General features: G+C 40.1%; 2 protein-coding genes across 7 annotated transcripts; one reads left to right on the top strand and one right to left on the bottom strand.

Annotated features, from left to right (window-relative positions):
- The first annotated feature begins 3,284 nt into the window (after nucleotides 1-3,284).
- On the top strand, nucleotides 3,285-45,704 carry EPS15L1 (epidermal growth factor receptor pathway substrate 15 like 1). Of its 6 annotated transcripts, none has more exons than XM_033082212.1 (25): nucleotides 3,285-3,353; nucleotides 7,731-7,772; nucleotides 7,997-8,086; nucleotides 8,310-8,357; nucleotides 9,008-9,103; nucleotides 9,725-9,787; nucleotides 10,592-10,717; nucleotides 12,161-12,220; nucleotides 12,571-12,804; nucleotides 13,355-13,512; nucleotides 13,961-14,117; nucleotides 14,849-14,911; nucleotides 16,443-16,528; nucleotides 16,894-16,966; nucleotides 17,481-17,642; nucleotides 18,464-18,661; nucleotides 18,919-19,083; nucleotides 21,004-21,130; nucleotides 21,253-21,303; nucleotides 21,703-21,839; nucleotides 22,850-22,910; nucleotides 23,282-23,364; nucleotides 24,804-24,936; nucleotides 39,135-39,340; nucleotides 43,903-45,704. In XM_033082212.1, the coding sequence occupies exons 1-25, from the start codon at nucleotides 3,324-3,326 to the stop codon at nucleotides 44,047-44,049; spliced, it is 2,796 nt and encodes a 931-aa protein (XP_032938103.1). In that variant the 5' UTR covers nucleotides 3,285-3,323; the 3' UTR covers nucleotides 44,050-45,704. The 6 variants fall into 6 exon arrangements, with proteins under 6 accessions (XP_032938103.1, XP_032938104.1, XP_032938105.1 ...); XM_033082213.1 differs by having other exon boundaries at nucleotides 21,703-21,779; XM_033082214.1 differs by lacking the exon at nucleotides 14,849-14,911.
- A 10,162-nt stretch (nucleotides 45,705-55,866) lies between these two features.
- Nucleotides 55,867-58,285, bottom strand: KLF2 (Kruppel like factor 2). Its single transcript, XM_033082192.1, has 3 exons — nucleotides 58,177-58,285; nucleotides 57,154-58,045; nucleotides 55,867-56,780 (listed from the first exon to the last, which is right to left on the bottom strand). Exons 1-3 carry the CDS (start codon nucleotides 58,249-58,251, stop codon nucleotides 56,605-56,607), a joined length of 1,143 nt encoding a protein of 380 aa, XP_032938083.1. The 5' UTR covers nucleotides 58,252-58,285; the 3' UTR covers nucleotides 55,867-56,604.
- Between the last annotated feature and the right edge of the window lie 12,979 nt (nucleotides 58,286-71,264).

The following is a 71,264-nucleotide window of genomic DNA, read 5'->3' on the forward strand; positions in this document are numbered from 1 at the left end:
CTTGTGTGTCATTTCCAGGGACTCGGGTGAAACTTGTAGTTCGTGTGCCACAGTGAAATCTGGCATTAGGTATTCAACATAATTATATAGTTGTAATACAATTATATAGTTATTGAGCTTATGCCATGGATAATTTTCATTTTCCCTAGTTTTTTGTTTTTCTGAGTTAGTTTTCTAGTATTTTCTAGTGTTATCATTCTGCTGTAAGACAGTTCCTAAGACCTGAGTTTAAGCTTCATAAAAACTTTGCCTTGATGTCTCTAAAACCCTGGCTGAGGGGTACACACAGCTATATACTCCGATTATATATTTTGATTATATTGCCAGATCAGACTTATGAAATAAAAATTGATAACAAAACGCATCTGGCAGCCCACAAGATGATTTAGATTGTTTACCACTGAGGAAAATTAATGATCGGAGAAGACCACAGATTGGGACGATTGCATCTGAAGTTATGCTCTAAATTACATCAAACCTGAGGTAATTTGCTCTCCTTATTCTGTACTAGTGGATTATTTAATTTCTTTTTAATACAGTGGAACTGCGCACTGTTCACTTTTGCTTTCTTATTTTTCCTATGTCTTTTAAAGGATTGGGATGAACCTGAACCAGTGGTGGAACTAGTGCTGAGGACCTGAATTTTGGGATGAAGAATAATAATAGTTCAGAATGGTATTATACTGTGGTCAAAACTCCTCTATACAGTTTATAAGTAATTTCCTACTCCTAGCTAAGGGAACACCTTGAGCCATTGTCTTTGCCTGACTGACCATATAGTTCATCCGAGGGGAAATGGAAACCAAATGAGATGGGTAGTCTGAGGACTCTTAAGAAAATAGACTTCCTGGGTTTTTTTCCCTGTTTTCCTTCCAAAATGAAAGCTGGCACAATTTTTTAAATTTCTCAGTAACAGATGCTGAGGTTTATGCAAAAGACTTTGGAGATGGAACATGGGGAGAAATGCAGTGAACAGGAAATTCTCATTGGTGGTTTCATTCTTTATTTCCACATTTTAAAAATTCCTTGTCTAATCTGATTGTGAAACTATTGATGCATAGAAATGAAACTAGAATCCCATGGTCCTGAAAAGGAAATGCATATAAAGCAGGCTGAGGAATAGCAGGAGAGTGAAAGGACTATGGAGGAAAAATACTTGGAGCAATAGTTTAAAAAAAAATAGAGAGCAAAGAAGACTCTGGAAGGGACAGAGTAGTGGGGAATGATATTGAGATGGAAGAGTTTTAACCGTCATTTGAAAGAAGTTCACATTTTTTCCACTTATGTCACGTAAGGATAGTGGTGTTTTGTTAACAACTTGTGGAAATCTGCTTCAATTAAGTAGTTTTAATACAGGCTTTTTGGATGCAACATTAGATTTTGTGACTAGTTGCTGTTATTTTTATAAAAAATAATGTGTCACAGTTAAATTCTCTATAGAAAAAGTTAGAGGTTATTTATTAACTGTATCTTAACACTGCTATAGTTGATAATATAATATATTATCAATTATATATATTTCAATACAATATTGAAATCACCTGTAATAGAGCATGAGGTTTTGTAACTGTTTTACACTTTAATGCTTTAATATTAAATTTAAAATTAATGCTAATTTTTATTAAGGGAATATTGTACTTTCATGTTCCAATAAAGTGTTCAGCATGTCACATGGGCAAGGAATGCTTCGCAACATATTTGGAACCAAGGAGGAGATAAGCTTTGCTTAACTCCTGTAGCCATTGTGGATCTGTCAGAATTCATGAGGTTACTAAGTCAATGCACCTTATCTCCTGCTGGACCATTCCAGCTCTGTTATGGTGTGGGACTAACTGCAGTCTATCCATCCACAAATCTGATAAGTTTAAATGAAGTTTAAAATTTTTAATTCAGAGAGATTTTTTCGCTTTCACAGTTCTGAAATAGACATAGAGAGTGCCTGCATGCTTTTTTTTTTTTTTTAATGCAATGAGGGAAATTAATGTGAAGCAATGAACGATGTGCCTGATTTTTTGTCTGACCTGCCTTGTACCTCCATCTTGTAACTTTTTCAGTCATCCAATTCTTTCTCAAGTCCTTCCACTTTTCTGCACTTCCTTTCTCCCCCAAGAACTCATGCTACAAATTTAGAAAAAAATTAAGGCAGACTTCAGAGCCAAGGGCTCTGCATTTACTTCTGGACACTGGCTGAGAGGATTTTGTGTGGTGAGGAGAAAGGAAGTGGGGGCAGATCACTGGAAGCCCCGACACCAGCTGTGCCACTTTGTAGTCTGTTGACTGACTGAGGTAAAATTTTTCTGCTTCTGCTTGTCCAAGAGCTGTAAAACAATTAAGTGACAGTCTGGAGTGAAGAACTTTCAAAGCTCTGCAATATGAGCTTTGCCCTGCACCTTGTTTTCCTAAATGGGTTCCTGTTGATTTAACTTTTATGTGATCACAGTGATCCAACCTCGGTCAGGCTGCTGCTCGGGATTTACACTCTGCACTCAGGGGCTTGCTAACTTTGGTGTATTTGATGCCGAAAAATTGATCCAAGACCAGAAGAAGCTTCATTGATGGTGAAGGACCTTCACTGGATGAAGGCTGCTTTAACAGGATTTAGAGTTACTAAGTTGATCAAGGACTGGAGCGTCTCTCTGCCGAGGAAAAGCTGAGGGAGCTGGATGTGTTCAGCCTTGAGATGCTGAGAGAGGGCCTCACCCCTGCCTGTCAGAGTCTGCACGGAGGGGTCGGAGCATGGACCAGGCTCTGCTCCGTGAGGTCCAAGAAGTTCCACCTGAATATGAGGAGGAACTTCTTTACTGTGCAGTGACCGAGCACTGGAACAGATTGCCTGTCCCTCACCGGAGATATTCCAGAACGGTGTGGACACAATCCTGTGCCATGTGATCTGGGATGGCCCTGCTGGATCAGGGACCTGGGGCCTGGTGGCCCGCTCTGGTCCATTCAAACCTCGGGATTATGTGACTGCCCACGGAGGTGGTGGTGAAGTCCCCATTCCTGGAGGGGTTTAAGGAGCGACGGGACGGGGCAGTCAGTGCTCTGATGTGGTTGACAAGGTGGTGATCGGTCAAAGGTTGGACTCAATGATCTAAGAGGTCTCTTCCCTTCTAAACAATTCAGTGACTGGGGAGAGCTGCGGGCAGCGGGAACTGCCGTCGAGGAGCGCCTGCCGGGCCCCGATAAAGCCGAGGCCACTCGCCCGCGGGTCTCGGGCACCCCCAACCGCCGCCACCGCCTCCTCGGGCCCGCCCGGCCCGGCCGTGCCACCGCCTCCCGCCCCTCGCTCCGCCCCGGCCGCGGCCCGACCCAGCGGGAGGAAGATGGCGGCGCTCATCCCCCTCAGTCAGCAGGTACCAGGCTGCGTGGGGACGCGCGGCCCTCCGCACCGGCGGCCGGGCAGGCGCGGGGAGCTGCAGCGGGGCTGCACCGTAGCAGGGTGCAGCCGGGCCGGGATTGTCGCCGAGTACAGGCCCCGTGCTGGGAGGGGCTGGGCCCGCGAGGAATGAGGGTCAGGGTGCGGCGGGGAGCGGGACCCTGGCGGGGCAAGGGCAGCGAGCGGCCCCCGCCGTACCCCGGGGCCGGTGCGGGCGCTGCTGGAGAGCCACTAGCTGCGCCGGCACCCTCCCCTCATGGAGGCCCTGGAGCAGCGTCCCTGGGGAGGGGCTGAGGGTCTCCTGGCGCTTCCCCACCCCGAGCCGCCGGGATTGCCCTCGGGATTACCGTGGGCCAGGGGTTCGAAGCAAGGGCTGGTGCTCCGCACGTCACCTCGTTTTCCTGTTCGTACCGGCGGGTTGATGTCGCCTGGAGCTGCTGAGCTGTTGTGACAGGGTGTCGTGACTGTGTAGGGCGTTGAGGCGACGCGTGAGGAGCGCGGCTGTGGCGCGGGGACACTGGAAGGGGCTGAGGGATGAGCAGGAGGTGTTCGCCTGTCAGGAGGAGGATGAGCTTTTTGAGGGCAGGGGACAGAGCATAGGGCACATATCCCTTACCCTTGGGAGAGGCTGTTTCCAGCTCTGATTGGCTGCTTGGGAACCCTGGGTTGATTTCTGTTCTTCCAAGTTTTTTGATTGATTTCTCACCCAAATAATTCAAGCCTAAAGCAGTGTGATCGCTGTTCATTATTTTCCACAACCCTGTGAAGATAGACAGTTTACTTCTTTGCTTTAAAGCAAAACAAAAGCAGCGCCATCCCACTACACTTAATGTCTTGAAATTGAAACTGTTTTCTACGCTGTGCCTAGGCCAGTCAGGCATTCCAAATGATTCCTGTTAGTAGTTCAGGTTATTTAAATATATTGATTTCCTTTTAATAATGATCTTTGAGTTGCAATGCTCTAAACATTTATCTCTCAATGGAATTGGATAACATAATTTGCTGTGTGTCTAAGAACACGTACTGCTGTTTAACCTCTGTAACAGGAATCCTCATTAACATAGGTTTGATTAAGTGAACATATTCAGAAACATCTGAAAACATCTGTGTGCTCACAAACTTATCAAAAACTTTCAAGTGGTTAATGTGGTGCGAAATACGTAAGTCAAACTCTGGATGTGAAGGAGTTTGTAGCTGTGAAACTTCTGTACTACATTGGTAAAAATCGAAAATATTTATTTTAGAAATCGAGTTTCTCTGTTGTTTCTCTTATTGCTCTTTAAGAGACTGACCTCAATGGTATTCCTTTTGATAGAAAATGTTATGTTTAGGGGAATAAAAGATCATATTCTTTAAACATATTTTTATAGTATTTTCCGATTTCAGTGAAAGCATTTTAGTTCTAAAACTTGTTTTCCTATATCGAACTGTCAAGAGTAATCCAGCTGTAATTGGGGCAGCAAACAGAATTTCCTTTAAAGTAATAAACTTCCTCTTTTAATAGCCTCAGTTTGGTGATTACTAAGGAGATGTGTGTTAATTAGAGTAAAAGCCAGAAATGGAATCAGACAGAATAGGAGACGGTGCATATGCTATAATGTTGTGGCATGTCCACTCAGAAAGATGTAAAATAAGACTGTTGTTACCAACATATTAAGAGCTGCAAACAGCATGGGTAATTCAAGCATCTTAAAGTATTTGATGATGTTTTATCATTAATCATTTGCTATAATAATAATTCTATTTGAAATAGCTGATGTGATCCAGAGCTCTTTGTGACCCTCAGATGACCTCAGGAAGAACTGGCTGTATGAATTGTTCTGGTGGCATGCGCTTACTCCTACCTTTTTCCCAGACCTGCACTTAGGGACTTGGAGCAGTATGCGTGTGCGTGCACTGCGTACCACAAACACAGTGTAAGGATCTGCTGTGGGTGCAGAAGGCTTGAACTTCTGAACAGGAAATCATCTGGGAGGTTAAACAACGAGGCACTAGGGCTCCAAAGGATCTGTTTGGAAGATGGTCTAAAGCATTGGTCAGAGGTGATGTTTTGGGGAGTATAGAGCAGGCATAGAAACCACGGGATGGATAAACTGTTAGTCAAACGGAACCTCTCTAACAGGTTATGCTTTGACATCATCAACTGTACACTGTTCAAAATTTTTGTCTCCACTGGCGTTGACAATTTTGGGTTGATCCTTCATCAGCAGATGTCACCAAATTACAGAATCCTCTTGAACGACGATGATGTCACCACATGTGGTGATGGGTAGATAGAGAACTGTGCTATTTTTATCGGTTGAACCCATTTTGTCTGGTCTGCTTCATCACAGAGGTGTAGTTCATTTAGGTAGATCAGTCAGAGAGACTGAATCTTTGTAAAATTCTGAAAGTAGAGAATTGATCCTGAAGTACTTTCCAGCAGCACTTGGGTGAATAATGTGCTGTATAAGAAATTTCATAGCATTAAAGCACATTAACCTGGATTCTTGCCACCTCTGCCAGGTAAGGCAGCTGCATGTATTGGCTGGTGATATCAAATGAGGGTGACAGGAATGTCTGGTGATGGGATGAGATCATTCAGTCCTGCTGCTGGAGTGGTTTGCTCTGTATCTTGGTACAAAACCAGTCTCTGCATGCTCTGGGTCACTCACTGCATCAGTTAGAGGAGCTTGTAGTTGGTGGTTGACTCTCTTGTCTGAGCTTTCTGATAAACAAGAGGTGCATAGTTTGGTGATAGTTGGCTGAAAACATGCTGGGTTTTATTCAGAGCGGAACAGGCTGTTTCCTACTTCCACCTTTTCTCTGAATGATGTGTTTCCTGCTTGGACAGGAACACAATGCTTGTATGTGCTGATCGTGTACATGCCAGCACAAAGAACAGTCAGATTTATAAGTTACGTTTGAAGCATCCTTCTGAAATCCTGTCCGCCGTCAGGAAGCGTGAGAGCTTACAGAGGGTGCTGATGTTGGAAAATGCGGTAACTTATTTTGTTGATGGGTATAAGTGAAGTACATTTAAGACTTAGGAAACTGTTCTGAAAATGCAGGATTTTTCTGTTCAAATAGACCTGCAATCTTTAGAGAGTCAGTATTTGCTTGTGCTCAGTTCAGAGAACTTAGTTATTATGGATAACTCCTTAAATGAAGATTTAGCGTGCTTATTGTAAACTCACAAGAAGATTCTCTTGACGTAAAATAAAATTTTCATGTTCTTGCTTGGTCTTTTCTTTCATCATGTTCCTGCCTTCCTTCCTCTCAGAGTAGGCAGAACATCTGGAAATCCATGAGGATGACAAGGAAGAAGGTGACATTTGGGAGGGACTATAGTAGGGATGGGACTTAGTGTGAAATACTCCTTTTCAGGTGTCTGACTGCTGTCCCGGAGGTGGAGAGTGGTTGTCCCAAGCAGGTTTTGTGACATCTCTTCGTCTGGCTCATTCAGCTCTTGGGTTGTTTTGTTGTTTTCTTTTTAAGGCCTCTGAGTGGTGTAAGGACTGACCTGTTTTTGACTGGATTGGTTTTGCTGTTGGCATCGAGGCTGAGGAGAACAGTGTGGAGTGATAACCTACACAGGGCTAGAACTCATGTGGCAACTGTAGGAGGCGAGTGAGAAGATAGGTTTTGGAGCTTCAGCATCTTTTGGCATTCCAGTTCCCATCTACTTGGAATGTCAGCAAGAGGGATCGGGATCTGCTTGTTTAGTACACTGAAAAGGCAGAGCTTGCGTTGGGTCCGCAGCTTTCATGTAGTGTGGTGATTACACCAAGTTACAATCTTCCAGAAGCGTTGTCAGGGAATTATGAGAGTTAATTTGCCATTCATTATATATATATGTTTTGGTTTGGGATTTTTGTTTGTTTTGTTTTGTTTACTCTGTTTCAATTTAAGGTCCTAGTCCTGCGAATATGTTAACACAGGCACAGGACTCTGTGTGTGTGTGTGTCTGCTGAAAATATTCTATAAGGATGTATATGGTGCAGGAGTTAGTCAGGTCAACATTATGTTGAAAACTGAGCCTTTGTTATCAGTACGTCTCATACTGAGGCCTGAAATACTTTGGCAAATAATTCAAACCTGTTCTTCAAAACCTTATCCCTAATGTAGTGTCATTAAGTAAAAGTATTAGGAGAGGTAGGAATCCTGATGAATAAGAAGTTCTAAGAGATGACAATAGTCTGTGGTCTTGGTGGATCACTGTTATCCACACTTAAATTCCAAGTGTCCAGTTTGTAACACAGCAAATCAGCACAATATTTTAGGTTCTCAATAGAAGTAATACACAAAGTGCTAAACATTTCTTTTCCTGTCCGTTCTGATTGTTGTTTATTCTGTTTTCTTACTTGTGTTTCAGTTTCCTACTGGGAATCCAATATATGAAACATATTACAAACAGGTACGTTCTTAAAAAAAAAAAAAAAGTAAAAATGAAGTGCAGCTGCTTCTTCCCCAAGATTTCCTTCTCTTTCTTTTCCCCGTTGCAGCGCTAAAACTGTGTGAATTCCAGTGGTGATACAGTTTGTGTAACTCCTTTTGACCTAGAGGCGAGAGACATTGCATTTCTTAAATCTGCTTTGACAACAGTCATGTTTTAATTAAGTGTTAATTTTTCTCCTTCAGGTAGATCCAACATACACAGGGAGAGTTGGGGCAAATGAAGCTGCTCTGTTTCTTAAAAAATCTGGTCTCTCTGATATCATCCTTGGAAAAGTAAGTTGAAGGAATTGAATGATGCAGTAATTGTCTGTATATTTCATTTAAGTGAAAGGAAAAGTGTACGAAGAAAATTTTTTTTTTGTGTAATGATTTGTTGTTAACAAGTCAATAACATTCTATGTCATTACTTGACAGCTGAAGGCACACTTTAAGAAGACATACAGTAGGAACTGTTTTCTTTGAAAATCACAGCGGCTTTTATTTTGTATCTCCACAGATATGGGATTTGGCTGACCCAGAGGGTAAAGGATACTTAGATAAACAGGTAAAGGAAATGTTCATGTAGACTTCCTCTATTACCTTTCCCAGATTCGCCTTGTTTTGATCAAGCCCTGGTACCACTAGTAGTTATCTTTATCTTTTTCGGGGTTGAGTTTTTGTTTACAAGATGAGGTTTTTTCCCCAGCACTTCTCATATCCAAGTGCATTACTCAGAGAGGCTGCAGAAAAGTTTGGTTCTAATCTTCTGTATCTCTTTTGTTTTGTAAATAATCAGTGTGTGTAATATATAGATATACAGTCATTGAGTCACAAATGAAAGGTATAATTTGATTTTAAAAGACTTTTGTGCATGAAAAAATTAGTGTTTTTACTAAATATGGCTTGGAATATCAAATAGCAAGTTACTTGTAGATACAAATAGAACATCATAAGTTTTTAAGAAAAATTGTTGTATTTTAATTAGAAGAGAGTTCTTCATAAAAGCTAACCTCCAGTTTTCTCCTCTTTGTTTCCTGTTACTGTAAAATTTTTCCTGACTCGTCCTTAAAAGCAAAGGGGTAGTTGTCATTATGGGTCTGTACATCTGGGGTTTCTTTATACTGAGTTTGGCATGTACAGTGTTAGTAAAAATTTTAAGCAGGTTATTTTTTGTCATTTAAACTGGTCTTTAATAGACAACACAATTGTTTATAGGGTTTCTATATTGCATTGCGCCTTGTAGCCTGTGCACAGAATGGCCACGATGTAAACCTGAGCAGTCTGAATTTGACTGTGCCACCTCCTAAATTTGTAAGTAATATCCACTTAAATGCAGGTATGTGTTATACGAGAACTAAGGCTTCAGTTGGAACATTGGAATAATCTTCTATTTCATAAATATCACGGTTCTAGGGCTTTGGGCTGCTGTCAAACAGTTCCTTAGGACACAGAAGCAAGGGCTGCCACAGTTTTGTCATGCTGAATGACAAGAAACTGGCCCCTTCCTGGACTATAATACCATAGTGAGTTTAAGTCTGGTCAGTTTGGTCAGGAAACTGATGTGGCTAAACTCTGAATTTATGAAATAAAAAAGGATAGAAAAAAGGCTATTTTGGGGCTGGGTCAACAGGAATGAGTAGTAAAAAGCACTGCTGCAGCTTCGCCCTGCAGTAGCTGCTATAGAACCTCTTTTTGTTGGTTCTGTGTTTGGGTGCCAAATGCATCTACTGAATGTCCTTGCCCAAGTACTGTAATGCTATAAAATGAGTGTGACTTTTATTTAGGTACATGTGCAGCCTATTTTCCTCATGAAGTTAAGCTTCATGTCTATAACCATCTAGAACTTAATGCAGTTAGTAAGGATTAGAGACAGAAGTGTGTGTGTATGTATAAGTGTGTATATATAAAAATAAAAAATTTTCTAATTTTTAGCATGACACTAGCAGTCCTTTGCTGATCACACCACCCTCAACAGAGACTCACTGGGCTGTTAGGGTAAGTGTAAAAAAGAAAACATTCCATCAATTTTTTAGAAGTAAATATTTTCCTTGTGTGTAGCTTTCCCAGTGAGAGAATTTTGTGTCAAATGTATTTCTTATTTCAGAAATCCTCCTTTTCTGTGCAAACCTGTGCACGATAGAGAACACCAAGCTGTAGTTTTATAAACAACCCTTTGGCAACCACTGGTGTGATGTTTTTAAGACAATTAATTTTAATCTTCTCCCTGGATTTCTTCCAGAATCCTACAATTAGGCACTTCATTTGTGTAAAGGAACCCCACTGGGAACAGCAAAATATTTCACCGCGTCCAATCTGAACTATTAATTTAAAGCTTAAGTTCCTATTTTCTAATTAGTATTCAGTAATACAGGCAATATATATAATTTGGAAAAAATAACTGTTAATGCATATGTGGAGTACTTATATTTAGGTAATTTTTAACAACAAACGTTTCCAAAAGGTAGAAATTTAATAAAAAAACTTGTAGTTATATGTACTTTAAAGTGGGAAGAGTAAGTTTTAGTTCTGTAGAGTTTATCAAAGTTTCTTAAAAACAGAAGCGCTTGTCTGCTGCATGGTAAAATCTCTTGGCTATCATAACCTTAGATTTAGGAGCCTAATTTCAAAGCTTTCTCTATGGTTTACATTTAAATACAGTACAGAGGCGCTTGCAAGAAAGCTTGGAAATTTAGGATGAATGCATTACTGACCAGTCTTAGTTTCTTGCAAGATAATCTCATTTTCATTACTCACACAGACACACTTTTTTACTTATTCAGACTATTTCTTACCAACTAGGTGGAAGAAAAAGCAAAGTTTGATGGTATTTTTGAAAGCCTTTTGCCAGTAAATGGTTTACTTTCAGGAGACAAAGTAAAACCAGTACTGATGAATTCAAAGCTACCTCTTGATATCCTTGGAAGGGTAAGTAAGTTGTTTAGATTCATCTAGTCTCTATTTAACTTCTCGTAGTTGCAACGTTAAAAATGTAATTTATCAACAGAGATTAGGTTTTGGCTGTGATTTTGCATCGTGTGCATGCTATAAAGCAGGAGTGTTAAGACTCTGAAGTCTTCCCCTTAGAAATAAGAGTAAGAGTAGTAATTTTGGCCCTAGAGTAGATTGACTTCATTATGTTTCCATTCATTTAAGAACTGGAAATTTGATATTGATTGTTTAAAAACAAGAAAAAACTTGCCTGAACCATAATAGCTGTTACAACATCAGACTCCACTGTCTTCTCATTTTTACAAATATGAGTTATTAGACATACCATTAAATCCATTTCTTTCATGTGTATTTAGGAATACTTTCGAGGTCTGAGTTTAGTGTATCCATTGTGTATTTGCAAGAGAAGCAGACCATAAAGTATTTTTCTGCCTCCATTAAAAACACATTCTTTAATGCTTTGCATATTGGTATTTCTGAGAATGAGTGCTTTCTGTGTAAGAGCTCTATTTGCTCTTGAAGTTACATACTTTTACCTCTTCAGGAAGAAGTACCTCTTGCTCTGTATTATCTACAAAAATCTAAGTTTGATTTGATTCTTGAGTATCGTGATGTCTTGAAAGGCTTTGGATTTTATGTCATTATTGTCACAAGAGAAATTCAGGAAGCTTTTACCTCTTCCAGAAAAATTTGTGGACAAGATAAGGCACTGAGGAAGTGGACAAAGGGCTAATTAAGGAGCTTAAATTTGTCAAGGGTCCAGTGATAAAGCAGAGTTCTCACAATTGAGCCTCAAGTTTTGGCTTTTTGTGCACTCTACTGTCTCCAGGTCATAGTGATGAATAAACAGTACTGTGTTGGAGTTCACAAAATTTTGTATCTCTCTAAATTTTCTGCGAGTTTCATTGACTGTGCCTAACCTAATAATGAACTATAGTTGATAAATGCTTAAATTCTCTCCAACAGGAAATTCACGGGGCCAGAGGGAGCTGTGCATAGTTTTAGCTTTTAGTAGAAAACCCTAATCATCTAGGAATGAAATAGGAATTTAGAGATGCATTGACTTTTCTATTGAACTTTCTTGTGCGGAATTTGAATAATCTGCTAACCCACACCCTCTGGGCAGTTCTGAAAGCCACCCCTGAATGGTTTTACTCAGCTTGATGACTCTGTAATTGCATCATAGAAAGATGAAAAACCTGCCTGTGTTGCAGCCGGAATTTGTTAGAGCTGGTGTTGATTCATGTGGCCAGAAAACTCTAATCCAGTCTGTGTCATCAGAGAGTGCTTAGATAAGTGATATAACTAACATGAATCATAACCAAAATCTACGAGGAGCCTTTAGAGGCCATGTTAATATGATGAATACATAAAATGTAACTTAGTCTGTAAATATTTTTTTAATCTTAATTGCTGTAGGTCTGGGATCTAAGTGATATTGATAAAGATGGTCACCTGGACAAGGATGAATTTGCTGTGGTAGGTTGCTTTAAATTCTCAATTTGCTGCCTAGTCTGTCTGTCAAAGCAAATAGCTCATTTCTTTCTCAAGAGCTTTGCAGCTTTCTCTGCTATAATTGACTATTCGAATCTAAATTGTTCACATGGAGCTATTAAATGACCTTCCTCAAACCCATCTACTGACTCTTGTCTGTGTCAAGATTGTTTGTTGAAATTACATTCAAAATTAATTGCTCTGGTTGCTCTGGTTGCTCTGATCTCTAGTCCTACTGTCTTTGTTTTACTAATATGTAAATGACTGACACAGGAAGATCTTGTTGCTTTTTCTAATAATTGTAAATTGTGTATCTGACCTTTTTACCTTTGCAGGCAATGCATTTGGTTTATAGAGCTCTTGAGAAAGAGTCAGTTCCTTCACGATTGCCCCCTTCTCTCATACCACCTTCTAAAAGAAAGAAGACACCGGTCTTTCCTGGTGCAGTTCCTGTTCTCCCTGCAAGTCCTCCACTAAAAGACAGCCTGCGTTCCACACCATCCCATGACAGTGACAACAGTCTGAACAGTCCAGGGAGCTTGTCTCCCAAGCACATCAAACAAACACAGGTACACATCTTTCTTTAGGTTTTTTTTTTTTTTTTTTGGTTTTGTATATTTGTAAGCTGTAGGGAAAATAAATCTACTTTTTGATTTCTGCTTCATGTGAGCACTTGTGTTGGGGTGATTTGGGTGGGGAAGGTGAAATGAGAATGGTAAGACTTGGAAGAACATCAGGTAACCACGAGGTAGCAAATCTTAGGGGAAATTTCCACTTTATGAAGAAAGTGAAACCATAGAAAGGTTTCATGTATCTGCTTTAATACCAAAGAAATCATTAGTCTGATTCTAAGTCTCCTGCTGTTAGCATGAGGACTTTATATGCCTAGTTTGGTCTGTATTTCCAAAGAATTAATGCTTTTCAACTGATGAATAGCTGTTTATTAGTATTTTTATTCAGATAAAAAGTTTGAAGTTAAAACATGCACTGTGTGTTTTACCAGTCAGACTGGGATATGCAAGATGTTCAGCGCATCCAGTTCTGGGTAATGTCATATATACTCAGTGTGTTCATAAAGACTATTTCTGTTCTTTTGAAATACCAAATTTTGTTTTACAGTCAGCTGTGAATTGGGTGGTACCAATGTCCGAAAAAGTGCGATATGATGAAATTTTCTTAAAAACAGACACAGACATGGATGGGTTTGTGAGTGGCCAAGAAGTAAAGGACATTTTTATGCATTCAGGTCTGTCTCAGAATCTTCTAGCACATATATGGTAAGAATTCCATACTGTCTGTGTTTTTGTAACTGACTGATATGGGAACTCAGATTCAGAATGTGATCCTAACATTAAAAAATGCCAGAAACAAAAATCCCCAACTTCTTTTACTTGTCCACATACTGCAATATGTGGGCTATGTGGAAAATTAAGGGAGAAATAAATGCTCCCTTTGCTTTTCTGGGAGGGGAGGCAATAGATAAACCTGTGTATTGTGATTGTCTTTTGAAACCCTAGTGGTCAAAATATTTTCTCAGACTAATGCTACTGCGTTCAGTTAAATATGTGTAATAAAATACTGCACTATTCATGGAAATCTAACTAGTATAAGTAAACTCTGATGAGGATGAACCAAAAAGAAGTTACATGTGTATATGTATTTCAGTCTTTTTGGTAGAGCCTGGTAAGATTTTCTTGTTTGTAAGTATGATCTATTTTTTATCAGGGCTTTGGCAGACACAAGACAGATGGGAAAACTCAGCAAAGACCAGTTTGCCCTCGCCATGTATCTCATTCAACAGAAGGTCAGCAAAGGGATTGATCCTCCACAAGTGTTACCTCCTGATATGATCCCTCCCACAGACAGGAACACACCTATCCATGTAAGTCAGCAATTTGTTGTCGATAATACTGAACTTATGTGCTTTTAAAGTTACGGGCTTTGAGGATGAATTTTGTATGGTTTTTTTTAGTATTATGCGAAGGAATTGCCAGTATTTTTTCTTATCTCCTCTTACAAAATTTGTTTTAACATTTGAAAATATAGCTAATTTTTTAACAACCAAGAAGTAAGTAAAGAAAAATGCAGTAAAATACTCCATAAACTGAGGAGTAATAATGCTGGAAAAAATCTAGCATAAAACATAATCCTTTGTCATACAGAAGGTTGAGTCAGGGAACTTGTAACAGCAAATATTAAAAGCTGGTTAAGCAACCTGTCTCTGGCAGTGATCAGTACCAAAATCCTCCCTTGGAAACATAACCTTTTTTAATGACTAAATGAGAGGTGATGGCTTCCTAGTTTCTGGGATTCAGCCTTTGTAATGGCAGTCCCTGTATCCATGACAGTCCTGTATCCATCACTGCTAATACCACTTTACTGAAGCATGTGACCCTGCTTTGTTCCTTTCCTCAATAGCATGTCAGTGCATTTTTGAAACTGAAAAAATACTTCTGTCATGTCACTACATTCACCTTTTCTATAGATTATGTTGTGTTTTTCTTGACTTTTATTTGCTTTCCCTAACCAAAAACCTTTGGAACTCTAAATATATTTGAATTATTGCTGTTGCTATGGTCCTCCTAAGGTTTTTCCTATATCCTTTTCCTATAGACTCTGTCAGGTTACTTGACCCCTGTAGGAACTGAGATCTCAGCACTAACAGAAATGCGACGTGTGAGTAATTGCAGTGTCCAAAGGAATGCACATTTCTAATGTATGCTTCTTGTAACTTCAAAAGAGTTTTTATTTCTACACCTTTGCCTGTCTCTGCTCTTGAGTTCTGTGCTGACTGCTCTTGGCGAGGTGATAATGTCACAGCAATGTGAAGTGCCCTGCACTGGCTGCCAGCCTGGTGATGTTCCTTCCTTCAGCAACTGGAGATGTATTGATCTGGCAGGAGGTTCCTGGGACAGGCAGTGCAGTGCTGTTGAAATTATTTGTGGACTAGTTCTCTGCAGCTGTGAGCAGTAAATACATCTTGGTGTGAGCGCTTTAACCTTCCTGCTACTTTCAGTTAATTGCAATTTTTTTTCCCATGTAGTATGTGTTTAGCTGAGCATAAGATAAACTGTACGCTACTGTGAGCTCAGTTAAGCGACTCATATCCTAACCAGTGCAGCAGCTCATTTTAACTTATTTTCTTAGTCATGTTGGGTGACACCTGGCTGTGATCCTATCCAGCATTTAGAACAGGTCTCCCAGCAAATCTGTATCTGACCTGACCATATAAAAGTGATTTTTGATTTTCTGCCTTGAAGAATTAGTCTATATTGTTGCTGTTACTTATGATTACTTAATGGCATGTTACCAAAAAAATGATCCCCCAAAAGTGAGGACTTAATTAAATTATTTAAACTGTATATTCACCTATTGTTTCTACAAAAATATAGCATCTTACTCTGCCGGTCTTGGCCTGTTGGTTGAGTTCTTATTTGTTTTCTTAATATTTAATAAAGCCAAGCTTTCTGTGGTTATCACAGCAGTCTCAAAGTGAGTGAAGCAAGCAGACTCTACATTCTTCTGTTTAAAATGCTTTATATATCAAAATTGTAGGTCTCCTGGTTTGTCATACTAGCACTGAGTTCAGTGCTGCAGTTTTTGCTCAGTTGCAGTGTTGTTTGGTTTTTTTTTTTTTAAGTGCAATCCTTTTTATAGTAATAACCAATTTTGTACCTAATGCTGACATCCTTTCTTAAGTCCTGATAGTGATTGTCTTATCTAGAAGGCAGGGGATGCCCTCTGTATCTTTGCTGATCTATGCTTGAATGAGTGTAGAAACAACCTGCAGGAAGTGGAGTATTATTGCAGAAATTACCATTAATTTGTGGTAGGGCATTGGAGGACTGGAATTACAATCTGATTTCATTAAGTCCCCTGTAAACTTTACTATTGACTATAGTGGAACTGAATTTTTGGTTTTGATTTTTAATTCTACCATAGTCCGCAATTTCCTTGTTGGCACTGTGCCTATCCTTTCATTGTTGTGTGTTCAACTGTTAAACAGGCATATTAAAAATTCTCCTGTCTCACTGGTGGGACTGTGTGGCATGTTCCTTGCTCGTTACAGAGTAATTTGATGTCTCTCGTAGAATTTTGCAAATGCAAATAAAGAGGATTTTGTATCCCATCTCTTTCTTCAACCTTTGTTAAAGAAAGAGCTTCTGTTACAACTTGACATTTTAATAGACTGTTTCATTCTTAACAGGATAGTGCAAGTTCTGTTGGATCAGGAGAATTTACAGGGGTGAAGGAACTGGATGATATTAGTCAAGAAATTGCACAGCTGCAGAGGTAATAGTTGTGGACTGTTAACAAGATCTTGTTGTAGAATAACAAAATAAATCTATAGTACTGGTGTGACAGTTACTTTTATTTTCTTTTAGTCATTTTGTCATTATTTGTTGCTGTAATTGGTGATGAATTTCCTAGTGATACCTTACAGGTCTGTCAGGTGACAGAAGATTGATGATGGGCACAGATGGTATTTTTCAGAGAATCATTGATACACATGCACCTTTTCTCCTTTAAAGAATACATGAGAATACAGGCTGGCATTTTTATCTGCATGCTGTTTCCAGAATAATATTTAATTGATTTTTGCATGTGTGTTGTATTATTTAACTGATCGCAAATACATGTCCTTGTTTATCTGACAGGGAAAAATATTCTCTGGAGCAGGACATTAGGGAAAAGGAAGAATCGATCAGACAGAAAACCAGTGAAGTTCAGGTAAAAACTCTGATTATCATCAGTAGTTTTCATGTTAATCTAAGCAATATAAAGCAATTTAGCATTTTTTCTGTCCTTCTATCATTCTTTCTTTCTTGGGGTTTTCCTCTAACTGCAGAAAAAAATTTATTGTACTGCTCTCCATGAGAAGTGTTTTCATCTGATGCTGGCTAATATGAGCGTAGTATATGTGAACAGTTTGAAATGTCTTTTTTGTTAGTGTTTAGCTAACACTAATATAGGAAATCGTTGTTTGGAGAGTATGGGTTTCGATGATTAGGATAACTCAATACCGTGTGCTCTGTGTCACAGTCCCTCTTCCTTCTTGTGAGCAGTGATTTATTTATTTCCTGATGTCTTACACAAGTTCCTGCAGAAACAGAAGAGGCCAATGCAGGGTGTAGCCTATATGATGTAGAAAATATGCTGAATTTTGCTAAGTTCTTTGTCTGTGACTGATCCTTCCTTAAGACAACAGCTAAATGTGAGTTACAAGTTGTGGAATTTTCTTCAGGAACTGCAAAATGATTTAGATAGGGAAACAAGTAACTTGCAGGAGCTGGAGGCTCAAAAACAAAATGCCCAAGACCGCCTGGATGAGATGGACCAGCAGAAAGCCAAACTGAAAGATATGCTGAATGATGTAAGACAGAAATGCCAGGAGGAAACACAGGTGGTAAGTGTATGTTAATTCTGGACCTGCTCACAAGTAATATGTGTTCTGTTGAGGGAAGTTCTGTTTATTTAATGAATAAACTTGCTTGCTTTCTTTTTACCATAAATAGCAATTTTCACAAATACAGAGGTCCAAGAAAGGATTTTGCTGTCCTTAGTACCTTCCATAATGGTCATAAATGAAAGGTTGAACCTGGTGATCTCCAGGGGTCCCTTTCTACAGGAATTGTTGTTCTGACAATATACAAAACACTTATTCCACTTAATAGGGCAATTGAAAATCGGTAGTCCTAACCCATGAGACAGTCCATGGCAGTGGTGCTGATTTTGATCACTCTCAATGTCATCAGGATTGAGTTTTCAAGTGGATGCAATTGCCAGTGGAAATAGGATGTTCCCTTAAGGTAGAAACTTACTGCATAAAGAAATCACATAAGAAAGCATTTAAGGAAGGTTATAAGCAACTCTGTAATTTTAACTCTTAACAGAGTTAAAAATCAACCTTAAGCTACTTGATAAATGTTTCAATGGAACCAAGTTCTGAAGGTGAGCATCAAGGAAGCAGCTTTTGGTTGCCTTAATATGTAGTGGGATATTTCTCTGATTTAAAACAGTATTTCTTGGTATTATTGAATGTGCTTTTATCAAGGATTTTGTGTAACAGCAGAAAGCAGCACGCATTTCTTCATATTAAGTTGTAAATATTTTCCTTAGTATTTGATAGGTTGCTTTACCCCTTTCTATTACTTATTATAAATTCACAATTTAATAAGTCCCATTTATTCCAAATTTCACTCTAATTTTTCTACTGCGATGTTTCAGATTTCATCGCTGAAAATGCAGATTCAGTCTCAGGAATCAGATTTAAAATTACAGGAAGAAGACCTTAACAGAGCAAAAGCAGAGCTGAATCGTCTCCAGCAAGAAGAGACTCAGCTAGAGCAGAGTATCCAGGCTGGAAAAGTGCAGCTTGAAACAATAATCAAATCTTTAAAATCAACCCAGGAGGAAATAAACCAGGTATTCACTGTACTTTATACAATTTTTTGCTTCTTGAAATGCTGAGTTGAAAAACTATTTTTCAGAGGAGGAAAAAGTCCAGGTTCATGAAATCAGCCTTTTTGACTGGTGTTTAGTAGGTTAATTCCTTGTTTGAGTCAGAAGCATTCAATTCTGGTGGGGGTAAAATGCAACTGTCAGGCACCAGTGTTTAAGGAGACTGTAAGAATGACAGTGTTGTTGAGTGTATAACACACTCAAGCATTTTTCCTTCTCAGGCAAGAAGTAAACTCTCTCAGTTGCAAGAGAGCCATCAGGAAGTGAATAAGAGCATTGAAGAATACAATGAAGCTCTCAATGGGATTCATGGTGGGAGTCTGACAAATTTAGCAGACATGAGTGATGGCCTTGGGCAGACAGAAAGAAGCAATTATGGCACTATGGTAAAAAAATACTGTTGTTTAGTATATTTTGCACTAATTAAGCTTCTGATTTGCACCTAATCTGAAGTATTTTTCAGTTGATATTTGGCACCATGGTCTTGTGGATTTATAATCTGTCACATGTTCAGTCTCGAGACAGAGGTGGAGCTTTATTTCCAGTTCAGGTGTTTGGTTTTTTCTTGCATGTTGTCCAGTTTACCAAGGTGAAACCTTCTCTTGCTGTAAATTTCCCTTTATCATGTATTTCCTTCTTATTTCCAAAAGAAGCTCTACAAATTTCTGCTTTACAGTGAGCTACCTTTATTATATATTCCATGTTCCCTTTCCGAAAGGGTGTTTCTCTTTTGCATAAATAATTGCAGCATCATCTTTCTTGTTTGTTACGTTTTTATTTAATCAGCATATTTTCCCAAATCATAAAATCTTTCAAGTTCTTAAGCATTTTTTGAGTCAGTTTCTTTTGGATATCTAATGTTGATTTGGGTGTTAAATAATCCTCTAAATTACAAGAACTTTCTTTTGTTTTTTAAGCCTATTTTGTGTCTTAAATAAGATAAAAGTTGCGTGCTTGCTTGGTTCTGCTTGCACATCTATATGTATCCTTCCTCATTATGGAAACATATTAACCCTTGTAAACACAGTATTTGCTATGATTTTAGTATGAAGTTAAACGTGTAATGTGTTAGCAAATATTTACCAGGGATTGCTGTTTTTATGCTGTACTTTACACCTTCTCTGTAAAAATAAACTGCTCAGAAGAAAAACAGTGTAGATGAAAAAGAACAGTACATTGAGAAACATGTACTTAAAGGTCTTAAAACACTTCAGTGCTTAGTTTCTGTGCTGGCATGGCTTGCATAAATATATTTAATTTCCAGTGAAAACTTCCAGATGTTTCACTTACTTGCAAAACCTAGGAGCCACTTACTGGCAGAAAATACCAGTCTTGTTCATAGCAATTTTTTTTAAGCCATTGTGCCACTTTCCTGTTTCTCAATTCTTCCTTCCTCTTCCTCGTCTCCTCCCTCCCCCTGTTCTGAGAAGTATTAATTAGGATGATTTCCTTTGCATCTTGTAAAGGGATGAAAGAATTCCCGTCTCTTTGTGGAGTTTGGGGCAGCTTAAGTGGGTAGTTATTTCTGGATATTCCTTACGTTGGGATGAAATGGCTCTCATTGTCCCTGGAATTCTGCTGTGCAGGTGCTTGTCGGCCCTTGGGGCTTCATCAGAGACTTCCCAACCAGCCCCAAGCCTGGGCTAGCATGCAAATGAATGTCATGAGGAGGTTTCATAACTTCAGTTTGCTGCTTGTTCCTGCAGAGTATTTTCTGCAACTTGACAAGCGTAGATTTGGCCTCTGCTAAGAGACATCTTGTCATCAAAATGTTGGGGTGACTCTTCCTGCATGAAGTACTTTATCATGGGAAATCAGTATTTGGAGCTTTAAGCTCAAAGATGAGTTAACAAGAAGAAATCTATTATTTGACTACTCAGTAGTAATGTGTTGTATTTGTAGTCCACAGATTATTTATGTATCCTTTCCTTTTAAATAAGTGTCTTACCTGAAGCTAAGCTGTAATGGGGAGGGGGAAAGAAATTTTTTATAGTTTGGTGTTTGGGGTTGGTTTGCTTTTTTCATTTGAGTATTTGAGAGTTGAATAGATTAATATGGGCAACAGTTTAACATTTAATTGATGTATGTACTGTTATCTTTTGGTGTTCTGTGTAACCTTGGGGTACATGTTTCCTTCTGCTGTGTAACTGCTTCTACCTAGATGTCACATATTCAGAAAGCTCTTTAGGAAGTAATTTTAAAGACTGTTAAACAGGAACCAAGATAGCGTACAATTTCTGCTAAATGGGTAACTGGGCATTTTTATCATGACAAACTGCTGTTATGCTTCTCCTCTTAATTTTTAGGATGATCCATTTAAGAATAAAGCCTTGATGTTTACCAATAATACACAAGAATTGCATACAGACCCATTCCAGACAGAAGATCCTTTCAAATCTGATCCGTTTAAGGGAGCAGACCCCTTCAAAGGCAGTAAGTGACAAGTGCTTATTTAAGACCTTGAAGACCAGTTGTTGAGTAAATTATATTTTCACAAACTTTTATCATCTTGCTAAATAGTAGATAAAACAAATAGTTTTTTCTTTTCTGCATAGGTGACCCATTCCAGCATGATCCTTTTGCAGAGCAACCACCTGCTCCAGCAGGTAATAGCCCTTTTTAATGACAGGACAGATGTGGTATAAACAATTCGTTGCCAAAAACAAAGATTTACAAACACAAAAGAAGCATAAAGGTTTCCCTGGCTTCAGATTTTTGGTTTACATGTGGGAACATAGAAACCCAACAGGGTGTGCATTCAGAATCAATATGTTTAATGAGAAGTGTGTAACTCTTTATTAAAGTCTGAAAGCTTCATATAGACACGTACTTGTTCAAACTTAGTAAATACCCTCTGTAGAGAAGTCTCTGTAAGTCTATCAGATTTACCAAAACACTGTGTTTGTGAAAGAAAAATCGTATCAGTGAGTGTGAGGTCAAATATAGAATGTTCTTTATAGACACACTAGTGCTACATTCTATTCACCTTTTTGTACTCCTTCTAGATCCCTTTGGAGGAGATCCGTTTAAGGAAAGTGACCCATTTCGTAGTTCTGCCCCTGAGGATTTCTTCAAGAAACAGGTGAAGAGTGACCCATTTACCTCAGATCCATTCACAAAACCCCCCAGTTTACCCTCAAAGGTCAGTAATTTTTGAATCCACACTTAATAGATTTTTTTACTATTGACAGGCTTATTGTCTAAAAGCTATAAGGGGTGAAATAACGCAAAATACTTTTTGTCTAACTGGTGAAATATCATTAATTATATTCTTAAAATGTAAGTATGGATTGTTATGGCAATCAGCAGTGTTCTCTCTGGTTCCATGATAATGAGGTACATTCACCATGAAGGTACTGGTAGGATATTTTTTCTCTGTTGGGAATTTCAAACCAGCAGCACCCACTCATTCCGCCATTCCCTCCATCCCATAGATTTGTGCAATCACATAGTGAATGAGATGGAGGAACTGCTCTGGCTAAAGGATTCCTGAGACCTCAGCAGACGCTGGAGCCAGCACAATGGAGGGACTGCACAGAACACGCTTGTTAGAGCCATAGTCGCAGTTCTAAGCTGTCCTGATGTACATGTGTGTGCTTGTTTTGGGGGGGGTATGAATTTTTTGGTTTTGTTTTTATTAGTATTTTCCTCACTTTATGCAATTCATTGAGTGTTGCTATGCAACCCCGGTTTCAGTCAGTGGAAAATTTGTCTTGCAGTATAGGATTGTACTTAAATAAAAGCCAAACTGAAGAGCAACTGTAAAAACCATCTGTTTAAAAAGAAGCAGTATACAGACTCCCTGAATGAATAATAACATAAATGGATGGCGCAAATATTCTGTCTCTGTTGCTTAAAGACTGAACAATTCTGTGTTTTCATATTTTGCCCTGGTAACTAACGTTGCATATATTTCAGTGGGATGCTCCTCTCACTGGTAGGTACCTGATGTTTTGTTCTAGGCTATTAATAGCCAAATGCAGTAATAATGTAAATTTCATATAATCAGTTGATTTTATCTTACTCTGTCCACTGAATAGAGTGGTCTGAAATTGGAAACTTATTTGTCTTAAAGAAGAGATTTTGATAGGCATGAAAAGGTAAGTGCACAGTCCAGCAGAAAAATAATTATGTGTATCTGTTCTTATTTAGCCTGACCCTTTTGAAAGCACTGATCCTTTTACGTCTTCCAGTATCTCTTCAAAAGGTCCAGGTAAGAAGTAAACATTTTCACATGAAGATGTATAAGGAGGTATCTTTTTACAAAAGAAGAATCAAATATAGGAGTTGAGAATAAAGAGTCTTGTGAACTGTTGGCAAAAAGCGTTGTGGTCTTGTTCCGGTTCATTAAGACTGTCTTTGTGGCACTGTATATGTCACTTTTTTGTTCTTGAATTTTCCCTCCAAACAACTGGTAGAAAACCTATTGTTTTGTGGAATTCTTTTAACTTCTCACGGCAGGTCAAAATACAGGTGTGTTCTAATCACCTACCTAGTTTGGTGCCTTCATTGGCACCACCAAGCATTTCTTGTAATTCTTAAGTATGATGCAAAATAACTTTTTTCCCCGCATATCTGTTCCAGATCCATTTGGAACACTGGATCCATTTGGAAGTGGTGCTTTCAGTGGTGGTGAGGGATTTGCAGACTTCAGTCAGATGTCCAAGGTAAAAGTTAAAAGGAAAGAAACTGCTTTTTAAAATGTATGTACAGACACTTTTTTAAAAAGTGTGATATGATTGTAAATTTTCAGCTGTCAATCTGATTTTATTAATTTTTTTCCAATCAGCCTCACCAGTTGTGTAGCAAAGAATTTTCCAACCATGCCAGATACAGCAAAGTCCTTCTAAGACTGGTAGATTCAGTAGAGATAAATAAACTTTTCACAAATATTTTCAAATACCAGATCTGAAAAAGAAATTAACTTGTAGTTTTAACTTGTAAGAAGAGGTAGTTGTTGCAGATATTAATATATTTTAGTGTCCAGCCTTTGTCTAAGTCGTGGAAGTATCCTGACCATAAAATGATTAAGGTTGGATAAGGCCTCTGAGATTGAGTCCAACTCTTAACAAAACACTACACTATTAAATATATGTAAACAAACCTTACACCACTCTTAAGAGTCAGTCGGTCTCTCCCATGTTTTAAATGTGCAATTTCTGTTCATTTTAAATAGCAGATGAAGAAAGAGGTTCAGGACACACAGGAAAAAAAATGGATAATTGGGAAGGCCTTGGTCTTCACTTTCCTGAGGTGGAGTTTGGAATTTACAGTTAACATCAGTGTGCCCAACTCCTGACATTATTTCTACAGTGTTCTATTGAACACTGTAGAGTAAATGTTAAAAATAAAATAGGTTATCATTTCACTTTGACTAATTACATTTCTTGGTGATTTTTTTTTTTCTTCCCCTAACTTTTACTAGTTTGGGGAGGGTTTTAGCTCTCCACTAGATGGCAACAGCCTTTACCAATAGACATGGCTGGTTGAGGTAGAAATTTTAGCTAAGGTTTGACTGTGATTTTTACTTTTGTTCACAAAATTCCGCCTTCTTCATTTCACAGTGATAAATTTCCCTGCATGGCAAAATACTCGTGCACTTCTTAATCAATAGCAGTGTGTTTTAGAAAAGCCCTCTGAATACAGGAAGATTTAAGCGCATGCTTTTGGATATTCCCTAAGGTTTTGCTAAAAAGTCAAATACCTGTGTGTAACTTCAGAAAACCTTGGACTAAAAGTATCTCTTTCTGCAGTGTGCTGTACTTTTCCAGGTTCTGTCATGGTTCTGTTTATCAGAGTGAAGGTCAGGCTGTGGTATGACTGTTCATTGCCAAATAGTAAAAAGTAGTTTTACTTCCTTTTATTTTCTTCTCAGCTTTTTTTACTAGGACTAAAAAGTTCTAGAAGTACTTTAAATGATTGAGAGCATAAGGTCTTTTAAATGTTAATGGAATCTTAGCACCTCTGTCATTGGGCATTAGCGTCCTACACCACTGAGAATTCTGTACATGTTAATGCTTTTACTTGTCTTAACTTGTAGCTTCATGAAACCATAGGTATTCTACAGTGTTCTAACATCCTTTTTGTTTTCTTTTTTCTCATGTAGCCAATAGCTTCAGACCCCTTTGCCTCCTCTTTTGGGGGAGCGGGATTCACAGACGACCCTTTCAAAAACAAATCAGGCACACCAGCATTACCACCGAAGAAAAATGTCCCTCCACGACCCAAGCCACCCAGTGGTAAGGAGGTTTCCTTCTCTTGAAAGCTACTTCTTTCAATTTACAGTGTATTGCTGGATATAAGAACAAGCTGACAGTCTGCTGTCTATCTTGTATTTCAACCATGGAGGAAGATATGAAGTTACCAGTAAATTGACAAAATTATCAGTAAACCAGACTGAAACTTTTCAAACTGGAAAACAGATGATGAGAGAGTGCTATGACAGATCTGTAAAATCACATGTGGCAGGGAAAAAACCCTGTATTTTCTAAGTAGGCAACACGTAAGATTAGTAAATGACATCTTTAAAATAAAGAGGTTAGTTTTTATATGGTAATCTAAATTTAGGGTTTATTTCTATGTTTACCAGAGAATATGGTGAATGCAAAAAAGTTTAAATGGCCTTAAAAAAACCCTCTAGATAACTCTCAGAAGAAACAGAAGCAACAGGGTGTCCCAAAAGCCAAAATACGGGCTCTAACTCTTTTGTAGCTGAGTTGCAAGGCAGTCTGATTGTGGCTGCATCTTTATCTTGTTTTGATGTTCTACCTGAGGCATCTGCCAGTCAGCTACTAGATACTAACAAGAACAGGGCACACGGTCAGACAGACCTGTCCTGATCTGTCTATCCAGGTAGGATCATTCTTGCATTTGCACATTACTGCATGAATTAAACATTCCTGCTTCAAGTCCATTATTTACGAAAATCTGGGAGATACATAAATCTTATGAATTTAAAATAGTATCTCTTGTAGTGGAGCTACAATTTCTGTTCTTGCTGGAGTTGTTTTCAAGATACTCAGCTACCAGTGAAACTGTTTAAAGAACTGAAGCCATGTAGTTTCAAGTCTCCTTTTAACAACAGTGGTAGAGTTCAGTTGATATTAAGAGGGAACTTTCAGTTGGCTCAAAAAAACAACAAAAGCTGGATGATTCAAATAAATACTAAATATACCGATGTAATCTCTTATATGTGGTTTCTTTCTATTCCTTGTTAGAAACACGATTACTCTTAGCAAATGCAGTGTAATAGTAGCAGCAAAGGTGAGTACTGACTCACCTACATGAGAGATTTTGGATTTCCATGTCTCTATTCCCTCTTTTGTACATATTGAGGAATTTGGTGAATATTCAGCTGTATTATTATGTTTTTAATTTAAACATGTGCACTCAGCCTTTAATCAGCTGATTAAAAATGGTTTAAGTGTGTCTCTTCCCCCCTTCTAAGGAGATACAATATTTGTGAGGTTCCGCTGCTCTGCCAAAAGCAAATGTTGTTATGATAAAATAGACCAAGGAGGAAACAACAGGGGTTTTTTTAAAGCAAATGAGCCTCATGTGCTTATGCAGTTCTACTCCTCCCTTCCTTCCACAACTAAGGCAATCTTCAGTGGTTACTTAAAGCATGAGAAATTATATAGTAATATAGTGCGATTGTAGCAAGAGATACAGGCATAAAAGTGTGTTAGAATGGGCTTAGCAAACAAACAAGAAACTTCCGTTGTTTCTTACCTTTCTTATTGGTCTGTTTAATTAAAAAACAAGCAAGTGATAAAGATCTTGCTGAAGGATGAATAAATGCTAGTTATTACCAGACAAACCTGTAATTTGCCTTTCTGTTCCATGTGTGTACTCTTTTTAGTAAAACTGTTCTTTCTGTTTGGTGGGGCTTTAATATTGAAAAACACTTTTGTGGTTTGGTTGCATTTTGGTAGGCAGGTGCAAAATGCTCTAAAAGAAAACTTTACTTGTCCTGACACCTCTGCAGTCCAGTAGACAATAGAAATACTTTTGCAGAGCATTCCAAGGCCGTTGAGAGTGGAAACTAAACAGGATCCACCAGGGATTGTTCCTGATTATCCCTGATTTGGTGCTTTTCTGCATGTAAAGCTTTTGCATGTGACATGCAAACATTGTCTGATAATCCACTGAGGGATTGCATGATGTCCTGGACCAAAGTGTGCCACAGTTCTCAGCTTGCCCATGGCTCTCTGGTTTTGTCCAGATGAATGAGGAGTTTGGCTTTAAGTCTCATTTCTTCATGAAAACAAAGGCAGAGCAAACCCTTGGAGCTGAACACAGGATCAGGGAAACACTTAAAATTATGGCATGTAGTGAGTTGGAAGGATCGTGGAGTCAAACTGCTGGCCCTGCACAGGACACCCCAACAGTCTCACCCTCTGGCTGAAAGCATTATCCAAACACTTCTTGAGGTCTGACAGCCTCTAGGCTGTGACCCCTGCTCTGGGGAGCCTGGGCAGTGCCCAGCACCCTCAGGGGGAAGAACTTTTCCCTGAGCTCCATCCCAACCCCTGACACAGCTCCAGCCCTTCCTGGGCTCCTGTCCCAGAGCAGAGCTCGGCCCCTGCCCCTCTGCCTCACCTCAGGAGGAGCTGCAGCCCCTGAGGAGTCTCCCCTCAATCTCCTGTGCTCCAGTTGAACAGGCCAAATGCTCTCATCTGCTCCTCAGACCTTTCCCCACCTTCACATCCCTCCTTTGGACACTCTCCAACAGCTTTGGATCCTTCTGATTTTGTGGTGCCCTCAGCACTCAAGGTGTGGCCACTGCAGAGCAGAGTGGGAGAATTCCCTCCCTTGCCTGGCTGGTGGTGCCCTCCAGTAGATGGTGACACTTTGAGCTGCCAGGGCACACTGGTGACTCAGATCCAACTTGCCACCAACCAAGGACCCCCAAGTCCCTTTCCACATGGCTGGTCCACAGCCTCTTGTTCTCCAGTCTGTTGATGCATCCAGGGCTACCCTGTCACAGGGGCAGGATCTGGCACTTTACATGTTAAGTTGGGGATTGCCCAGTCCTCTCCTTTGTCAAGATCTCTCTGCAGCACATGTCTGCCTTCAAGGGAGTCAACAGCTCCTCCTAACTGTGTGTCATCACCAAACTTACTTAGTCTGCCTTCCAGTCCCAAATCCAAGTCCTTCATGAGGAAGTTGTAGAGCACTGGTCCTGAAAGTGAGCCTTTTGGACACGACCTCTGTTTACTGCATAGTGATGGTCAGAGAAAAAGGCCTTCAGATGTACCTGGAAAGACCTCTAAAAGAAGTTTGTGGTTCAGGGGAACTGCTCTCATATCCAGCCTCTGGACACAGTCTTTGTGCAGCGTGTAGGGAAATTTCTCTGCTGCTGCCAGGGTTGTCAGTAGCAGGATTGCAGTGGGTCGTCAGGTCTGGTCCTACACATCCTGACCTGTTTGCTGGCTGCTTGTAAAGTGAAAAAGGGTTGGTTGTTTTAGTTGGTTTGTTTGTTTATAGTTGATATTTGGGTTTTTTCACAGCTGGCCCATTGAGGGGCAGCTGTGATCTAAGTGTATTAGCAGATAGTTCAGTTCACAGCTCTCTGTGGTTGGTACTATCAGGCAGGGATAGGCAAACCCTTATTGTGTGGCATGGATTAGGCACCCTTCAGATCCGTATCTTTCCCGTCTTGAATACTAAGATTAAGAGAGGGTATGAAAATTGTGAGATTATTTAATTAGAGTTGCATCTTGGGTAGAATCTCAGCCTTATGCTTGTTTTGTTCATCATAAGTAATTTTCCTTCTTTCTTACTCGATTGTTGACCAGTCTGTCAAGACCTTTTAGATGTTTCAAAGTCCTAATCTGATCCTTGCCTCATGTTTGTTTTTATGGTAAAATACTGTATTAGTGTATTTTTTTTCAGTATAACTGTTTAGAGGTTAAGTGGAGAATCTTTAAAGAGAATTGGAGGAAGATTAATAACTCAGTGAATCCCAGTAAAGAATAGCAAGGAGAAGGTGTTCCTGAAGCAGCAAACCTAGATACCAGTGGACCTCAAAGCTCTGACTTAATGTTCCATGAAAAGATATGGAAAATCACCATCTCTGTCCCATACATGGTTTAATATTCTCTTTAGGTTGAGGCAGATCAACCAAGAAAAATTTCTTTAGCTCTTCTGACAAGATTGTTCTAATGAAAATCCCCAAGGGAGTGCGTGCATGTTCTTTTTCTTGAGGAAGGTATTAATCTCCATGAATTTCCTAATGGACATTAGGTTTCATAGGGCTCCCCTAGGACTTGGCTGGAGTAATTTGGTGTTCACCAGGTGCTACTGGAGAACTTTCAGGATTCTTTGGAGAGGAGTGGGACGTTTTGTAAATTTATTGATGTTATATATTGAATAATGCTCAAAAAGCACTGAAGAAATGGCAGTGTTTTGTGTAACGAGCTGTGATAAACAAAAAGCAAATAATAGTAAAGTATCTCAACATTCTTAAACAAATGTGCCCTGTGTCAAGGATCTACATTCCACTGTACATTATTTTCTCAAACTCCTCTAAAGTATTGCTGAGTTTTGTAGATTTATAAGTACATTTTATCTTCTGGCAAAGTACTGCCTGTGGTGTTCAGCACTACCAAACTTCTACTTGCTTTATACTTCTTATGCAGGTTTTCAGGGTTTATTGAACTTCTGCGCAGTTAAGGATAGAAAAATCTGAAAGAACTGGTAGACTGAAACCTGTCAGTTAAAATGGCTCTTGTAGGTTCTCACAGATTAAAAATTATGTTTTCTGCTGTGAGCTGCAGATTGAAATCAGTCAGAGCTTGCCGCTAACTAGTTTCTAGGTAAAAGTTGTTGATTACAGAACGAGAGAAACAGATTTTTTTTTCTTTTTCTTTTTTTTTAAAGTACAGGAAGTTGCTGTGTGGGTGTCAGTGATTGGGTTATAAGTAAAATGCTCTAGTGCTTTGATCGTGGGACCTAGTGCATATGCCCCACCCTTACCACTTCCTTTCAGTGCAGCCCCATGCATTCCACATTGCGGTTATAGCAGCGCTGTTAACCAGTGAGATTAACCACTACTGACAAGCATCTGACACATTACTCTCTATGCTCTGGACTCCTTGTCAGGCCCTCGAGTCCCTGAAGGAAGCCACTCTATATCCAGGGAGGACAAGAAACATTTGACCCCTCCTATTACAGCAGGTTGTGCCCTGCCTTACTGATGCTGTACTTTTAAGGATGTGAGGATAAAATGCAGGCACTGAAATGTGTGGTGCTGTATCTGCCTTTTGTGCACCCTTTCAGACATGAGGGTTCCTGCCCCATTAAGTTAGCACTGCAACAGGAGTGTATGACCTGGCTTCCAAGGGGACAAGGCACACCAAGTTGTAGGTTACAATCAGCTCCCAATGATGCCTTGCATTGTCTGGGGTTTTACCACTAGTATTCCTGTAGGCCTCCGTAGGGATGGGAGAGGTAACTCACACCCAAGTGTCAGAGAGATAGTTTAGTGCCTTTAAGGCTGCTGGTGCATTCAGTGACCCATGCTCCATATCCACCACTCAGTATTCCTGCATGGTACTAAAATGACAGGATATAGTTGATGTCACAAGGTACTAGTTGGCATCCTCCAAACAAATGTTACTAGCCCTGCTCAACTAATAATGGTCCAGGTGCACGTGGTTGCCAGAGAAGCTGAGAGACAACATTTTTTGCCATCAACAAGTTCTTGGATGAATGCAATTGTGCCTTAATCCTGATTCCACGAGTGATGGATGAAGTACCCAAATTTCAGGATGCCTGGAGAACCGTAGAACTGCAGTAGGTTCAAAATGACTTCTCATGCGAAAGTCACCCTGAAGCCTCCAAACTGACACCCTCAGTGTTTCCATGACTTGCGTTGGTAGCACTCTCACCTTGCTGCAGAAACATGATCAATTATGAGGGATTACAGACAAGGGAAGCCTATCCCTGGTGGAATTCCCAGATTCCAAGAGAGGTATTTAGAAAGAAACTTGAGCTTAATGTGCAGGCAGTGTTTACTGATGAGCAGTGGAGGACACTTGTATCATTCAGAATCACCTGAGACATTGCGGTTGAGACTCTGAGGAAGAAGAGATTTTGCAGTGAGTCCTCAAGCTCAAGGACCAAAATATATCTATCTCTTGGGTGCCCAGCCCAGGGTGAACATGAACCTGTTGGAGCAAGTCCAGACAAAGCACCAAGATGATCAGAGGGATGGAACGGCTCTGCTATGAGGAAGAGCTGAAAGAATTGGGGTTTTTCAACCTGGGAAAGAAAATCTTTGGGGTGACCTAACTGTGGCACTCCAATACCTGAAGGGAGCCCAGGAGAAAGATGGAAATCCTGAGACTATTTACAAGAGCCTGAAGTGACAGGACAATGGGCAATGGCATCACACTGACAGAGAATAGGGCTAGATGGATGTTGGGAAGAAATTCTTCTGTGTGAGGGTGATGAGACACTGACACAGATTGCCCAGAGAAGATGTGGGTGCCCCATTCCTGTGTCAAAGGCCAGGTTGGATGGCTCCTGAAGCACTCTGGGATAGTGGAAGGTGTCCCTGCTCATGGTAGGAGTGGCACTGGATGAACTTTAAGATCCTTCCCACTCAAATCTGGGGTTCTGTGATATTAGTGGAAGAACCTTCACCACAGAGCAGTGTGAAACCTTCAACCTTGTCTAAATTTTATTGCTTGCTTATAGTGGTTTTCACCTTTTTAACTGTGAAAGAAGTCCTAAAAACACAGGAAGAAAATACACTTTTCAATTTCAGTATGCTGCTTTCTTGCAATGCTTATTTAATAAACGCAATTATTTTAATATTGTACTTTTTTTTAGCTTGTGTAAATGTTATAATTTATATTATGTTATTGTGAATTAGTAGTTAAGAGAGGTAGTGAGTATTATATTACTAGTGAACTCCTTAAATGCTAATGCACTGAAAAAATTCAATTTTCCTTTGGGGTGCCAATATGTAAATAGCAGAAAAATACAGTTTAACTTGGAATGTGTAGAATCATAGAATCTCAGACTGATACATGTAGGAAGGGACATTAAAGATCATCCAGTTCTAAGCATCCTGCCTTGGGCAGGAACATCTTCCAGTAAATAGGTTGTTTCAAGCCCTGTCCAAACAGGCCTTGAAGAGTTCCAGGGATGAGGAGTCCACAACCACTCTGAGTAAATTTAAAGGAATAACGTACTGAATTAATCCTGTATAAGAAATAAATTAGTGGAGTTACTTAGCTACTATTTGAAATACAGGTATTAAAATAAATTCCATAGGTGAATTGCTATTAGAGACTGCACATGGGGAATTTGTCAAAAACCTTCAACTTTGTTTTGTGATCTATTTATTTGTTGTAACTCTGATCTATGATGGCAACTGCATATTGTAATTTCAGAGGTTAGTGGTTAACACCTCCATGTTAACCTTTTGGGTTAAGGGCTTCAGTTTTGTTCTCTCAGTGTTTTTATTACTTGCTATGGTTTTGAAATGTTAAAATACTGGAAAAATATGGGGGACAGTAGCCTGCCTTGGGTTAGGAAACATGACCCTGATCCCTCAGAGAGGCCTGGTTCTGTGAAGCTCCAGACCTCAGTGCAAACACAAAGGTTTGCACAGTGTTTGAGTGACTAGAAGTTATTACAAAATAATAGTAATGATGTTGCTGATAATAAATTTAACCAATCAAGGTGTTAGGGTTCAGTATTTCACAAAATCACTGCTAGATGTATTTTGCTGTCCTACCAAAAAAGACAGAAAAGGCTGATTCAAGCAAAATCTGACTGTTCAACTCCTGTTTTTTCATCTTGCCAGTTGGCTGATAAAGGATATCTGAATCTGTTGGTAGCTTAAAAAAAATGAAAAGGGGTCAGGGGTCTAAGATCTTAACAGGTCTTCAGAATCTTAATATTGTGTTTCTTGAACCAATCTGAAAACTTACATCTGCGCTGGATGTTGTAATCCATCATCTACAGAAACACTAATTCCCTAATTTGGGGTGGCCATCCTTTGCCTATCCTTAGCAGTGTGGCTGCAGAAAGTTGTCGTCAGCACCAGAGAAGCTAGAAGTGCAAGAAAAATTACCAGCAGAGCATCTCTTTTTTCTGTTCCTGTGATGCAGGGAGCTTGCAAGGAAAATTGCAGAAAGATTTGCCCACTCAAGTGCTCACAGTTATGGAGGGATCCTGAAAGAGCATGTTCTGATGGCACTTTGACCTCAAAGCTTTAGTGAGTAGATACCCAGATAATCACACATATGCAGACGCATTCCAGTTTTCCCTGCACCAGGATTGTCCAACTGAAAGTTTTAGATTCACTCTTTGGGGGTGTCTTTTGTACCTCTGGGACCATTTCAGAAGCCTCTTGCTCCTTCTGTGTGTAACCAACTGCTGGCCCAGATCAGGGCAGTGCAGGCAATGTTTGTGCAGTTTCTGCTGCTCCCTTCCTTTGTGTTTGATGCTTCCTCCTCCTTCATGTCAATGATATATATAGTTCTTTTTTGTATGTGTCACTTCTCTAAATTTAAGGCATTTTATGGTTTGACTGTTTTTGCAGTTTTAGACTTATTTTTCATCTTTAAGGCAGCCCAAAAGCACTGGCAGTGCACATTGACCTCATGTTGACACTGTCCAGTGAGGTAAAGAGAGCTTAGATCTTTGCTGCTTTTTGAGTTGGATATATAAGTGGGGTTTAGTAGTTTGTTTGCCTGAGATGTGTCTTCAGTGTCTCAACTAGATCAAAATTAAGACTTTACAATTTGTTCAATGTCTTCCATATAAATGCAGGCCAAAATCTGAATGCTTTGTCTTGTGCATTTACTGATTTCAGTTCTTGAAAGAAAATCATGTCTTGTGAATACTTACTGTGTAAACACATCACGTTTTTGTGGATTTTTTTTTTTCATTTGCACCATGTAGAGTGTCCCCATGTAGAAATTTCCTCTATGTATTTAGTCAGATAAATTTTTAAATAAAGAACCCATGTTAGGTATAATGGATGTAATCAGGAGTTAGGAACAAAATAAAGGATTGTGTTAATCGGGGGGGGGGGGGAAGTAATATAATTCCCTTAATTTAATTTAGATTTAACTCTGAATTGTGTAGATTTATTGAAGCTGTGGGGATCAATCATTTGGTCTAGAGCAGGGTGCATAGAGTTCTGTTCGTTACTCATCGTGAGATCACAGGAGTGTTGGGATGTTTATTTCTGCGTGATACTACACACCTGTTTCCTTAAAACTTTTTCAGCACCCAGGGTTATTCACAAGTACCATTCTGCCTGTTTACCTTTATTTGTTCCCCTCATCTGCAGCCAAGAGTGAGAAAATCAGCCTCAAAGTTGTGACTGACAGGAAAAGGTTTTTATTTTTCATGCCTTCTAGAAGACCTGACAGTTGCATTGTTGTGTAGGATAAATGACTCATGGGTGGAGCACCTGCCTGGCCACAAGCTAAAAATTCCATTCACGCTTTGATTCTCTTGTTTATGCTGGCCTTTCAGAGTAAAGATATTTCAGTACTGATGGTTGAAAGAGGTTGTCCAGAAGCTGTTTCAGAGCAGATTGTCAGGCTGAACGTGTAACGATTTCTCACCTTTCAAGAAGTTTGTAGATTGTCAGAATAATTCTCTTAAGCAAAAGTTTTCAGTGAACGCAAGGTGCAAACTTTGCAAGGCACTTTTGAGTGGATTTTGCATGGGAAAACTTCCCCCTTCTCTTATGAAAAACATGTTGTGATTTTTTGCAAAGAACGTTATCATCAAATATTTGAGTTTGAAATACAGGGCAGAAATAGCCCCTGTTGAAGACAAAGACCTCCAAGTATTCTGTAGAAAATTTAGTTCAATGTAATTAACCTTCAGGCAAAATTTGAAACTAGTAATCATTTTTCTGTGAGTTTCTTCAGTTTATGAAGGTTATGAAGCACTGAGGAAGCTGGATAATCTTAACAGGATGGTGGAAAACATGCCAAGTAAGTTGGGAATGAAATGTAAATTTGGTAAGCTGCCAAGAGAAAGATGTGCTGGGAGGCACCTGAGGCTTCTTCTGCCATGTGAAAAACCAGAGAGGTGGAAATCCTGGGATTATATGCTCAGGTATAATCACAGGTATGGACTTAACTCACTCCTTATCCTCTGCAGCACAACTCTGACTTCTTAAAGGATGTTTTTCAGTTTAGAAAGTTTCCTGGAAAGGAGCCCTTGTTTGGTAAAAGTTTAAAGTTGTGTCATTTCCACTCTGTCCCATTTGCCCATGAGCATGATCCAGGCTTCTAAGGCAGGAAAAATGCTGCTTCTCATCATTTAGCAAGAGCCTCTTCTAAGCAGAAAGTAGGCCCAGCATTCAAACAGAATATTGAGACAGCTCTAAATACTTCACTTTGTTGTCAATATCTTGTAATTCGGTAAGACAAATTTTGTGTTTGCATCCTACCAGTGAGGTTATATTTGCTTTGAAATATAGATCTCAGCCCTCCAAACTCAAGTTTGCTGTGGGGTGTGAAATTAGATAAACCCTTTGTATGGGTGGAGTTCACTCCAAGTAACAGCACTTGCTGTGGTAAACCATTTTGTTCATCATCTCTTTTTGCTGAAGTGAGTCCTCGGTGTGGTTTGGGTGCACCACTTGGGTAACTGCTGAAACTGCTGTGGTTTCAGAATAGAACCTGTTTTGCTTTTTTCTGAACTTTTTTTCCCTGAAACTATTAGCAGAAAAATCAAGTAAGGGTTACAACTGTTTGCCTGCCATACCTCAGAATGATGAGCAGAGTCATGTAAAAATGCAACATTTTCCAGCAAATGGGAGATTAATGCAATCTCAGTTACAAGTATATTTTGCAGTATTGCAATTTTACCAATGTCCATCAGTACAGCTGGTAACCTTTTACTGTGGTTTGGGTACTTTTGCTTTACATTGTAGAAATTCCATACCCACATTCTTGACACACAAAACATGGGACTACAAAAATCTTTGTGTAGTCAAGTCACTACAATGGGAGACTTACACTTGCTGTAAGTCAGCAAAGACATCAGAAAGATAATGCTGGTGGTGTTATTAGTCATTTGTGGCTAATAAATGAGTAAATTTGAACTGAACCAAACAAACTTCTACCAGAGTGTGGCAGGATAAAGTGAACTGTAAGCTACGTACAAAGGGCACTGAAAGAGAGATTTGGACTTGGAGTTGGGCTTGATGGTCCTCGTGGATGTCTTCCAGCTTGGGAGGTTCTGTGATTGGAGGGCTCACGGGGGATTCTTCTGCATGCTGGCATTGATATATTCAGAGTAGGTTCTGTCCTTAAAATTGCTCTGCAAAAGATAAACCTGATTGCATAAGAGTTTCCCTCTCACTTTATTTTTTTTTCAAAATAGTAAAATTGTCGCCTTATTTTATTCTTTAACATCTAAAAATCTGAAGAAAATGGCACTAATTTATGTAAAATGAAAGCTTTCAATATCATTAGCAGTAACTCTCATTACATGGTGGCATTTCCTCTACAACAAAGTGATTCTTTGTGATCTTTTGTGAAGATGAGGCAAGAGAAACCCTGATGCTCTATGCAGGTTCAAAACCACCCAGGGCTTTGTGCAAAAACCTTAAACAGGCCACCCAGAAAAACCAGGCTTGCTGAACAAATACGTTGCAAACTCGGCATTTTGTGTTAGCAGTCACCAATTCCACAAAGTGGTTTTGCTAGCAGAGGATTTAACCTAAGAAAAAGGCAACTTGAAATGGGTTGGTTTTGCCTCCATTAATCCAAATTGATTTTGGGCAATACAGGGTATAAAGTATGAGGGGAATTCCCTTGATGGTAACTGGTAATAGAGGAAGGGAAAATAATGTAGAGGGCTCTTGTTTTGACTTGACCAGAAGTTGGAAATGCAGGTACTTTAATTCTCTTCGTAATTCTCCAAGGTCAGTTTGGATGGAGCTTGGAGCAACTGTCTTGTGGAAGGTGTCCCTGCCCATTGCAGGGGGTTAGAACTGGATGAGCTTTAAGGTATACCTTCCAACCCGAACCCGTTCTGGAATTCTATGACTCTAATTTAAAACAAGTTAAAATAAGTTACTCTTTTATGTGGAACATTACGTACAAAATGCTGAATTGCTCATTCCTTGCCAGGTTTGTATGTCCCCTGGCATGGGATGGTTGTGGCAATGGTGAGATCTGGAGACCACGGGGATAGGCAGGATGGAAGTGCAACCCTCCATTACCAGAGAGAAGAATGTGGCCTGTGGAAAGGCAGGTTGGGGTGAGGGAGGGTCCGTGCTTGTGAGGAGAGCAATTTCCTGTATATTGTGTCACTTCCTTCCATGAAGGACAAAGCATTGGCCTGATCTGCCTCTCTTCGGGAGTTACACAGGTAGTTGCTGCCATGGGGATCTGTATGTCACATATGTTATCCAGGATGGAGCACGTGCTGAACCGTGGAAGGTAGTGCTGGGGTGACCTTTTTAAGAGATCTCCTTTATCGTCTAGTTTCAAGGCAGCAGAACCAGTGTTGTCTCCAGAAACTCTCAAACCTAGATGTGTTGGACAGCATGGCTCCCCAGAGCAATGGTCATGGCCCCAGGCTGCCAGAGCTCAAGGAGCATTTGGACAACACTCTCCGGCACTCTAGAGTGGGATTGTTGTGGTGGCTGCGCAGGGCCAGGGATTGGAATGGATGATCCCACTGGATCCCTTCCAACTCAGGATGTTCTCTGATTCTACGAATGTGATAAGTTTCCTGGGCACTCTGGAGTATCCTTAAGTTTTAAAAATGTTGTGGATTGTCTGATGTGAATCTCTTTTGGTCCAGTCTAAATCTGTTCACGTTTTTACAGATGCAGGACTTTGATCAGGTTCCCCTCGAACACTCAGGACTAAACAAATCCATTTCTATCTCCTGCTGCACATGCCTTGTTTTCCTTGTCTCTCTGTCTGCTTGCTCGACTGGGAACTTCCTTGCTTCCCACTTTCTATGCAGCTCGATGCCTGCCTGTGGTGCCTGTATTGCATCCAAGTCTGATGTTGACACTGTACTAATGAGAGTCTGTGTGATTTCCTTAGCTCCATGTAAACCTGATTTCCTCACTTCCCTGTATACCCAATTCCTTCAGGTTCCTGTCCACATGTGCCTCTGACTTTGGGGAGTAGAGACCAGCTGAGTATAAGGGAGGATGGCCTTTTGGCTGACCCTGGGGTAGGAGAGGCTGGGCTGGGATTTACTGGAAGTTACTGGATAGGTAATTTATTTAGTGCAAGTTTGCTGATCTTTATTTCCCCGAGTGTATATTATGAAGTTCATGAGCATGTACCAAAATAATTTCTGAAAAACTCCCATGTGCTAAGTGCACTCTAAAATTTGGAGATTGATTCCATTTCTCTGTGCATTCCTAGTATGTATACCATCGTGGGAATAAATGATAAGATTATTTTTAAATTATAGTTCAAAGAATTGAACATTTCAAAACAGCTCTATTATTACAAATAATGTATGGAATTCAGGTTATTATGCAGGAAGTTGTAAGTATTTGTTAATTTCAAGAATGTTTCTAGATTCTTCTTTATCAAGTACACATCACAATCAAGAATGTTCACCCAAGGAATATTTTGCGTGTAAGCTGGACAAATACTTGTCAGGAGAAATCTTTTTTTTTTTTTTTTTTAAGGTGGGGTGGAAGAGGGAGAAGAGTATTTATCTGTTTAGTTATTTGACCTCACAAAATAGTCTTTTGGCAAGGGGAATTAAAAATCGACCATTGGGGCTTTAATTGCAACAAATGAAATAGACACATATTATTTATGAGCATGCACAATAATTTCTGTGGTTTCATTTGTTATTGGGGTAGAATATAAGAACGAACAGTCACCTACAAAAACATGGGTTGTGGAGCAAACATCCCAGAGAGAGGTGGTTTCTTAATCAGCCTCCTTTTCTTTGTGTATGTGGTGGTTGAAGGGTAAACCAGTTCCAGGGAAAAATCAGTAGAATCCTGACATTCTATAAAGTGACAGCTAAGTTACTCTTTAATCCTATTTAACGTGACTTATCTTTAGGGATACATGGGGTTTTATTTTGTTTTCTATATAATAGCAAACTTAAACTTGAAATATCTCTAATCCTGGAAAATCAAAGTCACACTTGTCAATTTTTTCTGACCAAATGTCTTTATAATAGGTTTCATAACTTTAAATCTTGATGGTATTAATATTTAGATATGCATATGTATAAGATGATAAATTAATTTAAATAAAATAACTGTTTTAGATAAGTTGCATTGAGAAATGAATACCATTATATTTGGTTAAATTTTCACCCACCCCGAGAAGGATGGATGATGCTAAAGTGTATCAGTACAGTTTCCTATTTCAGGGCTTTGCATTGTCCATGGTAAGTAACTTCTCTTTTTTTCCTTTTTTTTTTTTTTTTTTCCTAAACTTTCCAGGTAAAAGTACTCCTGTAAGCCACCTTGGGTCTGCAGATTTACCCAAGCCCCATGATCCATTCCAGCCATTTGGGGCTGACAGCAGTGACGTGTTTCAGAGTAAAAAGGGGTTTGGGGACCCATTTAGTGGAAAAGATCCATTTGCTCCCTCCTCTTCAAGTAAAACTTCTAAAGACTCTTCCTTGGGGTTTGCAGACTTCAGCTCTGTAAGTTAAGTTCCTTGTCTCTGAGCAAACCACTTTCTGCTCTGCTTGCAGCAATCTGTTGGGTTTTTGTCTTACCTGCAGACCTACTGTTCCCTGGCTTCTGTCTCTCAGTACCTTCATGCTGTCCTCATTGTTTTTGTATTAATATTTCTGTAATAAAAAGGCATTATTTCAATAAAAAAGAAGTTTCATACTAAATTTTCAAGGGTTTACGTGCATTTAAATTATTTTAGTACAGTGTGCCTTTACTCTCAAATTCTTTGTAGCAGAATCTGTGTATTGTTTTTGTTACATGGAGGCTATTTTGTAAACAGATTTTTGGGAGCCAGTGATGTAAAGACTCAAAAATAATTGATGAAAACATTTCTATAGCAATTTCACCATATCCTGAGAAGCAAATCCTTAAAGGGAAAGTTTCTAATAAGTACTTGTAACTGTTTGTGGAGAAAGTCCTGACAATCCTGTTGCAACGTTTGCTGTATTATGATGGAATGTGGTCATAGATAAACACAAATGAGACAGAGATTGAAGATTTAGCTGTTGAATTTTGTTCCTGTTACTGATATTGTAGAAAAGACAGAGAAAACAAGATGGTTTTGTAGAACTAAGATAGAAAGGTCCACACTGAACTCCAAAAGACAGTTCCAGAGGTCTGAAAAGCCAGGTCCCCATTCAATTAAAAATATCAGGGTTTTAAAAACCTGGCTTTGGTTTTAGTGCTGGAATTGGGAACCATTGTAAATGCAATGGTGGTGTGGTTCTTATTGCTTCCATAAGTGGATAGAATCTGTTCCATCCACAGCCTCAGGCCTTTTCTTTTTTTTACATGTTTTTGTTCTCTCACGTGGCCACACAGTAAAATTGCGAACTTACTCCATTCCTTAACTCTGCTGGACACAGGTCAGTGTTCAACAAGGGGAGACATTTAAGCTGAATCTTTCAGGTTGTTTCTTTTTAATGTTTTGGGGTTTTTTTTCCTAGTTATTATTTAATATTAAATGTGTATCACTTTCCTATTTGATATTATTAGCTGGGGTCATCTTTGCAGACTTTAGTTGGCCTCAGGGCTTTAATTTATCACTTTTGAAATGTCCAGGTTCAAGACTCGTTGTATGTTTGACCACAGCTAGTTGGATTTGCACAGTTAAATTCTGATTGTGTACAAACTGGTGATGTTCTTAATAAAAATAAGACACAAAACCTGCTTTATCTGAAGTTTCTTCAACATCTAATTTCTTCCTGCAATGAGAGACAAATGATGGAATGGAATGACTGTTACCCAGTTACTGTCATCTTACTTTCCAGACTGTATTTCTTCAGTTAAAACATGATTTATTCTTAGTGATTGTATCAAATGATTAACCGAAATCTCTGATCCCAATCCTAGTGGGTGCTCCAGGGTCAAATTTGCTGTGCCATCGGGTTCTCAGCTCAGATTAACTTTGGAAGATAAGGAACAAGTAGGAAAAATGAGAAAATGAGCAGTAGCCACTTAACAATTCCTATTAAATGGCATTTTATCAAATGAAATAATTTTTTAAATCAGTTTTCTGAATTAATTTCTCCTCCAATAGAAAAAAAAAGAAGTGTTGACTGAATTTGACTGAAAATGCAGATTTGATCCTTTTTCTCCTCAGTTCATGGTTTTTTTTTCCTTTTCTGTAACACAATTATGCTGCTACACTTGACAATTCCTAATCCTTCTGTATGTTTTAAATGTACCAGTTACCTTGAAATAATTGAGAATGTTGTGCTTCTCTTTGCCTCATGGTTGGGAAACTTTGTTCGTAGTGGAAATGAAAATCGGTTGTACTTACAGAAGGTTTTTGACATGTACTTTGAATCCATGGAGTCTGAGAACAGAATCGTGTAGAACTGAATAATCAAGCAACCTGATTTTTAATCTAAATCCTTGACTGTTGCAAGAAAGAACATGAGAACCTTCATTATATTTTAGTAGGAAAATCTGGTGCTTTTTTGACACACTGGCGAATTCATGCACCCAGAGTTTATGCATATTTTCATTGCATTCTTAACTTTGCTGTCATTAAATATGATTCATTGGAACAAAACAGTCTTTTGGTAGCTCAGATTTCAGTTATTTCTGGGTTCCAGCTGCAGTTTACAGAACAACAAGAAAAACCACTTTTTTGACAGCAGAAAATGTTTAAATTTCCAAGAAACAGAATACTTAGGACTAAACTTTTTGTCTCAGTACCAGCTGGTAATTCAGTACACAGAAGTTAGTGGAGCTTTTTGTGATTTGATTAGTCTTGTTGCAGTCTGCTGGTTTCCTCATCTATGCCTTGGGTCTGTACTTTCTATACTTCTGAAAAAGAAAAGTAAAGGAAGAGTTTAATGCTATTATATGTGTGACACTTATTTATAGACTTGTTGAAACCTGGACATATGCAAAAAATTGTTATTGTATTAAATTACCTGCAAATTACCTTTTTATGATAATCTGTGCAAAAATCTGTGGCATTAATGAACTGTTCTGTATTTATTTCACTATTTAATGGTGAGAGTTATCTCCTGAAAATTGTACTTTGTGCCAACCACTTGTAATAAGGCACAATCAGATTTGTTTCAAATGAATCACTTGCCTATTTTTCCTTTTTTTTTTCCAACTCAGCACATTTAACCACAAAAATATAACTTGTGTCCCATAAGCAAGTTATAATTGGGACTCCCATAAACTTTGAAAGCTTTATCCTAGAAGCTATAGAAGTAAAACTGGTTTCTCAACATCAAAAAAAAAAATCCCAGATAGTTTGACCAAAGCATCCTGAATTTCTGAAAATAGTAGCCATTCATTCTTCATCCCAGCTGTTGGATCTATCTAAATTCTGGGACTAAGCAGAGAATTCCTGCTTCCATTTGTATCTGTCTTTACCTTGAAAAAAAAATAGTCTCTTTAAAATCTTAGTGAACTTTTCAATCTTACTTATTAACTGACATTATTTAAATGAGGAACTGTAGCAGGGTCTCTCAATTTTAAAAGTAAAATGCCAAAAGGTGTGACTCTTTTATTGTATTCCAGTAACATCAAATGCTCGAAGATTCTTATCTAAATTTTTATGGTGATGAAAACAGAGATATTGCATGAAGAAAAGTTTGGGCTTTTTTGCACCAAAACATCTCAGAAGTCATACTGGGAGAAATAAAATGAGGAACGATGGGCATCCAGAGGCATGATTAAATTATGAGTACATGAGAATTTGGTTTGGGCTGAAAGAAATTCAAACAGGCGAATTTATTTCAAAACACATAAAAAATAAAAATTACAGGAACACTCTAGAGTGGAGGAAGAGGCTGGAGTGGGGCCATCACGTAGTGTTCATGCAGCTAGGCAGGATTGAACACTGAAGCTTACTTTTTAACACTCAGTTCAATATTTCAGGTTGGTCTGGGCAGGTATAGCTGCATCAGTTTGTGCCATGGCACAGCAGGCTGTGCTCAGAGTCACCGTGTCCGGGGCCACAAGGAATTTTTGTAGTATACGTCTAGCTGAAATTTTTCTCCACGAAAAAATCCCTGAAATAGTTCTCTTGCACACACACACACACAAAAAAAACCCCAAAACAAAACAAAAAATTTAAAAAAAGACAGCAGAACGCAGATTTTAGAAATGGCTTTAATGCAAACATTTGCATGCAGCTGTTCCCGTCCTCCTCCTCAGCAAATGCTAAAATTAACTGGGAACAGATTATATTTGAGTTTGAAATTGCTGTGATTTCAATAAAATAGTTTCAGATATTGTTCAAGAAGTTCAAACAAGCAAACTTTTGCATCCTTCAATGGTAAATACTGGAATGAAATAATTGGAATATGATACTTGTGTTTTCGGAAACCCCAAACAGGTTTAGGAATGTTGTGTGATATTTTCCTAGTGTTCTCTGCTGAAGTAAATTGGATTCTCTCATATTATTTCTTACTGGTGAAACTCTGTGTGTATTTTATGAACAGCAACAGAAGCACTTAGATAACTTTTGATTTGGTGATGACAATTCCCACATGTCAGCAGTGTCCAAAGTCACTTATCAAACACTTCACCCTTAGCAGGATAATAAAACTCTCTGTTGTGCAGTTGCATAAGAGTAAATAACTATTAGCTTTACCAGCTATTTACCAGATTTTGCCAGCTATTTATTCTTAAAAATGGTTGTAGTTGCTGTGCTTTCAAACCATTCCCTTCTTTTTTTTTGTGCTTGCGAAGGGTTTCTTTGGCCATTTTCATACCGAACTGAGCTACAGATGCAGGGACTTGCATCCCTTGTGAGTTAATTTCCAGGTGGGAGGAGGAAGAAACTAAGGAAATAAACTAAGTAAGAAAGTAAAGGAAATAAATCAAGTGAGGAAGTGAAGGAGGAAGAAATTAAGGAAATAAAGGATGAAATGAGGAAACCAGTGAGTGAATTTCTATGTCAACCTAGAACTGCCCTAACACAGCCTGGTGTACTTGAGCTGTATATTTGATGTCTGATTCTTTGTATTTTTTGCATAAATTCTTCGAGGGGGTTGGTAACTTTATTAATTCATCTTCCATTTTCATTTTTTAGTTTGGAAATGAGGAACAGCAGCTGGCCTGGGCAAAGCGAGAGAGTGAAAAAGCAGAGCAGGAAAGACTGGCTCGGTTGCGGAGACAAGAACAAGAAGACCTTGAGTTGGCCATTGCGCTCAGTAAGGCTGATATGCCAAACTCTTAAAGAGGATCTTGGGCTCCACCCTGTTTAAGAGAAACCTTGGAACAAGGCTTTTATAAAAATACTAAATCCTTGGTTTATATTGTGAAAATAATTTTAGTCACCTTCAGATCTAAACAGGACTGGCTGTTTGTGTCCAGCCAGGCTGTGTGGCTTCTCAAGTGCATAATCTGCAGGAAACACTGTATAAGCTGTATTATATGTTCTAGATAAAATTTATTGCTTGTAAGAAATTTAACGTATAATCCTAAGGTATTGACAGTTTCTTTATCTGAAACACAAATGTTGCATAGAGTAAACTGCAGCTTGTGAATCTGTTTTTTTATAACCTCAATTCCACTGAGTCTTTGAGGCTGCAATATGGATTTCGAAGAAAATGTCATAAAAAGAGAATATTTGTAGAATTAGCTTTCATTTGTTACATTTATTTAATTATTCATGGTAGGCTAATCAGTGCTTCTTCTGCATCATCTATGTCAAAACATAAATTTATTATTAGATGGTCCCTTTTTATCCAGAAGTTGTGGCTTTTACAAAGGAATCTTACAATTTATATGTGATGGATACAAATAGTGAACTCTGTACAAATTTGAAGACTCTAGAAATTAGTAGTTCTTCTAATTTAAGCATTCTTTTTGCATTGAGTTTTAATAATTGTATGTGACTAAAAGAGGGAGTTAATTAATTTGTAGTAAGTGGGATAAATAATTTAGCAGTTAAATTATGAAGTAAAAATTTGCTTTATTGCAAGCTAACAGGATTGCAAGATGTTGATACACATTTGAGTGCTGCTTTAATGTGGCGTCAGGAAATCAGGTGGTGGAAAAGTTTCCATGTTTGAGGAGCGCTCATCCCTACAACTCATTGTATCCTCATTTACTCCAACTCCCAGGGCACAGACTAGGTTGTGTTACCCAAGTGACTCTCTGGGACAGTCTCTACCTCTGCTTCTTCAATTCCACCTCTTTGGAGTTACAGATTAGCTGAAATGAAGCCAAGTTGAATCAGATTTTAGTTGCCAAATATACACACATCAGTTCTGGCAGTACTGTCTGGGTTGGCTCTAAAATACAGTTTGCAGTACTCAGACCAGGTAGGAACAGGTTTTATATGCACTGAATGCTTCTACCTGGAAAAGACAACACAGAATGTGTTTGATATGTCATATAAAAAATAAGTCTGTGAATTTAATTTGCTTACTAGAAATGCCTTTTCTGATTACAGGAATTCTAAAACTTCAGTTGTGTTTGCCTTGGCATTTTCTGTCTCATGGAGTAGAGATCTAGCATTTTTAAATGTCCCCAGTCTTCTTCCCTGCCCTTTGTTCTCTGGGAATACAAAAGCTTTACAGTCTGTGTTTTTACTGATGTAGCCCTTATCTTACAACATTTTCTCTCTTTCTTTAATGTGAGATTCCTTCATCATATTTAATGCATTTCTATTTTTTATGTCCTTGATTCCTTACGTTTATTTTCATACTACAATGATAGTGCCTGCTCAGTGAATGAAAACAATCTTTCCCTGTTCTGTTGGGATTGCCTTATCCTGGGTGCTTTCCTTGCACAGAGGAGTCAGATTGCATCATTTTAAGCATCTTGATAGTTTTGAACTCTGAAATGCAGCCAAGATGCGGCATTTGTAGTCTCAGGCTTTTGTGGGGAGGTAAGTGGGTGGGTGGGTGGGTGTGCAGACACACACATCTATTCATGTTTAGGATGTTATTTTTAGGAGTCACAGCTCCCCTTTTGCTGTGTGTCTCCTGTGCTAATGGTACTACAAATAATGTGAACCTTTTGTTCTCCTCAGAAGGAGATTTCTTTCTAATACCAAAACCAACCATATAATGATATTTAATACTGCCCCTTAAATGAGCCGTTTGGGATGCAATAGAACCTATATCTGATTTTGCATAACCTGATTTGAAATCCCTTCCCACTGCAATAATTTTTCTCTAACACATGTTTGATTACATGATCAAACATACTAAAATGTCAAAAAATTCTCTCTTCTTTTGTAGTGTATAGAACTTGAAATCTCTAAGAGCTTACTTGTGTCTGTCTTTAGGTAACATGATAAAACTTTTGCTGTGAAAGAGCAATTTTCAAAAGCATCTGGCTGCAGGATTCTCAGTGAAGTTAAACAGGCGGCATCCATGTATAAGATCCTCCTGTTCATTTGAACCTGAGTCTGTGGGTGACTCTTCTGCTACAATAAAATTTAGAAAGTATTACCAGTTCTGGACTGGATGATATCACTCCAGTGGGACAGGTGGATGACTAAGTAGCTTGATGCATTTTTGAAGTTCTGTACCATAACAAGACTTTCTGCTACTTTGTCAGTATCTTAAAATACTGAATTTATAATGCTTCTAGGCCAATGAGATGACATTTTCAAGATGTCCAGCAGGGAGGCAGAAATGTGAATTAATCCAGCATTCTATATAGTGTTAGGGCTTGTTTTTGTATTTCCTTATTGACTCTTCCTCATATTTGCTTGGACAGTAACTGCAGATCAACAAATGAACAAGGAGAGAACACAACATATTGTCTATGCACAGTATTATATTTAGGAACTTTAAATTTACTGAAACACTCTTGATTCAAAATGTTGTCATTGCAGTAGAAGAAAACCTAGCTGTGATTTCTTGCTTTGTGTTTAATATAGTTTTCTGTATAAAAAGGAAGATTCACCACATTCTTTCCCTACGCTATAACTCAGTGTTTATACAATACCTGCACTTGCTCTTTGAAACAAAACTTTATTGCAAGACATTGACCTTCTTCCTCCAGACCAGTGAACTTTCAAGCACAAACAGACCTGTTGCTATTTGGGCAGAGAAAATACATACAATGTAAGATATGGGAAATGTGAATACTCCCAGTGCATATACAGTGTACAGTGAGATCCATATTATTTGTGTCTATGTGTGTGTGTGTATATATATATACATATATATGTATGTGTGTATATATATATATGTATATGTAGAGTATTGTATAATGTAATCATAGTGTGTATATATACTGTACATGACCACATGCTATGTCTGGTATATAGTTCCTTGTGCTGTACATAAAATGTGTATATACAGTGAATATGTAGAATATGCATATATATTCTATATATTAAAGCTTGTGTGTATGTATGAATTCTGTAATCACAGATGGATACAGAATTGGAATCTTTACAGAAGACTCACGGCTCTGAGAATTTCAAAGTCGTGGTTATAGAAAAGAGGAGAAATTATTTCTAATCAATTTGTATCAACATTTCTTTCATTGAAATAAAAAACTGTCTTCATTAGCTGTGCCAAGTGTAAGAGAACCCTGGCAGAAAGTAGTAATCATCTGCACTGGATGTAATTTCACATTCTTTGTAGCTTTTTAAGTATCTGTTTGGAATGTAGCTCAACTGCTGATCTTGCATGTCATCTTTCTTCTCTGGGCTGAGGCGATGAGTTTTCTCCAATGTTTTCTCGTAGTTTCACTTCCCTCGTTCCTTATTTTTTCTTAAAAAAAATTATTTGTAAGGAGCTGTTCCCATACACACACCCCAAGCAGTCACAGGTAAAGGTGGAAAACATGTTTTTCTTGCTTCATTCCAGTTAGATTGGGCATAATTGCCATCTGGATTCCAGTTCTGTTTTTCCTCCATTTTTACCTAAGCTTTTACTTCAGGAGGAATGAGAATCCATTGCATGTTGGGCTTAGAGGAAAGAGTGGGTGATTCTTCTTTCTACTTAGATAAATTATTAGACTGTGTGGTACCTTGAGCAATCACTAAGAGTTTAGCAGGGTTTTATGGTGGCACACGTGTTTTATATGGAATATAAACTACTGGAATGACTTGTGGAAAGCCCTGGATTGCACAGAGCACTGAGACACAACAGTTAAACAGGACAATTTTTCACGTTGAACCTGCATGTGCAGAAAGTGCACATAAGACACACATGCTGAATTACCACATTACCCTTCCAGAATTATGTGTTCACATTTGCCTTGAGTGGTTTCTCTGAGTTACCTTCAAATTGTCTCGCTGTAAAACCTCCCAGTCGCCCTGCAATAAAAACAGATGCTCATAAAAGTCATACTGCCACAATAATACTGTATGAAATCTTTTTATATAGGCAACTTTTTCTTCACGGAACCTCTGCCCTGTGAGGGTCATCAGTCCTCCCTATATCTTGTTCCATGTACTGTGCTCTCAAAGTGTAGGAAATTCCAAGCTGTGTCTATGTAAGCCTTTTTATTTTTACTTCCCATCTGTAAAATCTGTTGGCACTATTGTAGAAATTTTGTCATCTTATGCTCAAAGATAACGCACTTTTCTTGAATTCTTCTTATAATCCTTTTGGGGTTACTATTTCTTCTTTAGTGTTTCTCCATTGAGAAGAGTATTTGTTCTGTAGAACTGTGGCCCAAGGAGTTTTGGTCCAAGTAGAATTGTTGCTTTCCCTTGTATTAAGAGTTTGGTTTCTCCTTTCTTCTGTATTTTATTCTTCCCTCTCAGGAATTTCTGCTTAATCCTTATTTAGAGCTGGAACTCTGTTGAAGTGAATTGATCTCTGCTGTTAATGATCTAATTCAATTATCTTCCTATACTAGTGGAACAGCCAAGTTTTCGATTATATATTTGGTTATATATTGCACCTATCTAGACTTCTCAACAACCATCTTTTCTTAGAAAGGAATTTTGCTTGGAGTATGATGGAATCATAGAAGATCTATTTTTAGGGTAAATATGTTAACTATGATTCATTGACACAGCTGTTTGATCAGTTGATATACTGCTCTTTTTATTTGAAAGTTTTATAAAAAAAGGCTAATTTGTTATAAAATTGAATTTTCATTTTTCCAACTTCTGCCCCTCCCTTTAAGTTTTAAAAGAGAACTCCTAATGACTGTGGTTCCTTCTGCTGTTGCAAGTACAGAGTGCTCTTCTGGTGTCCCTTTTAATATATCATTCTTCAGTCTGACCTGAAAAAGGTGGAAACACAAAGCGGAAACTGCAATGTTGACCTAAATCTGACTAATATCTCCAAATATGAACATTATTGTGGTTATATTTATCTTTTAAATGTTATAACAAATTGTAAAGTATTTTAATTTTAACCCATCTCATGTGTTTATTGTTTAATAAAAGAAGAGAAATGTTATTGTTTAATATAATAAATGAAAGTTACTTTTTGGAGCTCTGAGATTTCTGCAGTCTTTCTTTGAGTTGTTTTTTTTTTGTCCACACTTTCACAGATTTTCATGTTAAATTTATTAATCTTGCTTTGAACAACAACTCTGCAGTGAAATCTTTTTCCTGTTGGCTGGTGCCCTCTGCACTGTTTTCCCTCATGTCCTTCCCTTTCTTCCTTGTCCCAGCCTGATTTGGGCTGAGCAGACCAATCCCAAATCCAGCACCACACCCTTTCCAAGCAATTTGTGTGCAGCAATGCTCCTTGTTCTGGCAATTTACTCCGGGAGCGGTTGGGGAAATCACTAGAGACGACCTTTGGCTGGCTGGAAAAACACACCTCACTATTGGGCTGTTCCATTTACTCACTTTGACTCATCCCAGCTGTTCACTGGCTGCTCCTGCTCACCTGGACAAAGTGAGCAGCAGGTTGCCAAGGCAGGTTTCTGTCCTATATTTTTATTATGTTGACATTTTGGAGGATTTGACTGCAGTGTGTCACAGATGGGCACAACTCCATACCCAATTCTTCTCATCGGGTCTTGCTTCTCATCTCTTATAAAACATTGGCCCAGCACTCCATGTGTTGCTCCCGCTCAAGTTTCAGGGATGTGACATACACAGCATTCTCATCCCTGTGCTTTCCCAAACGCTTTCCTAATCCACATTGTCTGGGCTTAATGTGAAAGGACACCTCATGACCTAAGAGCCCCTTCACTGGGAAGGGAAGAAAACCATCACCATTCTGTTCAGGATGTGGAAATTTGACCCTGAAGGCTGTCCAAGGTCTGAGCCCAACTGTTAAACCTTCAACACAACTGTAGCATTTATTGACTGAACCTAAATATGTCCCAAGCCCAGCTCTGCTCTTGGAATTCTGAGCTCCTGGAGACATCGGTGCCGCTCCTGCGCTGGAAGTGCCGTCAAGTTTATCTCTGGAATTGCTGAATCTCCCATCTGCTGTGCTTGACTATCAGTTTAATCACTCTGAGCACCTTTTCCCTCCTGTCTGGTTGGCATTTTTCTTTTAATGTAATGACCACAATTAAAACTTTTTATTGGTGCTGATGCAGCATCTCTTAAAATTGCTGTAGCCTTCCTACTTGGAATCTTACAGGACTCTGCCAGCAGCTAACGTAATATATTTCTGCTCTTTAATGTCTCATAAAGGTCCTTGATCACAATTTTCAGAACAAAAAATGAATGTGCTTTCTGCCTATCCCTTGCATCCACAGAAAGGACATCTAGGCATTCTATATCTCGTATTTTGCAATAAAATAAGAAATCATTAAGATAACAAAACCTCCTTACATACTACCATTGCACACAGGCTGTAAAAAAGTTGTTATTGGGATCTGAGGATGTTTGTGCGTGTGTTTTGTGTTTAAGGCTCAGGCTCAGTAGCTATTCACCTAATATATTAAATGTCACAGGAATACATATCCCACATGATATTCCAGATGTTTCTTGGTGGCATAATGAGTCAGTACTCCAGGTATGCTCTGAGCTGTAAGAACTACAAGAAATCAAAGTAAAAGTGATTTGAAGCAATACTCTAGTTACAAACCTGTACCAGGTAAGTTCACCTGCAGTTTCTGTGCTGCTGAATTTATGCTCATGACAACAGGCAGAAAACTTCTGATTTGCTAAAAGGGCTTACAATGAGAGCATGTAAATAAGCAGCTAACAATGGTTACAGAGGAAACGAAAACTTGGTTGTTTCTGCTCTCCCTGTGCTTAGAAAAGAGGTTTTGGTAAAGTTAACCTTTTCTTCATTCTATAAAGCAGTCCTTATGGTTCCTCGTTAGTGTCTGCACCAAATATTATAAGGTCAAGTAATTGTGGTTGAAAAATCAGATCTCAAAAGAGTTAATCAAATATATTTTCTGCCTAACAAGTTTGGGATAAAACTCTGCATCCTTTGTGTGCTCAAGTGGAAGGTGCTGGTATGTGACAGTGGCTGCTCCCGATCTCAGCTGAAGTGATAGGGAATGGGTCGTTTGTGATCAAATTTTACAGAGGTTTAAGGAGTCTCTGGGAATCAATATGTTGAACTAGTTACCTCCAAGGCCTGTGAATTGAGCATGGCTATGTGTTTTAGGTTGCTAGTGTTTGACTTGTAAACCAATTACTTCTCCAAGTCAGTGGGAAGCACATATCTGCCAGAGCCTGGGCCGTGGCAGAGGAGTGCTGCAGTGCAGTTCAAAGCTCTGACTGCTTCACTCGGAGCACGTAGGACATGACTTGGGCAGGCGGGACCTGGGACAGACCCAGCTGAGAGCAGCTGCTTCGAGGACACCCAGGAATGTTAAGATTTGTAGATGCCACCAAGGTTTTGGATGCCAGCAGTGGGGATGTCTTTCTGCCTGCTAAATTACATGGGGTTTGGGTTGAATTTTTTTGGTAGCTACCATAGCGATGGCTACATGACTTTGTTTTAGTTGTTATATCTAAATATAGCAAAAGAAATTATTCGAGCTTAGGGTTCTGGCTTCGAAAATTCAATTTAAGCAAAGCCTAACAGCTACTCTGTGTTAGAGGTGCCCAAAATAGCTAAAGAAACCACAGAGCTTCTACCACAGAAAACCACAGAACCACACATTCCTATAATTTGAAGAGTGGACAAACTTATTTTGGCATTCTTGTGGATGGAAGACCAAAGCTTAGAGCCAGTCAATGTTTTCAGGCAGTTTGTAAATGGCTATGAGTAGCCAAGGGCTCTCACAGGTTGAAATGCCCCATCCTGCATGAGGTGAGCCATGTCCAGCACTAAAGCTTCAGCCCACAGATGTGATTCGCTACAAAACTGAATCTAAAATAAACTTCCAGAAAAGCCAGAGGCTTTGTAGTCCAGGCTTCCTCTCTAGGGTTGAATAAAAGAGACTTGAAAGTGTCCTGCCTGCTGGCTTTCTGGGTTCTGGCTGTGCACAGGGCGGTGATGTGGCACTGGATTGTTTCACAAGGCACTGCTGTGGTGCTACGATGGTGCTGGTTGTGTGCAGAGTGATACTGGTTGTGCACAGTGTGCTGGGGTGGTGGTGCTGGACTGTTTCACAGGGTGCTACTGCAGTGCTCAGTATGCAGAGTGTGCTGGGGTGGTGCTCATGTAGTGCTGGGGTGGTGCTGTGATGGTGCTGGGTGAGCACAGAGCACTGCAGCACCTTTGAGAGCCAAAAGTTGACTGAGCCTAATGGCCCTGCGGAGGATGGATCTGGTCCCACTCTGGGCTGCTTCAGAATTGTGGTGTGTTCTGACTGTGAGGTCCCATCTAGGAGGAGTTTAACTGACTCTTCTCAAGTCAGTGGGTGAGGAAAAACCATTTGCAGCAGAGTGAAACACAGTGCTCGGAAACTCCATGTGGAATGATCTGACTTTGGGCAGTGACAGCTCTGGATGGTACCTGAGTTTGGAAATATTTTCTAAAGTTTTCATTAGGATCATTGTGCAGGGTTTTCTTGTTTCTGCTCTTAATCTGCTCTAACTAATCTCACAATCTATCGTACAACAATAGGGAGCCCATGGCTGTGGTATCTTATGTTAATATGTGTGAAAATCTTGTTTTCAAGGGACTCTACATTTCCTCCAATCAGGTTTAGCTACAACTTCTGTAGTTTTTTCCTCTCACTAGTATGTCCAAATCAAATCCAGGATAGCTGTAGGTTGTGGTTGTTAGATGCTCCCTGGGAGGCAGATGGTTAATTAGAGCAAAATTACTTAAGAGATGACAACCTGATGGTCAGTTATTTGAAGGTGTGGAACATCAGTGGTTTCCTGCTGACAAGGGGAGGCTTGGTACATTGCTGGAATTACAGCCACATATCTTTGGATGTACTCATTTAAAGCAATTAAAGAAAGGGAAAAAAAAAAGAGAGTTGACAATTACTCATCATGGAATGTGAGAAGAATGAGATCAGCATGTCTTTTTTTTCTGCTACACGATGCTCTCAAAATTCAAGAACATGCAATTTCCTGTAAAGACCACACAGCAATTATCACAGATGCTCGCCCTTAAACAATGAGAAGAAAGTTTCTTGTGAACTTTTATTAGTACTTTGTCTGCCTATCCCTTACCAATTTCAGAGGACGGACTTTATAAATTTTCAGACGAGGTTTTTTATATTTATGTATAAGGATTCCTCTGCTCTATTTTTAGTTAAGTCACAAATACAAAAACTCAGAGAGCATCACCTGCTCCTCTTTCCACGTCTTCACTGCTCATTAGGATCTAAGGGCTATTTGGTAACACACTATCAGGCTGTCTGATATCAGCTGTCTTGTCTGAACACTTTTTAGTGAGCAGGAACAGAGGCAGCAGAGGTGATAACCCTCACAGCCAGACTCTTCCCCTGAAGCAAAGGCAGATTTGGATGCTTCCATGCTGAGGCACTGGAGGAGAAGGAGGAGGAGGAGGAGGAGGAGGAGGAGGAGGAGGAGCACCTAATGTGGTGGGTGCTGCAGAGTAGCCACATGAAGGTTTTTTAATGGTTGGTGACTGTGGTGGCATTTATTTCTGCACCAAGGCCCTGAACATCACACAACACCTTTGTGCCATTCACTGGCTGCAGTTGACTTGGAATCACAGAATCCCAGAATGGTTTGGGCTGGATGGGAATTTAAAGTCCATCCTGTTCCACTCCCTGCCATGGGCAAGGACACCTTCCTTTAGATCAGGTTGCTCCAAGCCCCATCCAAGCTGGCCTTGAACATTTCCAGGGATGAAGCAGCCACAATTTCTCTGGGAATTCTATTCCAGTTCTTCACCACCCTCACAGGGAAGAATTTCTTCCCAATGTCCCACTAACCCTGCCCTCTGGTGCTGTGAAGACATTCCCTCTTGTCCTGTCACATCAGCCCTTGTTCAAGGTCCCTCTCCAGCTCTCTTGGAGCCCCTTTAGGCACTGGAAGGGGATCTGAGGTCTCTTTGGAGCCCTCTTCTCCAGGCTGAGGATTTGGAAAGGAAGAAAACTGGTCAGACCAGCCAGAGGTCAGGAGAGGACTGGGGACAAGCAGAGCCAGGTAAGTATGTTGCGATGCTTGCAAGATCTCCTCCAACTCTGGAAAGCTCTGGCTGGGCCCTTGCCAAAGCAGATATGGGGCTGGCAATGAGGTGTCACACCTCTTTGTCTTTTGAATTGCATCACAAAAAAGAGAATCGTTTAAGCTTGCACTGTATTACTAAAACCTGGGTTATAACAAAAACTGGGAATGCTGAAAACTGGACTATAACCATTTCCAGTTCTTCAGAAAGAGCAAGGGAAAGCCAGGTGATTATGAAGAGATGACAGTAAGAATTCTAAAAGTTGTTTTCTTAAAATTATAAACACCAAAGGACATGCTGAAATATGAAAATATTCAGCTATGGGGAAAGAGAAGGAAATACCTAGAACTGTTGCAACAACGAATGTGCCAAGTTTAGAACATCTTTAAGTCATCTTCACTTTCTGGAATTAGATTGTGCAATTTATTTTTTTTTCTAGCAAATAAATGAGTTTTGGTTTTAATGAAGAAATGTTACAGCTCCCTTATATTTCACTTTGAAAGAACTACAAAAGTGAAATGTGGAACTCGTTCTTCCATGCCAATGATTAGAAGCCCAAAATACATCTGTTCCACATGAATAACTTCAGCCTTTGCTTTCACAGAAGAACAGCTATATTTGTAGTTACTCTAAATAAATTCTTGTTGATTTCATTCTTGTGTATTCTAACATGTAAAGTCAGAAAAAAGGTCACGATCTTGATTAAAGCCAAGTTCCAAGTATCCAGATGTTAAGGCAAAAAAATGCTGCAATATTAAGCTGAATCTTTGTATTTGATTAGCAGTGATACACAAGTATCAAGACTCACCGGAGCTGTAAAGACAGAAGATACCCATCAGACAGTCAGAACGACTGCTTGGATTTACTGTGTGGCCTTCTTTCTGAGCTCATTTACAGCTGTGAAGATTTTTGGGGGGGTTCAATTTGACTTTTGTAGCTGTCTTTACCACTATCAGTCAGAATCTCAATTCCTGGCTGGTTTTCCCCCCAAAGAGTTAATAACTTTCTTAACTCGTGAAATCTAGATGGCACTACAAATTATTAAGTAAACTTAAGTTTTGGGGAATGAGTTATGAAGGTATTTTAACCTGTGTTGTGAATTCATGCTTGAATTCCATTAGTGTTCTATTGGAATTCTGCATTGAGCTCTTGAGAACAAGGGTAATTTATGTACAAGAATGCCTTAAAATAAGCCTCCATAATTACAAAAATGCAGTGTTTAAATTTATAGTAAAAACCCACACACTGCTGGCAAAACTATAACTGCATCTGGAAAACATTAAGAATGCTATTAAAATAGTCTAGCATAAACTGGAAATGAGACTGAAATTATAGTGTTGCTTACTTAACCATTTTTAGGAAGTATATTTTGAATACAATCTACTTTCCTATTTGATTTTTTTATAAAGCACTGTACTATGTCTTATTTACCACTGAGAATACTTACTTACTCTGTTATCTATCTCAGAAAAATCCATGACTCAGATTTTTTTTAAGTGTCTTGTTACAGTTGTCAATAATTTAAAACACAACCAGGTGGTTGCTGGCCCAGCCATCAGGGAAAAAGTAACAGGAATATCTCAAAGGAGAATAAAAAATCATAGGAATTAAAAACTGATTTTATTAAAAAGATGAATTTTTTCAAACATTGAAAAATTATGTTTTTATAAAAACCGAAATAGGCAAAATACCCATTTGTCTTCTATTTACATATACAATATTTCTCATTGTATAAAATTATTTACAATATATAAAAAAAATTACAGTAAATAGGTTATTTTCTTACAAGACATCAAGCCCTGTACTTCTAGTGTAGATCATGGCAAACAAGAATACTATTGCACCTGTGAACCAAACAGTCTAACAAGAGGAGTGTTCTTTTAGCCATGCTTTCAACTGAGACCTAAACTAACATCGTTAGCTACAGTAACATTCATTTTATCTCTTCTAGGGTCAACTTCAGGCAGTTTCCATACAAACATTGTCTTGTAAAGCTTAGGAATGGGTAGTTAGAACTGGGGGGGAAAAAAAAAAAAAAAACCAACATATTTACAGCTTCTTCTATACAATCTGTATGGAGTCTTACGGAGTTTACCCTTCACAGAAGCTGCATAAATAACCCCTGTTCTCCTGACCGGGACGGGCAGGTCACTGACTCAGTCGCGGCAGATTCTCTGCAGGTGATGGCCGGCTAAGCCTCCTTGTGTCAGCTCCTCAGTGTCCGTCCTGGAGCGTCGGTCGGTGCCTCCCTATGTAGTACCAGCTACAGATTTTTAACACTTCTGCACCTGAGCAGTTAAATAAGGTCCACTGTTGGCAGGGCAGAGTCCCTGGGGCTACATGTGCCGCTTCATGTGCAAAGCCAGGTGGTCCGACCTGGAGAACGCCCTGTCGCACAGGTGGCACTGGAAGGGCCGGTGGCCCGTGTGCTTGCGATAGTGACGGGTGAGTTCATCAGAACGCGCGAACTTCCAGCCGCAGCCTTCCCAGTTGCAGTGGTAGGGCTTTTCACCTGTTTGGGGAAATCGGAAAGCGTGACTCAGCATGGCATCATAATCCAGGCAATCTGCCGAGTCTTATTGTAGCATATCCCTTTATTTGCTACCAAGCCCTTCCACAACGAGATCCAAGTGTTTTTAAGCTAAACTACTAAAATTCCTTTACCCACCCCTACCTGCAGTGAAAATCTTTGGAGAAAGGGCTTTAGAAGCCCTCGTAAATAGCTTTGACTACACAGGTGTCACAGACCTGACCACCTGCCATAGCTCAGCTGTGAATCTAACAGAAACTGCCGGGTAAAAGCGCCGACGCTGCAAACCCAGACACAGGGCTATCCCACCCGGCACACAGCGCATCTCCTCATGAAGGCCATCGGCAATATTTACCTGTGTGTGTCCTGAGGTGCGCTTTCAGGTGTGAGCTCTTGGTGTAGGTCTTCCCACAACCGGCATAGCTGCACGTGTGAGTGGCCGTCCTCTTCCTCGGCCAGGACCGGCGTCCTCGCTTTGGTTTGGAGTCCAGCAGCTCCAGAGGGGAGGAAGGAGGGGTGAGCATGCCCCTAGGAGCCGAGGGCTGTAAGGGCAGGCTGTCCTCGAAAAGGCCGAACTGGGAGGTGTTCTGGTACTGGAGGTGGGTCTGCGGGTGATGGAAACCGGAGGCCGGGTGGTAATTTTGCTGGTAGGACACGGACGAGGGGCACATCATCTGTGCGTGGCAGTCATTCACCATGAGATCGTCGGGGCTCAGCGGGGGCGTCTCTGCTCCAGGGATCTGGGGGGAACTGGCCACCCGGGGCTGCTCGTAGCCCATCATGCAGGTCGCGTTCCCTTCCTGCTTAATCTTTGGGCAAGCCTGGGGCACCAGACCCAGAACCGGTCCATAGTTGTCCATGTCGGGTTCGGGCTTAATGTTCTCAACGAACTGCGGGCCCCCGAAGGTGGGTGCCACGAAGAACCGCCCGTGGACGCTGCCAGAAGGGCAGTAGCTGGAGTCCATCTCGGACCGCATCATCTCCGGTACGATGCCGGCGTTGTAGGGCGGGGGGCTGCCCTGCTCCAGGGCATTGTAGCATCCCGGGGACGGGTTTGTCTGGTAAAAGCCACCGCTTTCGCCTTGGGCAGGGGGATAGTCCCCGCCGGCAGCGCCCTGGCCGTAGCCATCGCTGCCCATGGAAAGGATAAAATCCAGCACGTTGTTGAGATCCTCATCCTCTTTGCGTGGGGAGAGGCCGCCCCAGGTGCCGGCGGGGGTCTTGGCCTCCTGCTCACACTTCCACCTCTGGGGAGAGAGAAAAGGGAGAGAGTTAGAGGCGCCGTTGGCTTTGGGGAAGGTGGGGGACGGACTCGGGGCGCTGCGAGGCGGCGGCTCGATGCGATGAGCCGTCGGTGCTGAGCGCAGGGGACACTCACTTCGTGCAGGGCTTTCTCGCGGCAGGGGCTGGCGAAGGTGGCGAAGGAGGGCAGGGCGGTGTCGCTCAGCGCCATGGTGCGGGACGAGCGCGGCCGGCCGCCCTCCGCACCTTATAACGCGGGCGCGGGCGGCCTCAGGCCAATTGCAGGAGCGGAGGAAACGCGTCCCGGACGGGGCGGGCGGGAGGCAGCGGCTCGGGTGCAGCCTAAATTTAGCCCCGGTATAAAAGGACGCGGCGGCGGCGGTCCCAGCCCGAGCGGGGCGGAGCGGAGCGGAGCGGGGACGGGCCCAGGTCCGGGCGCCTTCGCCACCCTCCCCTCGGCCCAGCACCCGCGACCCCCGGCTCGGGCAGGGGCAGTAGAGCCGCGACCCCCAGCTTGGACAGCGGCCTGTGACCGGACACTGAGGGGTCTCTGCCCCAAGTGAGCTGGTGGAACGCCAAGGGGTCTCACTGAGGCTCCGGGGGCACCGAGGGACCCTGTCCTGTGCTGAGAGAGACTGAGGGAATTCGGTGGGATGAGGGGGCCACACGGGACCCTGCCCTGGGAACACCTACAGGACCCGTCCTGATATGAGGGGACCCTGTGCTGGGATACAGTGAGGAGCCTGCTGTGGGGCTGGAGGGCATCAAGGGCTCCCTGACCTGGAAACCCCGAGGGACCATCTGTGACATGAGGGGACACTGATAGCTACAAGAGAGACTATGAGGGGCTTGCTGTGGGATGGGGAACACTGAGGGGTCCTTGCCCTGGGGATACTAAGAAAGACACCATGAATTAGGGGTTTGATCCCCCCACACTTCAGAGCAGCTGCCCCTCGATCCAGCCTCATTCCTGGGGCATGCGGTACAATCAGACTCAGGAAAAGAAGGTGGGAAAGGTGTCAGAAGCACAGTGAGGGAAACAGACATGTCCTGCCCCCATAGGTAAACTGCTGAACTGATGATGGGGGCCTCTTGGCACTGATCACTCTAAAGATGCATATTGGGTGCTGACAGAAAGGTGTTTGATGCCACACTTGTACAGTCTTCGCTCGAGTTTTACATTTAATGGAAGTCCAGATCTGTGGCAGAGTTTCCATTTGCTGCACAAAGATTGCCAAAATCAATGTTGCAATGTGACATTATGAGAGAAAAAATGCACGTAGCTTCTGTGATCTCCTCTGTTTGCAGGCAATTTATGGTATTGGGCTTGATTTTTCAGAAGGGAAGATTGTTCTTCTCCCTTACCTTGGCCTCTAGCTCAGATGCTGAGTCTGAAGGAGCAGTTTTCCAATAACTTCTGATAACACGCTCCAGACTCTTGTTTCTGAGGATCACAGCTGTTTGGCCATCATCCAGGAGCAAAAGTGGCAGATCCGAAAGGAGGAAAATCTACAATCTGTCAAAAGACAGACAGATTCTTTGAGAGCCTGTTCAAAGAAATAGCAATGCTTTCTCCTTTCCTCCATATCTCCTTTGCAATCACTTTTACAGGGGTTTCTAAGCAAGCTGGAAATCAGGAGGGTGCGGAAGAACAGCTCTCACTTTTGTGCATGGTGTGCCCCAGGAGGGGAAGGAGCAATGTCCTTGACGGGCTCTGGTTCTCTGAAGCACTGTGAGCCTGTTCACCAGAGCCCATCCCAGGCTTGCGGCTGTGTTTAGCCACCTCGGGAAAACTCAGTTGCTAGGGTAAGTAAATGATCTTTTCAATAGCTACACGTGTTTTAAAATCAGGAATATGTCTTGTTTAACTTTCTATAGTTTTCATTCTAAAAGTTCACAGGTTGGCCAGAAGGAGCAGCCAAACTTCTTTGAGTGGAGCAGAATCAATACACTGAATGCATGGTAACGCTGTACACAAAGATGTGTGACTCATGGCTCTGTAATGTCACACTTGTGTAATCTTTCAATGTAAACTCTTTTCCTCTAATAAAATGTCCGTAAGTGAATGATACGTATATATGGGGCTGTGAGTCAGCCAAGAAAATATACTCTGATGAATTCAGAATGAATGTGAATGCTCCCTTGATAACACACCCTGAATGTCTGTGTCAGTTTATGTGCTTGTGATTTCAGCAACAGCTATAACAAAATATTTTGTTTCTAGGATATACAACTGGACTGTAGGTTTCGCAGAGAAGCTCCAATCGGATGCTGCCTTCTAGAAGACACTGGAAAGACTTTGTTTATAGCTCTGCAATGGCTCCTACACCGAACTCTGCGTTTTCTTTGTGTAAAGGAAATGTTTAGTGGGCAGAGAGGATGAAAGCCTAGCACACAAAATAATAAAGTCACTGCCTTTAGTTTCTTTTTGTTTTCAAGCAAAGCAGTTAGGGTAAAAATTGAGAGCTGCACTAAACCTGGGGAGACAAATGTGAGAATTTATTTACCTTGTGAGTCACTAGTTCTGCGCAAATTGAGAACAACTTTGCCATGACCTTCCACTCTGTGACAGTTGTGCTGACATTTTCTGGCTTTTTGCTGCTCACAACTCTTATTTTAAATACCTAAAGGCAAGATCCTGGCAGTGATCTCACAGCATAGATCAGGAGTGATGCCACTGGTGTATAAATGTGAAGAATGTGAGATTAGAAAGTATTTGTTAATCTTCTCTGGGTAGAGGAGAGCTAAATGATGTGTGATTTGTCTTCCAGCCAAAGTAAACAGGGACTCAGCCATTTTTATATGGCAAAGTTCGTTTTCCTAGGTGTTGCTGCTGCTGTCTCCTGTTGCTTTTAGATCAAGGAGGAAACTTTTTAAGGGATTGCAATCAAGATTTTTCATGCTAGTAGAAGAATCCAAGCTAGGGCTGTGCCCACAGGAGCTCGACGCTGGACGGGTTGGTGCGTCACCTGGCTGCCCCAGCTCTGAGTCATCACAGAACTCAAACAAACAAAAATCTCCTTTCTCAGGGATTGCTCTCAGAAAGTCCTGATTGCACCTAGAGCAAACTAATAATAATAGCAATAGGAGGGTGAACGACCCAAAAATGGCGCCTCTTAGCGCCTGCAGTACACACCCAGCCACCAACCCCTTCATATTGAAATGAGATAAAGGATTTCCTTGCCTGTGTCTCAAATTGTCACAGTTGTGTTGACTATACATTTTTTTTTTCTATTTTAAACTGCAGGTTCTGAGTTAGCACATTTTAGAATCTGCTGTCAAGGAAGTTGATAAAATGATGTAAACAACCACATAAAATGTAATATACAGGTAAGTGTCAGAGACACCCATCTTAATTTGGGGAGAGTGATTTAATCCTGTAGGTCTTTTGTCTGAATAAAGTAACATCATGAATCAATTGGAGAAAGGAGCCTTTTTGACCAGACCTTTCATGACTGGAGCTGAATCCCATGCAGGGACTGCCAGATGAAGGTGAACCACCTCTTTGATGAGCTGAAGTTGAAGGGGTTCATTAAGTTTTTAGACAAACATATTTTCCTTTAATATTTTTTTTTTTTCCTTAGTGATTCTCCTCTCAGCTACCTGTGTACTTCCGAAGCCTTTCTTGAGGTTTGAGCACTGGAGAAGTGGAGTAACAGACAAGTATGTGTCATTCTCTTTAAGGATTTGACTCGTGTCCTTTGTCATGGTCTGCTGCTGAGCAGCTGCTTGGCAAAGGCCCCCTCTTCCCCAGCTCTGTGTCATGGAATGCCAGGACACAGGGAATGGCTTCCCACTGCAGAGGGCAGGGTGAGATGGGATATTGGGAAGAAATTTTTCCCTGTGATCGTGGTGAGGCCCTGGCACAGCTGTGGCTGCCCCTGGATCCCTGGCAGTGGCCAAAGCCAGGCTGGACACTGGGGCTGGGAGCAGCCTGGGACAGTGGAAGTGTCCCTGCCATGGCTGGAGATGGGGCTGGATGAGCTTTAAGGTCCCTTCAATCCAAGCCATCCTGTGACTCCATGGTATTGTCTCAGCTCCCCAGTCCAGGCCAGCACCACCATGTACACCCTCTGCACTCAGTGTTGGCTCCCAGGCTTTTTGAGAAGGTTGAATCCATGACAATGTTTGAAGCAGAGTACATGGAGTCAGGGGGAAGACTGGAAGGTGGACAAAGCCCTGGGAGACCCTGATGGAAATGCTGATGGCAGGGCTAGGAAGCATCAAGAGAGAATTGAAACCACTAGGAGATATCCAGCTGGTTTAGGGTTGCATAGATGGAAGGTAGAGGCTGTAAAAAAATACTGTGAAACAAGATGTCTGAGAGTAGAGTAATTTTGGTGTCCCAGGTTTTTTCTGAATAATTCCCTGTTGGCCTGTGTAGGAACCTGTTTTTGTCCATGCCAAAAAGCAGGGCTGCTTGCATGTTCCATTCCTAGAACTGTGGCTTTCAGCTTCTCTGTATTGCCATGAGTGGGGTTTGTGTCTGCCTGGATAGTTAAAATAAACCTTTAACAATGACATGTTCTTCAAATTATATTGCACTTCTGTGACCCTTGTCATCTAGGGCTTTATCAGAAATAATTTATTTTTTCTTCCAAGTTATTGGTAACAACATTGAATGGTAAATAATGATAAAAAAGATCAAGAACCAATAAACCTGCTTGATTAAAATCGAAATTCTATTTCCAGATATACTGACCTGTGGTTAGACCAATTTTCATGTGTACACCATGTTAATTTGTCATGTGTTTATTTCTTACTGTGAAAATCACACTGCACTGAAGCACATTATTATTTAAAACACTATCACAAACGTCATTAACCAAACCATCTTTATTTAGAATTCTTTTCATGTCTCAAGTCCTCCCTGTCTCAGCCCAGGTTTATGTAACACTGACAGGCATATCTGGGTCATTCTGTTTACCCTGTTGCAATATTGACATAATATTAACATTCTCAAAGTCACCTGGGGCTTCCCCACTGCTCTGAAATGAATTGATAATAAACATTAACCATCTGGATATGTCCTTAGTTGGTTCTTTTGAAACAGTCACTCCTAAATTACCCAGACCTGGCAACTTAATACTGTTTGAGATGAGTAGCAGTTGTTTTAACATCCTCCTTAGTTACTGTAATGGAAAGTATTTCAACATCATTATTGTCTGATCTCAATACAGCATCTGGCCTTTTCCCAAAGAGAGAACAGTAATATTTTTTAGCACTTCTGCTTTTTCAATGTGATTATTGGCAGTTCTATCCCTTCCATTCTTTGTGATGGTAATCTTAACTGGTTTTAGTGAAACCCTTATTAGCTTAGCTCCCAAAGATTAGCAAAAGTCAATCTCTGATGCTTCCAACCTGCTTTAGCAAGGCAGATTCCCGTCAATGCAGAGGGAAACCAGCTTAAATTGTATTTAAATTAGTAAATCAAACTATATAAAGAAATTTTTTCTCAGAAATATGCAAGAAAATATGTTCATGGTTGAATAAATCATGCAAAAATTCGGCTATTTAGTGAATATAATTTAGATAATTATGTATTGCTACTTGAATTTGCTGTGTGAAGAATGATAGCATTCAGATGTAAATGATTTTTTGTAATTTTTGATCTGGGGACTCTTCAAACCTAAATAACATATGCCACTTTTTAAATGATCAGCTTTGATTAGGTATGTAGCTGTGTTTCTGCCAGCTTTTACTGATGTGTGTGCTGAATGCCCATATGTTGTACTGCAGATGTCCCTTTCAGCTGTCAAATAAAAACACGTTTGAAAAATCTTTTTTTTTTATTTTAACAGAACTGTGAAATGATACCACAGTTTTCAAAACTTGGCAAGCATGTTGAATCATATTAGCAAAACAGCTTGAAATGTCAGTCACCGATCATGACAAGTAGTTTTCAGTTGATGCCAAATACTTTAGATTACAGAATCAAATATTTAGTGAAGAAATGGACAATTGGAGCATGGAATAACAAGAGCATAGGGCAGAAGTACCTATGTGGTTTCATTCAGAAAAATTACTCTTATGGTTAACAAATGGGCTTTACAACATCAGAAGCCCAGGAAGATGAAACTCATTTAATTCTGGAATACAGTAGTGTTACACTTTGAATTTTCATACTGGTTGTGTCATTCCTGGCCTGCATTTTCAATAGACAGTTTGTATAACTGTTGGAGATGACAGGAGGAAAAGGGAAATGATGTCTTATCTGTCATGTCCACTTAAGACAGTAAGTGTTGTCAGATGTGCCAAGTTCACTGGGTTTAGAAGTAAGAACAGTGTTTGGGGTTTAATAAGTGCAGGGGAAAAATCTGTTTGAGGGAACTTCAAAGCCGTAATCAGCTGGCTTTTTTTTTTTTTTCTCTTTTTAATTTGTGAGATCTGTTGCAGTCTGAGTCAGCACAGATGCAGGTGCACTTCTCAGCAGAGTTTTTTGCCACTTTGAAGTTTAAATGTTTTAATCAGGGGAGAGGGAGAGAATGGACAAAGCTGAACACTGGCCACAGGAAGAGAATTACTTAGGAGTTAGGAAGGCTTTGGGGTTGTTTCCCTTGTTGGCATGTAATACATGGTTATAGGTTATGGTTGGGTCTGACAAGTGGAGCTTTATTCACCAAACATACAAAGTAGGAATTCATGTAGGGTGTAGGTTGCAAACCTGTTTAACATGATGAACATGTGGAGTTTAGTTCTCCTTTATCAAATAGCTTATTTGTACTGCACCTGTATGATTTATTAGTCATATGTCCTGTAGTAAAGTAATAGGAAATTTTGGAGCAAGTATTTCAATTAACCATGACGCTGTTAATCAGTATTTCTGGCTGCCTGGAATTACTTTCCCTGTTTGAATGCATGGAAGTGTGAATCAGAGGTATGAATTGGCCAGTGAGAGGAAGACAGGCACTTCTGCAGGACAGGCTGCATGTATACGGCAGCTGATTTAATTTGTCTTCCTGGCCTCTCAAGTCCTTGCAGACTTAGATCACTGGAATATTCAATATGGTATATAATTATGATTAAGCCTTGAAACTTCAGTGGGATATTTTGGGATAGACTTTTTTCCAGACGCTTGTGTCCATTGTTGTGATAATTTTTTTTTTTTTTTTTTTTGGGAGCTATTATTGCCTACATTTTATGATATTTATACATTTAAATTCCTGTCTATGTCTGAGCTTAGAAACAGTGCTTTGTGTTTCATAGAAAATGCTTTCTATTCAGAAACAAAACTTCAGCCACACACCTGAACTTTTACACCAAATTGTTCAACTGATGCCTGGGAGGAATGTCACACTTACTTTTGAGGATGGAATCAAGTGCCAGTTTTCAGGGTTAATACTGATCAATAATTAATTAATACTGATCAAAATTACTAATATTTGATGCTGTAGTATATATAGCAATTGTAGCTGAAGAGAACAACACTGTTGAATCCCCTTGAACAGTTACTGCTATTCTTGAGCAATAAAATTCTTTTTCAAGGGACAGCCTGATTCAATGCAACTTTGTAGAAAGAGTTGTGAACTTCTCTTTTCATTTGCCACATAAAGTGCCAAATAAATGTTTGTAATAAAAACACAAGCCTGGGAAGAATGTGTTTTGCCAATTACAGCATAATGTGAGCTACAAAGAAGTGTTCAGCATGGACTGCATGGGGCTGTTTGTGTCAGATCACAGGAGGGAAAAAGGTGCCTTAATTTACCAAACAACCAAGCGTGGGTTTTATCCCACATTTGCAAGGAAAATCACTGCTTTGAGAGAAAAGAGGTGGGCCTAATCCCATGCAAAATGAATTTGGTGAGGGGAAGCAGGGTGAGAAGCCAAGGCAGGGGGACTGCAGAGCTCTGATTGATGGTGGGTGGCCAATCCTCCAGCCTGTGGTTGCCACATGCATCGCCTCCAGTTGGGCGAGGGGGGAGCAGGGTGGGACTGAACCTTCCACAGCAGAAGTGGTACAAGCCACACGGGACCTGATGGTAACAATTTAGGGGGCCCTTTCACCTATTGCCCAAGACCTTCCACGATTTGCCTTGTTCCCCTTTTCAGGTTTCATATCACAGAAAGCCCAGTTATTTTTTTCAACACAACTTTTACTTCAGCCTAAAGTTAGACACTGAAATGCTCCGTGGCTGTGGCTCGACTCAGCCTGACGATGCTCTTGAAATAAAGCCTGGATCCTGCTAGCTGAAAACTCAGTAAGAGCTGCCTTGTGCTCAGCTTCTCTGCGGGCTGTTTTCTGTCTTCTTCTGCTTAAAAACCACCTGCTCCGAGGGGATGGCAAAGCATCTCATTCACACGGAGTCAGCGGGAAGCAGCAGCCAAGAGGCAGCAGCGAGTGTGAGCGAGAGGGGATCCTTTGCAGCCTTTATATACCAGAGTTATTTTTAACCACAGCCTCCATGCTTATTACAGTGTTTCCTCTCTCAGACGCTCAGGAAGCCCACTTGGCTCTGTTTCCTGCTAACATTCAGCCCTGGCTCACAAAATCTTTGAGAACAACAGGCCTGAGACTGCTCGGCTCCATTAAAAAAACTGGCAACTTTTCAAGCCCTGACAAAAAACCTTTGAAAACTCTGGATTTCCTCCAGCTAACATATGAGACTCCTACATCAGTGACAAATTAGACTGAAACAGCACAAAACACTCCTATGTAAATAGCCTTTTTCTGCATTCGCTCTTTTAATAGTTCAAACATTATTTATAGTTATTTCTTTGGTTGGAAAAATATTTTTATATTTTTCCAAAGATGGGTTCTAGTGAAATGTTTTCTTTGTTTGTTTGGATTTTTATGTTTTCTTTTTTCCTTCGAGAATTTTGTGACAGTTTTCTTAGGCTCCAGGAGCAACCTTTTCTTCCTGGAAACCAGGACAAAATGGTTGTTGTGAGCTCTTCACTGAAAGACCTCTGTCCAGCACTGAGCACAAATCTAAATGCTGCCATGCCATTCCCCAACTATTTAATAACAGGCACGACTGAGTTTTGATTTCCTGAGAGACAACAGGAGAGGTCAACTGCACTTTATCTCTGACTTCACACATGCGTTTTACATGTAACGTAAATTGTATTGAATTTTTTCTTGCAGGGTTTTCACTTCAATTCCAAAAGGACTCCTACTTCCAAAATTGCTTTCAAGTATCCAAATGGATGTGATCTTCATGGCTGAGAATGCTATTTTATTCCTGTGTTTCTATTGTACAACATCGTAAGAAATCTTAATGTAAAGGGATTTCTTGTATTTGTGAGTAAAAATTACTTGGAATCATAGATAATAAATCCAGATTATTAGACTGGTGGCATTTGCTGTTTTTCTAGGAGTATTTCCAGTATTTCACATCCTTTTCCGCATCAGCATCAACTTAAAGGTTATTTATTGTCCTGGACACAAACAGAAACCATTAGTAACTTTTCCATGCCCTTTGTAGTCCTGGTGTTTGTTTCAGAGTGGTTGGTGGAGGATTTCCCCGACTGGAGCAGGAGGATTTCACTGACTTGCCCATTTCCTGGGCAGTAAGGCGTTTTTATTATCTCCTCCCAGTTTTAATCATCCCCAGCTTGAGGTAAGCTCAGAAATGGTAAGGCTCTGTACTTGCAGAAGAAAGTGATGCAGAATTCATCCCTCCTGGGATGATAAGGCCAGCTCTTACCCAGCTAAAGGCATCTGTAGCTAATACTATTGCAGCTCTACAAATCCAAGGAATTCTCTTCTGTTTTCTCCTTAAAGGATTACCTTCAGTCCCTTAGTTGTGTCCTGAAGTACTAGATTATGCCTATTAGTCTGTTTTTGAGCTTGACCGTCCCTGTGAGGTTTGTATGACAGCAGCATTTTTGCCCTCTGCCTTTCCTTTGGAGATTGGCTATTGTGTGAGAGCATCTCCAGTAGGAAAGCTCATCTCTATCATGAGGAATTGTCTCAGTTACACTGTTCAAGCAGCTGTGCTTTGCTATACCAGAGACAAGGAAATGCTGAAGAGGGAGCTGAGCGTATCAAGCATGATCTTCAACAAGTAACTACCATCATCTCTCAGCCACCATCTCTACCATGACCCTTATTCTGATTGAAATCACTTTAGTCCCTGATTTATCTACATTTCATACAGATGTGGTTAACTTGTGCAGTTGAAAAAGAGAAGTGTATACAATTTCTACATGTGAAATAATTCAATTCCACATTTTTTAGCTTTTAGTAACTAGTTGTGCAGTTCAGTTGTTGCTTTTTGGGGCTTTTATCTCACATCATTCCCAACAGTGGGGTTTTGGCTGTGCCAAGGCTGATCTCTTTTGAATGGATCTTGGCAAGTGAGGCTTTTAAATCCCGCATATCATTTTGGCAAGTGATCCTTATTTTACAAATGTAAAATGGTTCCAGTCATAGCTCCCAGCATTTGCCCTTGTAGTTTATGGAACAAGTGGTATGGAATAGCAGATTCACATTTATTTTCAGGCAGGAAGCCAGTAGTACAAAAATGCCTCATGAACTGAAGGGTAAGGGTGAAACCTTTTTAAAAAAGAATCAAGGTGGTTGGGCTGCGTTTATCATGCACAACCCAGAGGTCTAAAAATGAGTTGTTTTGATGCTATTTGGAGCTCACTATAATGAAAAACTGACTTTGTGGAGATTGACTTTCTGCGTCACAGCCCTTCTTGGGATAGTAATACCAACAAGGACAATTAGTTTAACTGTCATTCACAATTGCTGTTTGTTTGCACTCAGTGGTTTCTGGGAGAAGCTGCAGGACGACCCTTCTATTCCCACTCTTGCCAGCAGCCTCAGTAATTGCCTACTAGTCACTGAAGGACAGACTTACCAAGGACTTTCAAAGCTCACTTACCCTCCTTCAAATATAACTGAAATTTATAGCTAGCAGCTTCTAAAATAACTCACATCACTACCACCTCCAAAAACAGCTCTGGAACCATGTGGCCTTGTGGTTATGGCTCTGGGGTTGTGGTGGTGAAGTCAGAGATTCAAATCCAGTTGTAGGGAGATAAAAAGGTTCAAAGAAAGTGAAACTGGTTTTGCCTTGATTAGGTGGCAATAATAACACCTCATTTTGCTTACACCTGAAAACCTAAGTTCATAGCCAAAAATCAGGTACAATGCAGAATTCCATGTCACAGCAAGAGATGCACTGGATGTGAAAACATGTGGTTGCTATGAAGACAGCTCCTGCCAATTGTCATGTCAGAGGGGGTTTGCTTCTCTTAGTACATAATATCGAGGTGTGGGATGATACAAGTCAAGGTCTGAAACCTTCACAGGCAACACAGACAGAGACTAGTAAGGCCCACTCTATTTTCAATGTATCTTTTGGCTGAGTGACTGGTTCAGATAGGAAAGGATTTTGTTTCCTTGCTACCTTAGAGCTGCCCAGAGCTCTCTCTCTCTCTAAACATTTAGGGAACATTTGCAGTTGTGCAAGAATCCCATGGATGCTACTCTGGAAATTGTTGTTGTTGTACAATGATTAGTAAATGCAAATACAATAATAGCTCTATGATTTTATATTGTACAGGAATTGCAATTAGAAGGAGCCAAATAAAAACCAGACAGCTTTATAAGCAGATTACTTTAGCCTTCAATACCAAAATTATCTAAACCTGAACTAAATGTAAATAGATTTCTGAGTTATTCGGCACATCTGGAAAGCTCTGAGTCCCCCCTTAATATGGAGAATTTTCACAAAGCCATTGCTGTCCTGCTGAGTTATCCCTATAGCCAGTCAATACATTTTGGGGGCCTTACAGAGAAATTCTTGAGGGAATTTCCTTCAAAAACTGGACCAGCTCCTACATTGGCTTTAGGAGGGACCTCCCTACCTGTCCAAAAGAAAACCCACCACAAGCCCCACTTGAACTCCAGCCTTGTGGTGTTAGCTTCCGGGTTTTGTATCTCTCACTGACACTGGAACTAATTCCCACTGTTTACACAGGGTATGAGAAGAATTTAAACTTGAGAATGAAGGTCAGATTTAAACCTCACTTCACTGTACACAGGATATAAATGTGAAGGCATATTTCAAACATAAATATCTACAAACTCTCTGCTACAGATGATAACAAGAAGAGTCCACTGATATATTAACCCTAAGAATAGCTGTTAATGGGTTAAGAGGACATCTAGATGCGAGCATGTCACATTTTTCTGGTTTATTTAGTAGCATTCTGATGGGAAAACAGAGATGATAATGTGCATTGGTGGTACATACTGTCTCTGCAGAAAAATCCAAACCTGATTCCTTGGTGACAAGCTTGGCACATTATTTCTTGAATTGCATCAAGCTTAAGCCTGCAACAGAGGCAATTCTGAAGCATTTGCAGAAAGAGAACTGATGCTTCCATTGTTGGACTTCAGTGGATATCAAAGATGTCTTTGAATTTCTACAAATAGAAGGAGCCAAATAAAAACCAAATAATTTTCCAAGCAGATGGACTTAGCCCTCGATACCAAAATTGTCAAGTTCCCTACATAGTGGTTTTAAGATAAATGTTAATGGATCTTCGAGCAAGAAGCATTAGTGATCTGGACTACAGCAACATTTTAATTAAGAAGTTGTACAATAACAGACTCCAAATGTAAACTTCAAAACATTTAAAGCCTAAATTACCGTGGGTTCAGAACTGGCATTGAGCATGTAATTTTTAACATTCCAGACTGCCTTCATTATAGTTCAAGAAGCCACAGAAATACACCGTTACGAGCCAGGAATAGTTCTTCCTTTTATTTGGAAAGAGAATTACAGAGGGAGCTATTGGGAACCGAAGTTTAGTTCCTAAAGCAGGAGCAGGCTACAGTATTTTTATACACAACTGCAACCACAGACTTGCACTCATTCAAACATGCCGGACTAAATGGTGCCGGCTGTATAAATACTCAACACTAAGTTAAAACACAGGTTCTTTTTTATTTCAGCTTTGAAGGTTTATCATGCTATTTCTACTTTTTCAATATCATTTAAAGTCTAGAAGACATCTATCTATCTATCTATCTATCTATCTATCTATCTATCTATCTATCTATCTATCTATCTATCTGTAAAGGTGCCAGTAACTTAAACCTACAAATTAAGACCATGGTTCTTCAGTAGGTTTGGAGAAAGGCTGATTCCTTTCTGGACATTGTTGATGGACACAAAGCTTGCTTACATTTGTGAACATCCACTTAAAATTACAAAGTAAATCCTCCAGGATTTGTTGTATTATTATTTTTTCCAGTGAGTTACG

Source organism: Catharus ustulatus, chromosome 29 (assembly GCF_009819885.2).
Source record: "Catharus ustulatus isolate bCatUst1 chromosome 29, bCatUst1.pri.v2, whole genome shotgun sequence".
Lineage (NCBI taxonomy): Eukaryota > Metazoa > Chordata > Aves > Passeriformes > Turdidae > Catharus > Catharus ustulatus.

Coding starts and splice junctions, on each gene's coding strand:
- KLF2 (XM_033082192.1), bottom strand. CDS start 58,251: ATGGCGCTGAGCGACACCGCCCTGCCCTCCTTCGCCACCTTCGCCAGC. Junction 58,046..58,176: donor GCGAGAAAGCCCTGCACGAA/GTGAGTGTCCCC, acceptor CTCTCTCCCCAG/AGGTGGAAGTGTGAGCAGGA. Junction 56,781..57,153: donor GCACCTCAGGACACACACAG/GTAAATATTGCC, acceptor TTCCCCAAACAG/GTGAAAAGCCCTACCACTGC.
- EPS15L1 (XM_033082212.1), top strand. CDS start 3,324: ATGGCGGCGCTCATCCCCCTCAGTCAGCAG. Junction 16,529..16,893: donor GAAATTGCACAGCTGCAGAG/GTAATAGTTGTG, acceptor TTTATCTGACAG/GGAAAAATATTCTCTGGAGC. Junction 21,131..21,252: donor AGCAGACCCCTTCAAAGGCA/GTAAGTGACAAG, acceptor TTTTCTGCATAG/GTGACCCATTCCAGCATGAT.